We start from the raw sequence: 72,089 nt of genomic DNA, 5'->3' as shown, positions 1-72,089 counted from the left end.
GTTGTCTGAATATGATATTGTGTACAAAGCTCAGAAAGCAATCAAAGGAAGTGTCCTTGCTGAGCATCTTGCTTGTCAGCCTCTCGATGATTACCAGCCAATTAAATTTGATTTCCCTGATGAAGAGATTATGTATCTGAAAGCAAAAGACTGTGAAGAACCACTGATCAATGAAGGGCCAGACCCCAATAGCAAATGGGGATTGGTGTTTGATGGTGCTGTCAATGCTTATGGTAAAGGAATTGGAGCCATCATTGTAACTCCGCAGGGGCACCACATTCCTTTCACTGCTCGAATAACTTTTGAATGCACAAACAACATAGCTGAATATGAAGCATGCATCTTGGGCATCGAAGAAGCCCTTGATCTGAGAATTAAGTACCTTGACATCTATGGAGATTCTGCACTTGTTATTAACCAGATAAAGGGTGAATGGGGGACTCATCATGAGAAGCTGATCCCATACCATGACTATACAAGACGTCTGTTGACATACTTTACAAAGGTTGAGCTGCACCATATTCCCCGGGATGAAAATCAGATGGCCGACGCTCTTGCTACTTTGTCTTCCATGTTTCGTGTCAATCACTGGAATGACGTGCCCGTAATCAAAGTACAACGTCTTGATAGACCCGCTCATGTGTTTACTATTGAAAATATACCAGATCAAGCTGATGAAGATGTGAATGATAAAAAGCCTTGGTATTACAACATCAAACAATTTTTGCAGAATCATGAATATCCACCTGGCGCTTCCAACAGGGATAAAAAGACTTTGAGACGATGGGCTAGCAAATTCCTTCTGGACGGAGAAATCCTATACAAGAGGAACTATGACATGGTCTTGTTAAGATGTGTTGACAAGCAAGAAGCTGAGAAGTTGATGCATGATGTGCATGATGGTACTTTTGGGACCCATGCTTCGGGTCACACCATGTCAAGAAAACTGTTAAGAGCCGGCTATTACTGGATAACTATGGAACGTGATTGCCACAAACATGCTAAGAGATGCCACAAATGTCAAATTTATGCTAACAAGATTCATGTGCCTCCACACGCTCTCAATGTTATATCTTCCCCATGGCCTTTCTCTATGTGGGGCATTGACATGATCGGAAGAATTGAACCAAAAGCTTCCAATGGACATCGTTTCATCCTAGTGGCAATTGACTATTTCACCAAATGGGTTGAAGCTGCTTCCTATGCAAATATGACCAAGCAAGTGGTTGTCAAGTTTATCAAGAATAACATCATCTGTCGATATGGTGTTCCCAACAAAATCATCACTGACAATGGTTCCAATCTGAACAATAGTATGATGCAAGCATTGTGTGAAGAATTCAAAATTGAACATCATAACTCTTCTCCTTATAGACCTCAGATGAATGGTGCAGTTAAGGCCGCTAACAAGAACATCAAGAAGATTGTTCAGAAGATGGTCACTACTTACAAAGACTGGCATGAAATGCTACCTTTTACCTTGCATGGTTACCGTACTACAGTGCGCAGTTCAACCGGGGCAACTCCTTTCTCTCTTGTGTATGGCATGGAAGCAGTTCTCCCTCTGGAAGTGGAGATTCCATCTCTTCGAGTAATCATGGAAGCAAAATTAACTGAGGCTGAATGGTGTCAAAGTCGGTACGATCAATTGAATCTGATTGAAGAGAAACGTATGGATGCTATGACTCATGGACAGTTGTATCAAGTGCGAATGAAGAATGCTTTTGACAAGAAAGTCCGACCTCGGGAATTGAAGGAGGGCGAACTTGTATTGAAAAGAAGGATAAGCCAGCAACCCGACCCAAGGGGCAAGTGGACACCTAACTATGAAGGTCCTTATGTTGTCAAAAAGGCTTTCTCTGGTGGTGCTTTGCTTCTTACACACATGGATGGTGTTGAGCTTCCAAATCCTGTTAATGCCGATATAGTCAAGAAATACTTTGTCTAAAAAGAAAAGAACAGCGTGGTAGGTCAAAAACCCGAAAGGGCGGCCTAGGCAAAAATGCGCTTCCCGGTGGATCGAAAACCCGAAAGGGCGATCCAGGCAAAAGTTAGAGACAAAAAAAAATGAATATGAAAGAAGCTCGCTGAGATTGTACGCAACTCAGGCAAGAATGAGCGCCTCGATGAGCCGAAAACCCGAAAGGGCGGTTCATGCAAAAATGAGGTTGATAAAAGACAAGTAACTATATCTGGAAAATCTCCACCACCCCTTGGGGCATCTGCAACTGTCAATGATTTTCTTCATCAGAGGCTTCTGTACTTGTGAATTCAAAATTTCGATGAAATGTAGCGGTCATCGTGTTCAATGTATCACCAACCAATAAAATTACCATTTTCCAAGTTTTGTAAATCCGTGGAGTTATGCCTTTGGCTAACTCTCACTCCTTCTATATCAATTTGAGCCTGTGCTATTGTTTGAAACTCTACTTTTCTTTCTAATTTCAATGCTATATACAAAATATTTCTTTTCTATTTGATAATGTCAATGTCTGAAACAAACATTTGTGAAAATTGAAAAAAAATCTTTTTTGTCTATTTTGAAAGCAAACCTGAGCAACAGGGTACATTTCAATGAAACATGCATGAATAAATGAATACCAATGTATTTTTCAATACATGTTACAAGCAGGTGACTCCCCAGGGTGATCTGTGGTCAATGGCAAGAATGAAAAAACAGAATGAAAATAAAAAAAAGTTGAAAAATGCAAATGAAAAGCTCGCTAAGTTGAAAACCCGAAAGGGCGGCTTAGGCAAAAATGAGCACCCCGCTGATTGACAACCTATGAAGGCAATTCAGGCAAAAATGGGGCAATGAAAAGAATCTTACTCCCCGGTGAATCGAAAACCCGAAAGGGCGGTTCAGGCAAAATGGGATTGAAAAATGAAAAATGAAAAGAATATTAAAAAGCATTGACCACAGATGCGAACATCCAATGTTTACCCAGCACTGACACGCCTAGCAACGGCGACCTGTATCCAAGGATCTTCCAAAAGGTTTCCTCCTCTACAAGTTTAGTGCCCTCAGCCATGGTTTCGATACGTCTTTCAACGACGGTTTCTCCAAAAGAGGTTTTCCCCTGTGAATATGTTGCAGCACGAGCCACTACGTGCCCAACCTTCCAATGTTTTGTCTGCCTTTGTGAAACTTCTCTGTCAAGTTACAAACCAATCATGCATTTCAAGCATTCATACATGCATAATCATGCATTTTATATGCTCGTACATCCAATGATCTTGTTATACCATACATACATGCCGCATTTCCAATTTCAAATTCCAATCTAAATCAGTTTCCACTTCCAATTCCAATTTCAAATCAATTACAATCTCAACTCTCAAATTCCAATTTCAATTGTCAAATTCAATCCAATTTCAACCTTCAATTTCAAATGTCAAATTCGAAGCAATCTCAATTTCAATTCAATGTCAATTCGAAGCAATTTCCAATCTCAATTTCAATTCAATTCAAATTCAAAGCAATCTCAATTTCAATGTCAATGTCAATATCCAATTTCAATGTCAATGTCAATGTCAATATCCAATCTCAATGTCAATGTCAATTTCAATTTTCAATTCAATTCCAATCCAATCTCAATGTCAAATGCAACTCTCCAATCCAATGTCAATGTCTATGTCTCAATTCAATTCCAATTTCCAACGTCTCTTTCAATTTCAACTCTCAATCCAATGTCTATGTCTATGTCTCTGCTCAATCTCAATTCTCAATCTCTCTTTCAATGTCAACTTTCAATTCAATTCAAATCAATGCCAATTCACTCTCAATTTGCTCTTGGGCCAACAAAAATGGTCATGACTATTCTCAAATCAAGTCAATGACAATTTACCCTCAATTGGTATCTTGTTAAACCAGACTTCCAACACATCTTGTTACGGGTCAAGTGGCTAGTTCAATTAAAAAGAACAGCTTGTACCTGCTTATATACCTATGCTTCCGGACAAACGACAAGTTCAATCCAAAGAACAGTTTGTACCCAGCTTATGCTTTGTTATCGGTCAAACGGCAAGTTCGATCTAAATGGACAGTTTGCACCTTCCCACATGACGTGGTGATAATCCAACAAGCAAGTTTGATCCAAAGAACAGTTTGTATCTACCCTTTTGTCTATGTCTCCAGCCAAACGGCCAGTTCAATCCAAAGAACAGTTTGTGTCTGCCTATCTGTTTGTATCATCAATCAAGTGTCAAGTTTGATCCAAAGAACAACTTGTATCTGTCTATATGTCTATGTTTCCGGTCAAGTGCCAAGTTCGATCCCAAGAGCAGCTTGCACCTATCTCTTGTTTTGTATTCCCTGGTCAAGTGGCTAGTCCGATCCAAAGAACAGCTTGTACCATATTTTCTGTCCCCTGGTTTGTCTACCCTGTCAATGTCTACCTAAATCCCCAGTGACATGACATGTTCCATGGACTCCAGTTGTTTGTCTTGCATTCATAATCAAAGTATTGCATGGCATTCATATCTTTGAAACTCTGAAAGCGTATTTTTATGTCCAAAAGCAGTGCAAATGTTAATATTTAAGTATCTTCGTCCCGTCAACTCAAAGTCTTCGTCTCTTGACTCTCCGGACAAAGAAACTTAAATAGGGGCAGCTGTTATACCCTAATTTTGGACCTAAAAATACTTGTTCAATTCTCCTTTTCTTGCATTATAAATCATTTGAACTGTCTCTGATCAATTACATCTGTCTCTGCATTTTATTTCAATGATATTTGTAAAATTCACATACAAGGGTATTTTAGTCATTTCCAATGATAACATTTCTTTCAGGCTTTTAAAAATTTGTTTGAGTCTTTTCACTTGGTTAGAATAAATCTCTGTTTCATTCCATGTCAAAATATCTCTCAAAAGTTGCATTTGAAGTCATTTTGAGTCAGTTTTGCCCCTAAGGGCATTTTAGTCTTTTCAAGTGTCAAAGCTCTGTTTAAACCCTTAAAATTGTCTCTGAGTCTGTTTATTTTGTGTGTATAAGTTCTTGCTTTAATTTCTTGTTAAAAATCCATCTTAAAATTTGTATCTGAGTCATTTTCAGTCGTTTTAGCCCCAGGGGCATTTTGGTCATTTCACACGAAATTTCGGCAGAGAGAGGTTACTTTAAAGTACCTCATTTAGGCCATTGGTTCGTTTTAGTCCGCTTTGTCAATTTTATTTGTTTCACTTTACGTTTAGTCAAATTTACCAATTTTAATTCAATTTTATTAATTTTCTTTTTTAGTCCTCAAACTCCTAGTAATTGCATTTTTGTCCCTCCATTTCATTTTTTTCTTTTCTCTAAGTTTTTTATTCGAATTTTAGTCCTCCAAGTCAAGTTTTTTGTTTTAGTTTTAGTCAATTGCAGATTGGTCCATTGATTTTTAGGAATTGCAGATCAGTCCCTCAAGGCCAAAAGTCCAGGTTTCAGTCCAAACAAGCCCAGGAGCACGTGGCAGGTCCCAAGTGGCTCAAAGGCCACACAGATGGCCTATAAATGCAAGCCAACTCATCACAAGTGTCAGAAGGATGAATCAATCAGTGACACATCATCAGAAAACTAACAGAATTTCTCTCTCCCAAGTCACCACCGTAACCAACTCAAGCCACCACAATTGAATCAAAAAACCACCGTAACAGACTCAAACCACCACAACCAGAATCAATCACCGCCACAAATTCCTCAAATTCATACCAAGTCTCTACCAAAATTCATCATCTAACGAACAAAATCATTTCAAAGTACCAGAAAATCGAAGCAAAATGTGTTCATTTCCGCAAAAGTGGTTCGAATTTTCAGAAGGTTCTCAGTGACTTTTTGCGAAAATCATCATCATTGAACCCTCACCTTCGCAATTCAAGCAAGCGTTCGTCAATTGCAAGAACGAACCCCTTGCGATCACGAAGGATTCGGTGAAAGAGAGAAGAAGAGAGATTGTGTTCGAAGTGAACCAACGAAGGAGAAGAAGGTGAGGAACTGATTTATTTTCAGTTTATGTGCAAGAACTTACCAGAAGCATCAAGAACATCCAAGATTTAAGGTTTTCTGAAGAATTTCGTTCGAATCTCCAAATCAACTCAGGTAAGTACACAAATCCTTCTCGTTTAGTTTGTAATCGTCATCGAAGGTTCTGAATGAAGGATTAAACGGTGAATTGAAGTGGAAATTCGAAAAGATTCGAAAAAAATGGAAACGAAACCCTAATTTCAAAAATCATGAAGATTCACCATTTATTCTTTGAAATTAAGCATAGATTCATCATTAGCATGTAAAATAAGTCAAGATAGGGTTTAGTTTCGAAGAGATTAGAAGGAAATTTCGAAACCCTAAAACGTAGATGCAAGTGTAGATCTGTTCGAATCCATGCCTAATTTTGAAAAATCAGTATCAGAATCATAGAGAGGAGACCAGGACGAGCATAACAGTGTAATTTGTTTTAGAAAAAGTCTCAGGTACGGCGGCGCCACCGGCGAGCCACCGTACCTGCACCATTGTGCTCGTCGGAGAAGACGACGGAACTCTAGAGAGAGGTGAGAGCTTCTCACACTAGATTTGAGAGAAGAGAGAGGAAGAGAAGTAGGAAGTGGCCTTGAACCGGCCTTTTGAGCTTTTAAAGGAGCGTGAACCAGACCGGTTCACCTGAGCCAGTCTGGTTCACCCCTGAACCATGTGCTAGCCACCGTCTGATCTAGGTTAGGTTGATCTGGATCAATCCAACGCCCCTGGTGCGTTTGGATGATCCAAGATCTATCCATCTTTGGGCCTGGGCCTGTTGTTCTGCGCAGACCACATTTCCTTGCATTTCTCTTGCTATTTCCTGTGCTGTATTTCGTATTTGCACCCCCTGGCATGCTTAAAATGTTTAGAAAATTTTAGAAATTTTTTCAGAGCTTCTTCAATATTCTTGTGATGTTTTTGTGCTGGTTTCATGCCGAAAAATTTGATAAAAAAAAATATTGAGATAGTTTCTAGTGTTATTTCTTGAATTTCATGTTAAAAATTGGTGAAAGTTAACCTAATGTTGTCTCTAATTCTTGATGAATATTTGATGAATTAAATTTGCATCAAACAAGATAAGTATTTGTATCGTCTCCACAGGGATTAGTGCGACATCACGGATAGTTCAACCTCAATTATCATTCTAAGTTAAAAGGGTGGTTTGATTGTTTCATTTACAACTAGATAAACTATTTGCAAAAGTAAAATAAATGAGATTAATAAGGTTTGAAACTTGTTAAGACTAGAGTTCCTTAACCAAGCATCACACGTAACCTAATGATCCATACGAGTTCTAGTTTTAGAAACAATATTATCACAATCACTTCGGTTATCGTTTAAACATTCGTGTCCAAATCCCTTAAACGATAACAAAGTCGATTGGATCACTCAGTCGACCGTGTCCAGCCTGACTAAATGTCCAAAAGCATTAAGTTCATGATTAATGGTGACTATCAAAGATCTACAAACTTGTCAAGAGTGATATAACCTAAGATAGATTGTCATTCTAGCTCTACAATATCCTTCGTGTCCAAAGTGATATCATTATTTCTAAGTTTCCGTTTAAACACTCGTGCCTAGATCATTCAAAAGATAATATAATCGATCGTGTCATAAAACGACATGGTTATTTCTAACGTATCTTTTAAACATTCATGCACAAATCATTTAACAGATAACAAAGTCGATCGGATAACTTAATCGACCGTGTCCAGTCTGATTAAGTTTCCTAAAGCATTAACAACAAGAATGACAACTATATTGAATATAAATTGCTAGAACCATATTTTGCAAGATAAAAAGGATTACATGTTAGCAAGATCAAGTACCTCACATCCCAACAAAGGGTGTTTAGCTACACATCATCATGGAAGCCTTGCAAGGATGGATTGAAAAGGAAGGATTCATTCTCCTAGTGATGTCTCAACAAAGGAATGAGAGCCAACTTCCAAAACCACTCTCACTTCATATAATCTACCTTACTTTCTCTCTAAGATATTACAATGAAAACTCAGAGAAAACTATCTAAAAATGCTCTAACTATGCTTCCCTAATGCACTACTAATATATATATCAAAGCAAGCCCAAAATATCTAAAAATATCTTCAAAGAATAGCAAGTGGGCCACTTGGCTTGATCAAACCGTCCTTACTCGCAATTGCGAGTAAGGTAGCTCGCAATTGCGAGCTACTCGCAACTGGCACTCGCAATTGCGAGTTTGGTTGCGAGCTGCATGCTCCTTGGATCAGCTTCTGCCCAAACAGTACTTTTTCATGATTTTTCTTCTTTGATCAATGTCTTGGGCTAATTCCTGCACAAAAGGATAGAGTAATGATAAGCAAAGCGTAATAAGGCATTTAACACTTATTTCTCGGCTTTTCCTTTAATTACTTGCAAAGCAAGCAACAAAAAGTGCTTAGAATATATCATGAATTTCACACTTTTATGACATTCATCAATATTTGTGACTCATGATATATGATTTGGTGAAGAATTTACCTCAGTTTGAATGTTTTTTACTGGTCATACGCATACATTGTTTGCTTGCTTGCTTTGCAAGTAATGTTGGTGAATAAATAGTGTAAATAGGTCTAAGTTCACAACAAAATGTGAGGCCTACTAACTCTCTTGAATTCTCATTTTTTTTGTGTTAACTTGGATTTCATGTCTTGAAAATGTGTTGAACCATGGGAATCATGAGTCATAGTCAAGCCTTACCTTGGTGATGAATTTTAGATCTATTATACATTATCCTTGTTTTTCTTACATCTTTCTTGTTCTTTTTGGTTATGATAGCTTCACTTACCTAGATCTCTATTCTCTATGCCTTATATTACTAACAATTTCCCTTATTGTGTTTCATACATCATGAGCATCTCATTTTCTATCTCATATCTTCATCCTATTATTTTTTTCCACACTTTAAAGTTCATGCAAAAAGTAGAGTGTAAAATTTAGGAAATTTTGTAATATTTCTTCCTCATACCTTTTAAATTCTTGCAAGACCATAGAATGTAACTAGGGCATGATGTAATAAGGACAATGGACTCTAATAATGTACACCGACACAAGCACCGACACATGCACACACATCACTATAGTATATAGCTAGAATATGCATGTTTAGATGTATGTTTAGGATTGTATGTTTAGATGAATGTTTAGGCTTTATACTTAGAAAAATCATTTTCCAAAAAACTTGAACAAACTTCACTCAAACTATTTTCAAAATAAACCTTGGGATCAAAATCCCATTGAATTTTCCTTTTTCATTTTCTTAATCAAATTTCAATGAAGAATAATCATACTTGACTTCTTTTGCAAATGACTAATTCAACCCCACTTTTTACAATCTCATGCCCTTGAGGCCTCTTTCTATTCTTCAAACTCCCATTTTCAAACTTAAAATCAACCAACAAAAAACAAAAACATTTTTTTGAGAGAGAACTACGGTGGATTTGATCCCTTAAACGGGTACGTAGGCAAGGAACAAAATTCCTTCAATTCAACTAAAATAAAAACCCAAAAACATTCTTCTCTATTCAATTCTTCACTTAGAACACTCTTAGGTTTAAATAATACTTTCAAAATAGCATTTAAAAATAAAGCGCGCACGTAGAAATTAAAGACGGTTCCTATAGGATATTATAGTCGTTATGGGTGCCTAACACCTTCCCGTAGCGAAAACAACTCCCGGACCTCGATTCTCAAGGGTTTTGCTTACTTTTTCCCTTCCCAAGAAAAAATAAGATATCACCCGTTTAAAAGGTTCAGACGTAATTAATGTTTGACACCCGAAAATCAAGATAAAACACAGAAAGCCCCCAACACCATGCACCTGAACCACAAAAGACCTTATCACCACAACAACAACCACCAAACACACAAACTGAACCACAAATGGCCCCCTCAACCAGCCTTAAACACAATGTTCCTGAATCAACTGTTCCTGAACAAACCAGTCCAAAACAAATTGTTCCTGAACATACTGTTCTTAAACAAACAGTTCTTGAACCTGAACCTGCTGCTCCTGAACAACCTGTTCCTGAGCCAACTCAATCATCTACCATTCCTTTACCTGTACAAATAGTCAAGATAACCCGCTATGATGGTGTGTCTGATATGAATATAGACTCTGAGGATGATCAAGATGATCATGCCTCTGACATGGTTATAGACACTGACTCTGCCCAACCATCAACCAGCCAACCTTTAACTATAAATGGCCAATCACCAACAAACCTAGCCATTGTACCCACATTACCACCTAAACCCTCTAAACAACCTTCACCACCCACCATTTTCCTGGATTCTCAGATTTTACAAGATGTGTGGGAAGACATTGCTTCTGAGGCACTCAAGCTGATAGAAGGAAGAAATGACTTGGGTCATACAGTAAGTTATCAGAAGCAGTGGAGAAGGAAAGGGTAGTAAATGTCATTTCAGCTCTGCATGACTCCTGTAATGAAGCTCAAGAGCAAGCTAAGTAGAAGCTGGAAGACTGGCTGAATGGTGTGGAAGAAAATCTAGAAGAGATAGAGTTCCTTTGTACTTGGGTGAAGAATCCATTGAGTATAAGAGGAAGAGAACCTGAGGACTTCCTTCCTAAATTTATTCACCCCAAGGATCTAGACTTGACATTCCTTTCCAAAGTGAATCTGAGCAATGCTACACCTGATCTGGCTCTAGTTCAGAAAAACAAGGTGTTAGAGGAAAGGAACAAGCAATTGGAACAAGAGCTACAAGAGCAGAAACTGAAGCTGATCAAGTTTGAAGCTGAAATGAGAGAAGCAAGAATCAGAGAAGAGCAATACAAGTCAAAAACGGATCGGAAACTTGCAGAAACACAAGTGATTCTGAAGAAGATCTTAGAGAACCAAAACAAGCCAAACCCTTAGTTGCACACCTCTAGCTTGATTTTGCTCTTTATACTTCTGATTTACACTGTGTTATATTTTGCTCCTGACTTAGTTTTTGCTTCTGATTATCTCTTGTCTCAGAACTCTATATATCTTGTTTATATTACTTAGTTGTTGCTCTTATAATCTTGATTGGTTTTTATGCTCTGATTATTTTTAGATTGTTTATATGTTTAATTATATGCTTGTATAATGCTCTGAACCTTTACTCTATGTTATTCTATGTTTTTCTCATCTCTTCTTTTTGTTTATTTCTTTTTGTTAATGACAAAAGGGGGAGTATATGTGATAGTATTTAAAGGCTCTGAGCCCCATTAATAATATTTGAAAATTTTGAAAAACTTCTATCATTTTTACCTGAAAGGTATAAGCTATGAACGAAATGAGGAGTATCAAATTTCAAATAAAATTAATTGAATCATTCTTCTTATCTATAATCTACTTCTCAATTAATTGTTTTTAAAGCTCTGATATTATTGCGTGCTAAAATGAATTTAATTAACCTAGATAGAACTTAGGGGGAGCATACAAACCTCACCTTAAAGACTATCAGACTCAGGGGGAGTTAGAGCTTACAAACCTCTGACTCTGAGCTTACAAACCTCAGTACCCCAAAGTCAACTTGTTAATTAGATTAACAACAATTGATCAATTTTAAATACTATTGTTTGTCATCATCAAAAAAGGGGAGATTGTTGGAACAAAATGTGTTTAACAATGAACCTTAAAGAGTTTTGATGAAAACAAGGTATTAAAAATTGTAAATTGGACTAGCTAATATTTGTTCAAGTGTACAGGACCATAGTTAAAAATTGATATCATACAAAGGTTCTGAATGAGCAAATAAAGAGCAAAAGAAATCAACGAAATTGAAGCTTAGATGCTCCTGAAGGCAAAGTGCTCCTGAAGACTAAAGTGCTCCTGAAGACTAAAGCGCTACTGAAGTCAAAATACTCCTGAAGATTAATGCTCCTGAAGACTAGAAGTCCTGAAGCGCCACGTCATCAGAAGCAATATCATCAGAAGCTGCCTCATCAGAAGCCATTTCACCAGAAGCTGAAGATCAACTGGATTTACAAAATTCAAGGATTCAAGAGTTGTTTCATGGATCGAAATTCATCTAAGGACAACAGAAGACTAGTGGAACTTTGCAACGGTCATTTCAAAGGTGTTTGAAGGCATGTGCTTGCAAAATGGACGAAAGCGTTGACATTGTACTTTGTACGAACTGTACAACCACCTTCTCCACTACTCTGTTTTGTGTCCAAGCTCCAGAATTCGGCTACGCCTGCAAGATGTCCCTTCACAATGGGAATGGATTTCAAATTGGTTCTTCATAGGACAACAACCAAATCAGGCAAAAGATCATTGGTGAAAGATCAAGCTTCAACAACGACTCTTTTGATGTGCTGGCAATTTCACAACGTCTCTTTCACTCCTCTATATAAAGGAGTGAAGACTTAGAGTTTGGCATACTACTCTACTACAATATACAAGCGACAAAACTCTGCTGAAATTGTTCTGCATTCACTTAGAATTTCTGTTTTCAAGTTCATATCTTAGAAATTCTTAAGTCTTAGAGTCTGTATCTGATTGTATTGTGATCACCTCTGATTGTATATCAAGTGTTCAACCTCAAACATTATTCCTTGTAATATTGTTTGTTTAGAAGTCTCTTGCAGTTGTGCTTGAGCACAGAAGTCTCTTGATTGTGTTCTTGAGCATAGGAAGACTCTTGCAAGTGTGCTTGAGCAAAGGAAGTCTCTTGCTATGTGCTTGAGCAATTGTAATCAGATATTACATTCTAGTGAAATCTCCTTGGAAGTGCAAGGGGGACTGGACTACTTCCGGTTTGTGAAAGGAACCAGTATAATTGCTTTGTGTCTTTCTTCTTCTTCTCTCTCTCTCTCTCTCTGTTTTATTTCGCTGCATTTAGAATTCACTTCAGGAGCTGTCTCACTTAGCTTCTGACCAGTGTGTTCAGCGGTTCTTTTTATTATTATTTTTTCTTTCAGTTACCACATAGCGGTTCCTTTTCATTATTAATTTTTCTTTCAGTTACCACATAGTGGTTCCTTTACGGTTAGGACCAATTTTTTGATGCAGACGTTTGTATATATTTGTTATTTTGATTTGTCTTTTTTTATTGCAGTCCATCTTTTGTTTTTGTTAATTTTGAGGTAGTTTGATAACATAATACTGAATATAACTTTAAAAGTAAGAACATAGTCAATTTCATAGTTATATACGAAGCTCTACAAAACCCGGAAGAGGTTAATTTCTTTTCAATATCTATTACTTCCAATCAATTTAACATTCAATTCATTTAGTCTTCTAATTTCGATGCACAAGAGTTTTAGTAGATATTATTTTTGCTACCAAAAATGACTTAATTTTACCAAGGGCAAATGATATTAACGAACAGTGAGATCAATTATCCCATTCATGCATATATCAAATTATCCCACTAACAAAATATTTTATAGATCATAATGTGCCTCTAATTTGAAGAGAAAGTTGGATGAGAAACAAACCAATGAAATAAAAAAAAATTATCCTTAAATCCTATTTTTTTTTTAGGTTAATTAAATCCTAACTCTCTAAGAACCAATATTTGGAGATGTGTAGCAATAGATAATAATGAATGAAGAAGGAGAAAAACAAATGATCAAGAAATGGAATGCAGAAAGAAAGATGAGAAAGAGGAAGAAAAAAAAAGGAAGAAAAATAAATCTGAGAAAGAAACTGAAACATGACAAACTGATATGTGGAAGAGAGGGAGACGAAACTGAGATGTCAAGGAAGAGTTTTCAATGGGAATCAAGGATGCAATGACCATAAAAATTAAGGAAAATCACTTAAACATGTAGAAGTATATCTTCTGTTTGTACCTGACCAGAAGGTCACTGCCGCTGCTCTGAATGCGGTTGTTACTACGGTGGTAGAATGTGTTGGAATGCTTCTTGGAGCGGATGGGGGGTGTGTACCTGCAGGCACTCCGACGCTCAAGTCAGTAGAGATTCAGAGAGTGAGGGTTTTGGAGGAAGAAAGATTCTACCTTGGGGACTGTATTGAGTCCCCTATTTATAGAGGTGGAGGGCTGCAGAGCCGTTGTGGTGGCACACCTAGTTCTGGCGGTTACGAAATCGTGGGAAGTGTAACCGCCAGAGAGTTTATTTCAGGAACGTGCAAAATGCGCAAAGAGACGTTGGGGTTCATTTGAACCGGTCTCGTTTGCTTCGTGCACCCCCCCCCCCTCGTGGAGAGGGGGTATGTCGCAAGTAATGATGCCAAACGTGGAGTTTGGGCTTTGGATTGTATTGGGCCTAAGCAATGGGCCAAGGATCCTTTTGGCTGGTCCAGAACAGTAGCCCCCCAAGTCGTTGCTCTTGATGAAGAGTGATGACTTAAGTGCGGGCGTTCGACCATTCATGACAGATCACCGGAGGATGTTTGTTTTCGAGCATCTTTCTCGTAAGGAGAGTTTTGCTCGCCAGACTTTGCGGGCATTTCAGACCCAGGAGGTAGCTTATGAGGATAGTCAGGAGTGTTACGAGGGTTGGACGAGCGGACTCGCCTATCTCTCGGCTCCATTCGGCCTATATCTGAGTGAGTTCGCCATAGTGATGAATCATGTTCGCTACCCTGATGTTCGATAAGTAAGATTAGACTGAAAGGTTCCCTCGCCACAGAGTTTGTTCGAATGTCATTCCGCAATTAATGCCCACGTCTCGAGGGAAAAATTGTAGAGACATGACCTTTGGTTTCCATATGACACGTGTAAAGGCTATTGTGGTACTTGAGTACCAATAGTCTGTAGAGTGTTCTCGGTTTGTGTTTCCGAGGTGTCACCGTAGCCGTTGATTTAATCCTGACGTTCTAGGAACCGTTGTGAAAGATCAGGGCCCTTAGATGAATGGTTTGATCCAATCAGGACCGTAGGAATGTTGTAGGAAGATAGAGTTGTATGTGAAGGACTGTATTGGATAAGAGGTCGCGTCTTTTGAGTGGTTTACGAAATGAGTATAAATAGCCCAAACGTTGTTTGGAATACCACTTCGTTTTCATTTTCTCAAAGACTTAGAGGTTTTTTCTCCAGAGTTTCTCAAAGACGAAATCTTTCCAGTCCTTCAACTTTCTACTTCCAAGTCCAATCCTGTCATCGTAACAGGTAACATTCTGATGACTTCATCTCTTTGTTTTTGCATTTGTGTCTTCTTTAGTTTCTACCCTTTTTAGAAACCATAGGAGTGCATGCATCTAGGGCAGAAGCGCTTCTGACTCGGTGGTTTCCGTCGTTGGCTACAGCGGTTCCCGCCGTGCATCAAAAGGCTTTGAGTATATGTTGTCTGTTTTCCATTATTGTTTAGAAAAACATTGTCGACAGGCTTGAGTTTTATCTATAAGCTTTGGGTCTGTTCGCCGGGAGTTGGTCTCCCCGATGTGTGAGTCGGGCCTGTCGTTCCTCTTGTTTTCTAGTGGTAGTGTTTTGATCCCTTCCTTGCCATGACCGACCTGATGGGTGAAGGAAGGGTGGATCTGAATGTTGGATTCACTTTTTCCCTTGCTTTTTCAGGTTTTTCATGGCAGATGAGGGAATGGCTGCTACTTCCTGGCTAGGAGAGGAGCCTCTAGAAACAGAGTTTGTCTTCGTTGTTGATGGCGTAGGCGAGGCCCCTTTTGGGACCATAGGCGATGCGAGAGATTGGGAGCTGATTCTTTCGCGCACATCTGATCGGGTGTGTTTGGAGTACGAGGACCATGTCTTTCCCATGTACGAGGTGGTTTTCAAAGACATGGGTTTCTGGCTCCCTTTCTCCAATTTCCAGCGAGATATTCTTCGTTGGACCAAGCTGTCCCCTACTCAGATCCATCCCAATTCTTACACCTTTATGAGGGCTTTCGAGCTGTTGTGCGATTATCTTCGCATCCCGGCTTCTAAGAATGTCTTCTTCTCCTTCTTCACCATACAAAGGGGTGCGGACTTGGTTTCCTTCCGCCAAACCCAGAAGATGTTTGAGATATTTGCCAGAAAGGTTCGCTGCTTCAAAGAGCGCTTCTTTCTGGTTCGGCCGAAAAGTGCGGCTGCGCTAGACAACGTCCTGGAGGTCGCGAAGGATAGCGTTGAAGAACGTCGTCCTTTCTTAAATTTATGCTAGTCTCAAGACCATTTTGTCTATGAGCCTAGGGACTTTGGTCGAACCATTGCCAATCTCACCGATGAAGAGAAAAGCCTGCGTCAACAGCTCTGGGCTTTCGTTCAGTCTCTTCCGCGGGGGGTTAAGACTGATAAGCAGGGAAACCCTGTGATGAGTGCGGATGGGACCCCAGTAATAGAGCCCCGCCTCATCAACACTTACGAGTTGTTGACCTCCGAGGATTTTGAAGCCTGCCTCGGTAGTTTTATTTCTTCTTTCTTTCAGACGTTTGTCCTCTTGCCATATTCCTGTTTTGTTTCTTTAATCTGACGAAATTTCCCTTTCTATGTTTTGCAGGTAAAATGAAAGATTTGGGGGCTCTTGTGAATGCGGCGAGTAAGAAGAACTCCGTCAAGAAGAAGCGCAAGAATGTTCAGTCCTTGGAGCATCTTGTATCTGGCTCCAGTCCCGGTTCGTCCTCCCATCCCGAGGTGGATTTGGAAGGTGAGGACCCTCCTAAAGGGCTAGTGCAGGAGTCTGTGAAGAGGCAGAAGGTGGGCGCTTCTCCCGAGGATCCGGTCACGCCGATCAGAGCAGTTCCTGTCCGTACTAAGAAGGGAGATTTCCTACAGCTTCCGAAAGTATGGTCCAAGCCGGAGCTATGCGGTCCCAGTCGACCCTTTTCTTAGATGACCCTGAGCTGAAGATCATCTAGGACCTGGGTCCAGCTGGCCGGAGTAAGGCGATAACCGATGGGATTATTGCTACTATGAAAGGTTTGGAGGTCGCTGCCGCCCTGAACAACGCTTCGCTGGAGAGTGAAGTTCGGGTTGATGTTTTGGTGCGGGAAAGGGATGCTTTGACCGCTAGGGTTGCTGCCCTCGAGGAGGATCAAAGGAGCAAGAGATCTGTCGCTGAGGAGCGTGACCGTCAACTTGCTTCTTTGAAGGAGCAGTTTTCAAGGGCTCAGGTTTCTCTTGAGCAAGCGACCTCATCTTCTCAGAAGTTGGCTGGGGAGAAGGTGTCCTTGGAGGAAGCTCTGAAGAAGGCGGATCTCCCGGGGAGGATGAAGCGGAACCTCTCTGTCCTGCGGCGTGCTGGCCTTGTGGACAGGATTGGTGAGCTGGAAAGAAGCTTGGTGGACGCCACCAAGCTTGGTTTTGATCGGGCGGTGGCCCAACTGAAGGTGGTGAACCCGGGTATCGAGCTGAATGTCGAAGGAATTCATCCCCTAAGCGAGGTGAAAGACGGGGAGATCACTCCGCCCCCTGATCCCGAGGAAGAAGATGGGCATGTTGATGAAGCCCATGCCTGATGAGGCCTTGTAATTAATCTCTTTAGCAACCATGCTTGTAATGATATTGTGTGCCCTTCGTGGTTTTAGCACTTTTATAATATAATTGTATTATTCTCAATTACACCTGTTTGATTTACTTCCAAGTATAATGTTTTGAATTTGATTGCTCGTTGTGTGAGGCTTTTTAATACAGGTAGAATGTGTTGGAATGCTTCTTGGAGCGGAGGGGGTGTGTATCTGCAGACACTCCGACGCTCAAGTCAGTAGAGATTCAGAGAGTGAGGGTTTTAGAGGAAGAAAGAGTTCTACCTTGGGGACTGTATTGAGTCCCCTATTTATAGAGGTGGAGGGCTGCAGAGCCGTTGTGGTGGCACACCTGGCTCTGGCGGTTACGAAATCGTGGGAAGTGTAACTGATAGGGCCGCAAGTGCACGGCTATGTCGGTTTTAGTATAAAAAGTATCGTATCCACAGAGACCAATTTAACAACTACCGAAGTTCGCTGTTACTGTGTTTATCTAAGGCGAAATCAAAATATCTTGGAATTTGCACGGAATAAAATAGGTTTTAATTAATTTATGGACAAGTAGAGACCAAAACGAAGGTTTCCGTCGACTTTCGTCACTCACGTAAATCACTGCGCTAATTAAATGGTAACGAGAAAATTAAAGCTGCTTGTAGAATTTATCGAACAGGAGACAATGTTTGCTTTCGCAACACGTTGTCAGAATTTCTAGACACGTAATAACCTACTTTCGTAGCGTATAATTACAGGCCTAAAAATTCTTTTTTTTTTCTAAATTCAATAAACTCTTAATTAAAAGAAAAGAAATGCTTTCGCTTTAACCTTTTATATTAAAAACTTGATATTTTTCTAAGTCGGATATCGTTTTCGCTCTTTCGGTGCGTAAACGATATCTCGGTATCTCTACTTTCGTTGTAGATTTTTAACAATTACAAAACAGAATTTTTCAAAACAATTGTTTAAATTCTCGTTACACTAAAAGACGCGCGTAATTTACATGAGTTCCGTCGGTACGACGGAACCTCGTTTTGGACTCAAAATAAACTACTCCGACATAATTAAATATTAATCTAGAATTCATACTAAAGAAAATAAATAAAAGGAACCGAACCTGTATAAAAGCTGATACTCTAAATAAACCAAACAGCTGCGGCAGTAACAAATTGAATGACCGGAATTGGATTGAAACAACTTTTGTAAATCGCAGCAACTAATATGCAAATACGGCGCCAACAAGCAATATGACTATCAATTTGGAATTCAAAAAGTATAGAAGCAGTATGGATTAAATGTCAGCGTGAAATATAATTTGCAATTGGAATTGAACTCGGTGACAACAAATTGACATGAATTAGAATATCCTAATCATGTAACAGCAACGATAAAGCAAGATAATAATATGAAACTCAATTGAATGAATTGGAATTTAAACCAAAGTACTAACAGCAAAGTAGTAACAATAGACAATAGTAGCCGCTGAATTTAAAGTAAATAATCAAACAAAACTGAAATTAAAATTATATCGGAAACAAGAGTTCTGCAACTTCTATTCTAATACGGTAGCAAGAGGTTTGGCACAGCCATAAATCGTAAAAACAACGGGGAAAAAAAAAGTCCAAAAAATTGCAGGCTAGGGTTTTTAAGAAATAAAACTGAAACTAAAAAAACTCGGCTCTCCTTGCAACTGAGTGTCTCATGTGCTTTTATAGTCTAATTCTTGAACAGAAAAATTGCCAAAGGTCGTTGGGCTTGTGACACATGATTTCTTCCTTTTCCTCATTTTTCTTCACTTCTGCTTTTTACACCTTATGGTCCTGAAACACATCAAAGTACTAGCGGTAATCGTGCAAAATAAAATAAATGACTCTAAAATAAATGGAAAACAAACTATTTAAACAATGTATTTTGCATGTTATCAGTAACCGCCAGAGAGTTTATTGCAGGAACGTGCAGAATGCGCAAAGAGACGTTGGGGTTCATTTGAACCGGTCTCGTTTGCTTCATGCACCCTCCTCGTGGAGAGGGGGTATGTCGCAAGTAATGATGCCAAACGTAGAGTTTGGGCTTTGGATTGTATTGGGCCTAAGCAATGGGCCAAGGATCCTTTTGGCCAGTCCAGAACATCTTCCAACATCAATATTCTCATATGGTCAATTATATGTTGCAATTTCAAGAGTGACCTCGAGAAAAGGTTTGAAGATATTGATAACCAATGAAGATGATAAAGATGATATTGTTACATCAAATGTGGTTTACAAATAAGTTTTTAGAAATGTGTTTGAAGATATTGATAACCAATGAAGATGGTGAAGATGATACTGTTACATCAAATTTGGTTTACAAAGAAGTTTTTAGAAATGTGTAATAATTTGTATCTACTTTTAGATTTTAAATGTTTTTTTTTTTTGTTTATGTTTCTCACCGACTATAAGTTTGATATAAACAACAACATTAATATTTTCATGAATAGTGAATCACAACATAGTATTATGTATTACATCAGACTCAACCCGTGCGTCGCACGTGTGTGGGTCTAGTTGAGAACAAAGAAAACACCACTCCACTAACTCATTAAAACAAAAACAAAATTCCATATTTTTTTTTGGTGAAAAAAAAAACACCCATCGATTAACTCATAATTATAATCATGTATATTATTACTATTACCTTTTCTTATTACTATATATCTATACTATATAAAAAACAAAAAAAAAACAAAAAAAAAAAAAAAAAACTATCCTTTTCAACACACTTTTGGGTTGGACTTTTCTTTTCAAAAAAACCTTTAATTTTTAATTTTATTTTTATTTTAAATACAAATAACACATGTAACAAATATATAAGAATTAATTTAATTTAAGGAGAAAACTCACACATAAATCCTTATGAACTGTTCTTACTGTTAGCCAATTATAAAATAACATGTGGATTACTAATCCATGTCACTAATCATCCCTGTTAACCCTCTTTTACCTTCATTAACCATAGATTAAACTCACAAAAAACTAGCACAAAACAAAAACTCACGTTACTTTTTTATCAATCAATTTTATGTTGTACAACCGACAAAGATTGCCAAGTATTTTCATATCCCTTCCACAAAAAAACAGTATTTCCATATTATTTTATTATCTTATTAATATAAGTTACTATTCCTTAGCCTTTGATCAATTGTAACAAACATGAGCAAAAAATAATGGTAAAGATTGTACTTTAAATTCTCTAAAAAAAAGATTAGTAACAAACATGAGCAAAAAAAAATGTTAAAAATTGAACTTTAAATCCTCTAAAAAAATTAGTAACAAACGTGAGCAAAAAATATTGTTAAAGATTATACTTTAAATTCTCTAAAAAAAAAAGATTAGTAACAAACAAGAGAAAAAAATGTTAAAAATTGAACTTTAAATCCTCTAAAAAAGGATTAGTAACAAACGTGAGCAAAAAATAATAATGTTAAAGATTGGACTTTAAATACTCTAAAAAAATTAGTAACAAACGTGAGCAAAAAAAAAATGTTAAATATTGGATTTTAAATCTTTTGAAGAAAAAAAATTCGTAATAAACGTGAGCAAAATACAATGTTAAAAGATTGGACTTTAAATACTCTAAAAAAAAGATTAGTAACAAACTTGAGTAAAAAATATTGTCAAAGATTGGACTTTAAATACTCTAAAAAAAGATTAGGACTCAAAATATTTTAGAAAAAGATTTGTTAGCACTATATTAAATATTAATAAGTAGGGTTCACACAGTTCATAGTTCGTTCCCGCATTGTTTCATTTTTCTCAACCTCTCTCAGACCTCTGCATCAGAATTCAAAATTTACTTGTAAGTTTTTTTTCTTTTTCTTTCGTGTTACAACTAATCAAAGTTGATTAATTTTATGGATTATATTTGACTTTGCTGATTTATAATTGCTTATACAAACTATGATAGCGTGGTTTTTTTTTATATAAAGAGAACCGTGTTATTTTTAATTATTAAATAAAGGGAAAATTATAATTACTTCCCTTGAGGTATATGTAAATGTAACAAATACCCCCTCTAATTTTACAATAAACAATAACATCATCTGTCGTTAAGCTCATTTCACTGTCGTTTAAAGGAATAAAAGCATAGTTTTTCTCTTTGTGATTCCAAACGTTATGCATGTATACAATTGATAAACTGTTCCCATGGCCCCCTTCCAATATCCAACAAAATACAGTAAAATCAAAGTGTTAAATCATTATTTTGTTTAATAAAGGCAATATAGCTTCAACAACGTATGTAACGTCGGTGCCGACGATGACATTGAAAACTCTATCACTCAACTCCTTTATGTTTTCTATGTGATCTTTGTTTCCCTGCTCAAGTTTTTTTGTAGTTTGTTTAGTCAGCAATGGTTGTCCTCTTCACATGTAAGTTGTGACGCCCCACCATTGATAAGGACCTCCAATATTTTCAAATGGCCTTCCATTGTTGCTGCTGTTGTAGCAAAGCCTCAGAACAATCTCACATTTACATTAACTCTCACATTCTATTTAATCTGAACACTTAAATTTGTTTTGGCAACATGTCACATATCTATGTCTTGAAATTGGGTAAATAGAGCACATCTGAATGGAGCAATGATAGATGTCGCTATTTGAACAAATATCACAGTCATACATTGATAAAAAATATTAAAAATTCATGTCTTCTTTTGTTAAAAAAAATCAAATATATGCATGGTACTTTTACTAACTCTTTCATTATTACCCTTTTGAAACAAAAAAACACAAATCTCTTTCATTATTAATTATTACTCTTTTAATTTTGACGGTTCTTATTAGAAAAATGGGAACTAGCAAAAATCAACTATCGAGGGAGGATCATCGAGGGAGGATCACCAAAAATTAAGGACATAATATGAAAGGAAAAGAAAACAGAGAATGGACAATGAGCAAACACAACAACGACTACTTCAAAGACAAGAAAATTATAAACGACAGAAAGAAAAAGAAAAAGGAAATGAAGTTGAAATATCATGCACTAATGATATCGTTGACCCAAACGTGCCCAATCAAATTTTCACAAAAATAATGTTCAGTTCAAAAATAATTTTGTTATATGCCTTGACAATATTTTGTTTATAAATCAATATATCAATAATTTCCATTAATATTTAAAAATTTAAAAATTTTAATCAAAATTATACAAACAAACATAATAAAATAATCACATACGTTAGCGCAGTAGAATGAGCGGACAGACGGGCACGATAGTGTCCGTCTTTCCGCCGGTGCCTATAAAGTCTTCATTAACTTTTTCTCTCCAAAATCTTCAGGATAATTTTGGTATTTTATATAGGTTTTTAATCTTATTCTCTCTACCAACCACCACCCTCATTAATCTTTCAGAACCAAAAAAAATATCACCACGCCACTAACTCATAACAACAACAATAAACATCACTCCACTAACTCATATAATTGTAAATCATGTATACCTTTATTATTATTATTATTATTATTATTATTATTATTATTATTATTATTATTATTATTATTATTATTATTATTATTATTTTATTTTTTATTTTTTTATTTTTATTTTTATTACAATATGTGTAGTTGGTTTTTTTTTTAACTGTATACCTTACTTTTAGTTTTTAATATTATTACTTTTTTAGGTATTACTTTACATTTCTACTTTTTTAGGTTATTATGATATTGATACAATGTTTCCACCACCATTTATCAATGACTTATCTTTATCGAGGATATTGTGCTGTCAAGGATCGAACCCCTAAACACCTGTTTAAGAGGATCAAGCCCTTTATCATTTATATTAACCCATTATTGATAGATGATGTAGCTTTTCTACTTCCTATTAAATACATGTTCATGTATAACTTATATCTTTATATTATTTATTTATAATCATTTTTTATAGAATTAATCATTTTTGTTTTAACTTAATTTTGTTTAATATCCTTTTTTTTGTGCCACATCTCAAGTTTTGGACAAGGAGATAATGTGTGTATATTTCGAGTTGGTCCCCACCATCCCCTTTTCTTCTATGCTTTTACCCTGGAACGAGGGGTACATAACGGAAGAGATTGGAATTGGGTGTTTTTAAGGCAAACCAAGAAGTTCTTCATCATTTACACAGACTCTATATGAGGCTTTAAAGATAAGTATTTCCTTACAAGACCGAAAATAGAGTGGCTTTGGACAATGATTTTGACCAATAAAAAAACACAAAGAAAGTTACCATAAAAATTGTCGCAAATGGTTGTACAAATTATCATAACTCTTTTTCAACGGGGCCAGAATATCAAATCTTAATTGATACTTGTGAAGGCCCTAATCCAGGGTATTTTGAAAAAATCTATGTGATAGTTTGTGTGATTTAGGAGGATTCGATCCGTGGAAGAAATGAGGCTTAGGCTAATTTGGAACAGAATATAATATATTACTATATCAATGGCCTCCTTTAAATTGATCCAACATGAACCAATCTTTTGACAAGTGCAAATTATACGTCTCTATGATCGTATTGTCCCCATTTCCAGATCGTGGCAAAGGATTTGATGATGATATAATGCATATATATTTTGTTTGATAGCCAGGTCACCTTTCCACTCCATTTTGTCTTCTTGTTATTTTGTCACGTTGAATAATTTTCCTTTCACCCACTCTCGTTTTTTTGGGTAGCATGTCCCACCCACTATTTGTTACTTTTAGTCCCTCAATTGTAGTCCCTCAATTTTAAATGGTCCCTGCAAAATATTTGACGTTTTGGTTTTAGTCCCTATAAAAATATTTTTTTTGGGTTTAGTCCCTGCAAATGAATATTTGGTTTTGGTCCTTGGTATTTTGTTTTAATCCTTGTAAAATCATTTCATATTGAAATTGGTCCCTATAATATTCATTTTAGCCCTCATTTTGAGGGACTAAAATCAAATATTCTACATATTACAAGGACCAAATCCAATATGAATCAGTTTTACAAGGACTAAAACAAAATACCAAGGACCAAAACCAATTTTTTTATATTTGCAGGGACTAAAACCAAAAAAAAAATTTACAGGGACTAAAACCAAAATGTCAGATATTTGCAGGGACTATTTTCATATTTAAGCCTTTCTAATTTTACTTTTTAAAGATGATTTATAGTTTAGAACTTGCCTTTAATCATGTCCGAGAAAACATTATATTTTTTTTTTTTTGAAGGAATGGTATATTTTTTAAAACTAACTAATTATGGATTTCTTCATTAATAAGATAATTATTATATGTAATCCAATGGAGACACGATTTTTATACTTGATTTTTATATGTAAAGTTAGAGCATTTGCATTGTTAAACATTTTATATGTAGCTCTTACTTTTTAACAAAAAAAAAAATTTATTTTATCTAACAAGAAATATATTGGCTTAATTAAAGTTTTGCTCCTACTTTTTGTTCAATTTTTAGATTTTGGTCCTACAATTTTAGATTCTCAATTTTATTCCTTCAAAATTTCTAATTTTTGAAATTGAATCCAATACGTGGCACAATATTAAATGTTGTGGGCATTGATATTAACAATTTAAGTGCCAATATATTGTGCCACATCATTTAAAAACAATTTCAGTGACAATATATTATGCCATATCATTTAAAATTGTGTCACATCAGGCACAATTAAAATGTTGCATTTAATTTCAAAAATTGAAACAATTGAGGGACTAAAATTGCATATTTAAAAATTAGGGGACCAAAATCTAGAAATTGAACAAAAGGCGGACCAAAAATACAATTAAGTCAAATATATTAATTAACAAACTAAACATCTTTACCTTTGATTCGTATTTCAAAAAAAATCTTTACTTTTAATTATATCCATAAAATATCTCATTTATGTCTTTATTAAGGCTTAAATATGGAAATGGTCCCTGCAAATATTTGGCGTTTTGGTTTTAGTCCCTATAAAAATATTTTTTTGGTTTTAGTCCCTGCAAATATAGAATATTTGGTTTTGGTCATTGGTATTTTGTTTTAATCCTTGTAAAATCATTTCATATTGAAATTGGTCCCTATAATATTCATTTTAGCCCTTATTTTGAGGGACTAAAATCAAATATTCTACATATTACAAGGACCAAATCCAATATGAATCAATTTTACAAGGACTAAAACAAAATACCATGGACCAAAACCAATTTTTTTATATTTGCAGGGACTAAAACCAAAAAAAAAAATTTACAAGGACTAAAACAAAATGTCAGATATTTGCAGGGACTATTTTCATATTTAAGCCTTTCTAATTTTACTTTTTAAAGATAATTTATAGTTTAGAACTTGCCTTTAATCATGTCCGAGAAAACAATATATATATTTTTTTTTTGAAGGAATGGTATATTTTTTAAAACTAACTAATTATGGATTTCTTCATTAATAAGATAATTATTACCCCCCTCCCAATATAAATTAACTTCAGCTATATACCCATTCTTCACTCTTCAAATCAAATCCAAACACAAATCGGTCTCATAAAAATGGATGGTTCTTCCGTTGTCCTGGCGCCTTCAGTCCAAGAGTTGGAAAAGCAAGGAATTACAAAAGTTCCAAAACAATATCTTCAACCAAATCAAGACTCTATTCATGTATCTAACACAACATCGTTACCGCAACTTCCAATTATCGACCTTAGTAAACTGTTATGTGAAGATGCAATTGAGCTAGAGAATCTAGATCATGCTTGTAAGGATTGGGGTTTCTTCCAGGTTTGTTGGGTCAATTATTTGCACCCACTCTTTAATTTGTAGAAGATTGTTTTTAGGCTCCTCGCAATGCTCAAAAACCTTTTAAATTTATCTGATGGTAACTCTCGATCACATAAAATCTATCGAAAGTTATTACTTAATCGTTGATTTTTAGATCGGATTGTAACTCTCAATCAACTTATTTTAGAGGTTGAGCAATCTGAGGGATCTAGTAAACAATCACCTAGTTTATATTATGTTTTTTTTATGTACAAAGTGGTCTTAAACCCCAATTTATTTTTAAATTAGAAAGCAAGTTAAAAAGCTAATCGGATTTAATTCAAATCATTACTAAGAAGTGAGATTGCATTTAGTGCGTTTTAGAGTATGAAATAATCTATACAAGTACATATTCTTCGAATTTTTGTTGGACTTAACTTCGTCTTACAAAATCGGTTTGTAAGGTGAGGACCACCTCAATTTATAGGTATATGTTTAAATTTCATCTCATTCAATACATGACTCTTAACACATCCATATCCTACTTAAGACAAGAAATTTTAGTGTGGCCCAAGTGGACTGATAGCGGTGAGCTGATAACGGATCTTGAATAAGTTATGATACAACCTAATAATTTTAGTTGTATCTAATCAACCTTACAAAACCAACTTTAAAAGTGAGGATTCCCAGCACTTATATACTTATGCTCGTATCTTATCTCATCAAATGTAGAACTCTTAACACATACACCTATTTAACTTTCTTTGCTTTATAATTTTTTTTCATGGAATTCAATTACAGCTAATTAATCATGGAGTCAACCCTTTATTGGTAGAAAATATTAAAATTGGTGTTCAAAAATTCTTCAACCTTCCAATAGAAGAGAAAAAGAAGTTTTGGCAAACAACCGAAGAAATGCAAGGGTTTGGACAAGTTTATGTTGCATTAGAGGAAGAAAAGCTAAGATGGGGAGATATGTTCTTCATTAAAACTTTCCCATTGTACACAAGGCATCCCCATCTAATTCCTTGTATCCCACAACCATTCAGGTGTTATTCCTTCTTTAAATTTTGTCAAAATTATATTTGTGGTCTTTTAGAATATGCTCAAGCGGTTCAATTTGTGGAGCATACACAATCTTTTTAGTTACACCATTAACACAATCTTTTTCTTTGTTGAATCGGTGACAACTACATTACCTAAAAATAAAAGATGAGTAAATGTTACCTATCTCATTTGACACTAGTCAAAATCATTCATTTATCTTTTTATGTTATTAACATAAATAGTGGAAGAAAAATGAAAGGTTTTTAAGCACCCAAAAACATAAATTAATATTTTGCTCAAAAAAAAAAAACCGGAAAGATTATTATAATGTTCCAAATATCATTGACAAAAAAAAATTAAAATTTTGGATGATAGACGAGTCATGAATTGACTTAAAAATAGAGACGTAATGCAAATTTTCGGAGACTAGATTTAAAAAAAAAAAAAAACAATTAAAGAGACAATTATAGGGATAAAAACATATTTGACCCAATACTGTATATTTACCGTATATATATATATATGGGAGACAAATTGAACCACACCTGAGAACCCTAAAAGTCACCATCCAAACACTTTTCTTACTTAATTATAGCATCGTTGATATTGAAATTTGTAGCTAAAACATTTTTCTTTCGTCCATTGCAGAGATAATCTAGAGAGCTATTCTCTAGAAGTGAATAAACTATGTGTGACACTCATTGAATTTATGTCAAAAGCATTAAAGATCAAACCAAATGAATTGCTAGATATATTTGAAGAAGGAAGCCAAGCAATGAGAATGAATTATTACCCTCCATGTCCTCAACCAGATCAAGTCATTGGACTGAATCCTCATTCTGATGCTGGTACCCTTACCATCCTTCTCCAAGTCAACGAAATGGATGGCCTTCAAATAAAAAAAGATGGAATTTGGATTCCAATCCGTCCTCTTTCTGATGCTTTTGTTGTTAATGTTGGAGATATCTTGGAGGTAACTAGCACACAAATTTTGTAAAAAATGGAAAATTATAAATTATTTTTTAATGACAATTTTACAATGATCACATGCATATTAGATTTGAACAACAAGATTTCTTAAATTTATAATGAGCGGTGAACTCTTTTACACAACTTTTTTTATCATTTGGATTTAAATAATGTTTCATAAAAATATAATTTAAATTGAGTTTAATAATGACACGTCAATGTAGAATGAATGAAATGGTATAAGCATCTTTAAAAAAAATAAAATGGAAACGTAAATTTATAGAAATTTACACACAGTCACCGAATCACAATTATTCATATGTAAGACTTATGAAATTGTTATAACTAAAGCCAAATATTTTCAATGATATAACAATTTTGATTGATTTAGTCAATAAAAAAAACAATTATTATTAATTGACAAGGTAAAACAATTTGGACTGAAAATGTATATGTATAGCATCTATGAATATTATACATCTGTGAATATTGACCGAGTACATTCAAGGTTTCTTTTCATTCGTAACATTTTTTTTTTTTTTAGCTCTCACTTTTTCTATTATTATCATCAACTTGCCACATCTATCAAATTATTCTTTCTTATCTCCGTCTCTCTCAAGATGTATATACCTAGTAGGATATCCATCAAATATTTTCCATTAGTATTTGAGTATACCTTAGTTGTTAATTAATATATTAAATCTGATTTGATGTGGCAGGTACAGACCAATGGAATTTACCGAAGCATTGAACATCGAGCAACGGTGAATTCAGAGAAGGAGAGAATCTCTGTTGCCGCATTTCATGCTCCTCATATGGGTGGATATATAGGTCCAACACCCAGCCTTGTTACTCCTCAAAGTCCTGCATTATTCAAAACAATGCCTACTGCAGATTTCCTCAATGGATACATTGCAAGTAAGATAAAGGGGAAATCGTACTTGGATGTTGTTAGGATCAAAAACGAGATTCATGAATAATTTCAGTACATACTTCTTAGCTTTACCTATCCATTTATATCATATTACCTATCATATTCCTATCCTATCCTATATGAAATAAGAGTAATTAGGCTTTGGTCCTATGTAAGAAATGGAAAATGCTACTTCTCAAGAAAAATAGTTTCAAGAATTTTTCAAGAAATAGTTGGCAAATTTTAATTGGATGATTTATTTGTCCACTTCCTATTTTTCAGCCACACCTCCTTGAATTGTGGCAAATAGTGCATTGTGATTGGCTATTCTTTATTCTTGAAGAATTCTTGATGTTATTTTTCTAGAGATATAGCATTGCTCGTAAGAAATACTATGTGACCCGTATATATCTACGTAGAGACTTATCTTTTAAATTTGATTGGAATGTAATAATTGACAAAACTCTTAAGAGTTAAGCTTGATTAGTCCCTTTATAGTAAATTTGCTAGCAAGTAGATGGAAGATTCATATATGTAATAATAATTGTGATAGAGATAATATGGAAGACAAGTTTGAGAGAATGAATTTTAAAAAACAATGAAAACAATGTTTATGGTGTCATATTATGACGGGTGATGCAACTCTTATGTTTTTTCTTATCTTAAAATTAATTTTATTTTTTGTGAGAAGCAATTAGGAAAACAAATTGGCGGACTAATTAGGCAGCAAATTGGATTAGCAGATTATTTTACCTTAATAAATAAATAAATAACGGATAAGGGAAAAAAAATTAATCCAAAATAAATATGATAAAATACATTTTCCCAAAGTGAATAACTCGTTTCACTTTTCAATGTAAGAAATACCTTTTTTCTTTGTTAAAAAAAAATTAATTACCTTTTTTAACCACGCTCTAATTAAAATAAAAAAAATAAAAAAGCAAGTTTGGTACACTAAAATTCTCGGGTACTCTAAAGCTCTCATATACACAGGATCTAGAAAAGGTCTCACTATACAGTCTAATTAATTCCTTCAAAAAAAAAAAATACAGTCTAATTAATACTAAAAAATTATAAAGGATTATGAAGGGTATTAAATTGATTACTCGGATGCAACATCTCTAGATTCGGGGGCACTATAGTGCTTGGAGGTGATGGTCTTTCGGCGAAATGGAGTGGAAAATATTGTATCTAATGCCAAGAGTCTGTTGTAAATTCCTTCAAAAAAAAAAGTGTTGTAAATTTGTGTTTATCTAATGGTGAAAACTCAACTTGACCATGGTGGGGAAGTTTGTTATACATCTAAGTTTATTGATGCAATTTTAAATTCGAATTCCCGACAAGTTCAGTGCAAGCAACTGTTATAAAATACTTGTAAAATTCATTACACTTCAATTAAACATTCTACTCCTTAAAGAATGATTGAATAAAACATCAAGTAACAAAAATGTTCTAAAGCAGTGATACTGGATCACAATTTTATTGGGAAAGGCCCCACAGGATTTGCTCCTTTAAGGCATATTGTTACACATGAGATATTACAATTTTCCTTTCAGCATTAAGAATTCATATGAAAATTAGGGTCTCTCCCTCCCTCTCCTTACCTACTGCCTCAGTATGCCTCACTCACTATATTGCCAAAAATAATAACTAATTTATGCTATTTGAGGGCTGAAGGGAAGACACCTAATCTGTTGTCCAAGGATCATTTTCTGCTATGACTTCAGAAGGTTCAAAAACTTCAGCCTCTGTACTTTCACTTTCTTTTGAATCAGCTTCTGCAGGTGCATCTCCCTCTTCTTCGGTTCTACCCCATCTTCCTCCCAAGGCCAACGCCATCATTCCATAAATCTTATTACCTAACTCAGCAGGGCTCTCAGGCTGTATAATTAAGAAACTACGTTAGCGAACAGCAGTTATTCTATATTATGTTATTGCATGAACAAAAACAAAATCTTTATTTTCTACTTACAGAAAATCCACTAGAAATTTGTGCTGTATCGTATAAGAGCTCAACAGCTCTCTTTGCTTCACTGCTGTCGGGAGCATTCTTGCAGGCAGCCTAAAAAAACAAAAAATTTATACAAGGGTCAAAGTCACAAGCAAATTCAGTTACTTGAAATGAGTCATTGGATCAATCTCCTCTATTGTACAATTTTAAAGTATAGCAAATTCTAAACCTCAGCCATTGACAAAAAAAACAAATCATGAACTTCGTAAAATATCGTTTGCTGATGTTTTCACCCTTAAAGGGAGAGCTTCCTATAAGAGAGTTAAATCCTGAGTCGCCAAAATCAACCAATAGTCTACAAATTGTTGCCATTTATCCTGTGCTTACTATTAGACTTCTGATATATTTGTCTTCAACATATTACTACTTGGTAAAATTACTTATATGATACACGTCCACTTCTACTACAACCAACTATTGTATAGGGTAAATTGATAAGAGTAATGGTATATGAACATCAATTTTGGGACAACCAACCTGGCAATGTATGCACAGTAACCTGATAATTAAAAAAATAATAATAATTTAGATTTTCATTTTCTCACTATGTTGTTCATTTTTTTCTCTTTTTCGCAAAGCTTGTTTCTCCTTTCTCATGGAGGTTTCTTCTCCCTCTTATTTAATCTTGAAGTTAAATACCCACAAATATCATCCAAGTTTAAACCTTTTCAAGAACAATTTGACAAACAAAAGCCGCAAGATCTGTGGCAAATTGACACCGGATTGGTTCACAACACAGGTCTGTGGCAGCTCAGAACGGAGGAGGGTGGTTGTGCATGGTTGCCTTGAGGACAGTGGAGAGTGCGAGAGGGGGGATGAGGACTCAATACTGTGCACGGACGCGTGAGAACACGCTCGTTTTGAGTTTGAAGCTGAATTTTTTCTATTACAAAAATACCCCTCTATACATAGTTGTCGCAGTTGTTGTCGCAAATTGAATGTTCATATATCATTTCTCAATAAATAATTAGTTATAAATCAATAAAAACCAAACTAATAATGTGAACTTACACTTAAATCTTTGATGATGGGATGATCTGGATTAATCTCCAATATTCTCCTCCCTCTCATAAACTCCAAACTTGCCTGGTCTCCAAGAGCCTGTGCCTTCATTAATCTGCAAATAATAAGAATCACAGATTGTGTAAGCCTTATACAACTAGAATGATAAACTTCTAGTCATTTAGAAACATGGCTTCAAAAATCGATGACTAACCTTTCCATATTTGCAGACCAACCAAACTTTCCAGATACAAGCACACAGGGAGATGAGCTCAAACGGTTAGAGACTTGAACTTTAGCCACATTATCACCGAGCTGTTGTTTTATCCAATCACAAAGTAGATTGTATTCTTGCTTGGTTTCCCTCTCTTTGACCTCATCCTCGTCACCTGATAGAAAATTTTGGCGATAACCACATTCAAATCCCACTTTGCTATAAGCAAAATAGTATTTAAGCATATGTTAGCTGCATAGAAAAAAAATACAAACCTAATTCCAAATCTTCCTTGCTGATATCAACAAATTTCTTTTCTTTGTATGTTTGTAGGTTCTGAATGGCAACCTCGTCAATAGGATCAACCAAATAAAGAACCTACAATAATAGACGTGTAAGCTCATGAGTAAAAATAACATGTGACGTATGTATTCAGTTAGAAATATATAGATCATATTCAAAATGCATTTGTAGCATGAGATTATGTCTTTGATGTCACCTCAATATAATATGCACAAATTACACGAAATGATATATGTAATATGTATGACTGAAAATACCTCAATATCTTTCTGAACCAACTTCTCTAAAAATGGAGCAGTCTTTGCACTTTTCAAGCTGTCAGTTGCTAGGTAATAGATGGCATTTTGATTTTCACCCATGTTTTCAACATACTCATCTAGGCTTTTAAGTTCCTCCTCACTTTTGGAAGTGTAAAATCTCAACAGTGGTGTTATGCGCTTATGATTTCCACTGTCCTCAATGCATCCCAACTTAATAAACCTACCAAAGTTCTCCCAGAATTTCTTGTAATCCTGAAAACACAAATCATATTCTTAGTCAATAAAGACACTCAATTCAGGTTGAAAAGCTAGAGAGACTGAGTTGTTCACACCAACCTCCTTATTTTCACCTTCAGCAAGATCTTGAATCATATCAAATGTCTTCCTGACAAGTCTCTTTCTCATTATCCTTACCTGAAATTACAACATTAGCACAAAACATTATGGGAAGTGAAAGAAAAAAGAAAATTCATAAATGATTCTTAAAAATAGCATATTTCTCATTCATGTTCATCACATGAAAATTAGCCATGTTTGCAAGATAAGATGTAGTTTTCTTACAATTCTGCTTTCTTGAAGGATCTCTCGAGAAACATTCAGAGGAAGGTCATTTGAATCGACCACACCCTTCACAAAGCTCAAGTAACGTGGAAACTGCAAAATAACAGCAAAGTTACCGCAAAAGGCGCCCGAACAATGAACAAAATCAGAACATTGAAGAGCATGTGCTCTAAATTATGCCTGGTTTGTGCTCCTCAATGGTTCTTGCTCATTTTTTTATTTGGTGTATGAATACACACATGCAAGAACCACTTTAGCACAAACATGAATTAACTTACAGCTTGCACATTTTTAAACTTGATTTGACATAATAAATGACTAAAATCAATTATACATTTACAAGAGGCAAGAGTGTGAATTGCAAAATTTAAATTATCCCTTCTTCCGCGAAGAATGTTTTAAGTAGATAAAATAATATATCGTGGCAATGACGTAATTTGATCGTGTGCAAGACAAAATTCCGCTTTGAAGCTCACAGTCAACTCACCAGTTCACCATCAAAATCATCCGAGATGAACACACGCTTTACATACAGGCGTATGTTCTTTGTTTTAGGGTTCACTACTTCTTCATTGTTGAGAGGTCCCATACTTGGAATATATAGAATGCTTCTGAACTCAACCTCACCCTGCACAGTTTGAAACTCAGTCAAATTGATGAATGCCCAAGGGAAATGTTCTTCTGCTAAGAACCAATGTTATCAACATACCTCAGTAGTAAAGTGGGTATATGCAACTGGTTCCAAGAATTCACTAAAAGTCTTTTTGTAAAACTCATTGTACTCTTCCCTTGGAGTATCCTTTGAATTCCGCATCTACAATTAAGTTGAAAAAGCGTGTCAAATAAAGAGGCAATGCTAATAAATTAGAGGCAAAATACAGGATATTGGCATCCCGACACCATCAAAGCAGGTGTAATAGCTCAAACTAACCCATATTGGCTTTGTCTCGTTGGCTAATTCCCAGTCCCAATACTTCTCAGTTTTAGTCTTTTTTGTCTTGTTTGTATCGCCCTGATAAGAGAGTAAAAGCACGCTTCATATTGATAACACATTTGAAAAACGGAAGTACAACACTGATATCCAGAAAGACCACACTGGTTACCTCTGCTTTCGGTTCTTCCCCTTCTTTAGGTTGTTCTTCCTCTTCCACCTGTCAATTTCCAAATTAATTAATGATGACAACTAAGAGCTAATTCATTTGTCACTCCTTCATGGTACATCCAGATAACTTGAAATCACCTTGATTAGTGCAATATAATCTACAAACGTTTTCTATTCAGTTGAGAGGAAATATGGAAAGGAAATAGAGTTGCTCCCTTTCAAGATGGAAACAAATTTCTAAAACAGTTTTTACTATGAAACATCATAACACGGTCGAACTCCTAAGTAAGTTCAGGGCAGCACCAAATCATTAAAAAGCAGACTAATAATTAGGGTTACCCAGCAAGCTAAAGGTGATTGAAACCATAACTACTGTGGAACCTAATTAAAATGAGGGTACAATATTTTGGCCCCTTATCTTCATTTTAAGTTTCAATTTGGTCCCTCTTATATTTTTCTACCAAAATGAGCCTTTATATTACTGCAGTTATAAGAACGTAGCCCCTCTTTTTTGTTCTAAAATGGTCCTGTATTTTGTAAAAGTTAGAGCAAAGAGGTCCTCTAAGGATCACAATTTAAATGAAAAGGACCGCATTAGTATAACTTCAAAAATAAGTGGCCATTTCGAAACCAAATTGAAACCTAAAATAAAGATAAGGGACCAAAAGTACAATTTAGCTTTAAAATTATGTGAATCATGATATCACACCAAGCACCTTACATATGAGAATCCAAAGAGATATATCACTGACAATAAAGTATAACTTCAAAAATAAGTGGCCATTTCGAAACCAAATTGAAACCTAAAATAAAGACAAGGGACCAAAAGTACAATTTAGCTTAAAAATTATGTGAATCATGATATCACACCAAGCACCTTACATATGAGAATCCAAAGAGATATATCACTGACAATAAAAGAACAAATGGGGAATAAAACCAGTCTATCCATCATTATCAATAATAAATCATGTGTGAAATCAGAGAAGTAGCACATGCAAGAATTAGCAAAACAATTATCCCAACAAACAGCATGACATGAATCTGTAATGAGAAGATCTTGGTACCTCCACAGTTCTAGACTTTTCTTGCCATGTAAAGATGGGGAAGGAAACAAACTGCGAGTAGTTCTTCACCAAACTCTGAATTTTGGTTGGCTCTGAGAATTCATACTTATCATCCGGCTGGACAGCAACAAAAAAAAGGTTCAACAATTTGTGAACACAATAACATACAATTAACTTAATAAAAATATAATACTGAAAACATGTGTATGTATTGGCTTGACCAAGAATTTGGGGGATCTAACTACAAGTTTGCATTAAAACTTCCTCGCACGCGTGAATATGATATGGTAGTATGTACATCTTACATTACACACAAACTGTATTAGAAAAATGAAAAATATAAAATAAAAAAAATCACTCACTCTCAAGTGAAGTGTAATCTGTGTACCACGGTGTAGAAGCTTTTCAGGATCAGTTTCTTCCCTTATCACATAAGAGCTGCTATCAGCTACAGCTTCCCATACATATTGCTTATCTGATTTAGGGCTCTTTGTAGAAACAACAACCTGTTTGCCGTTTACAGATATAGCCAATCAATTACAAAAAATCAGAAAAATCGAACATAGAGAACACACTTATGAAATCCACACCATACCCTGTCAGCAACAAGAAATGCAGAGTAGAATCCAACACCAAATTGACCAATCAATCCATTATCTGCTCCTAAATCCTTGTTTTCCTGAAATATTCAAAGAAAAATCAAAACATAAGTGTTAAAGATTTTAACCACGAAAGTATCACACAGAAGGACGTTAGTGATCAACACCACATATTACCTTAAGTGCCTTCAAAAACTTTGAGGTACCACTCTGAGCAATTGTTCCAAGACAATCAATGAGCTCTTCTTTGGTCATTCCAATACCAGTATCGCTGCAATATAACAGTTTAATTATCACTCCACATTCCCTAAAAAAACAAAATAGAATCCACAACTATAAACAAACATACGTTATAGTAATAGTTCCATTGTCCGGATCGGGCTTGATGCGAATCTCTAGTTCTCCAGACTCTCCAAGCAATGAAGGCTCAGTCACACTTAAAAACCTCAATTTGTCCAAAGCATCACTAGCATTACTGAACTCCAAAAAAAAAAAACAATAAAACATAATCAAACCAGAGTGAAACATTGATGCAAAAGTCAATACAAACAAATAAGCACAAATGAAGTTCCATAAAACAGAGTTAACAATAAAGTAATAAACTAACAACAGTAAAACCATGAAGTATGTTTGGTTTCAATTTTGGAGTGTCAAAATTGATTCGAGAGGTTGAAGAACAGATTTGATCACGCTCGGATGATTTAAAGAACTACTTTTGCTTGTAGAATTAATTCTACTTGAAGCTACTAGTTGTAGCTTTTGGCTTTTACTATTGATTGTAGCCTTAAATTTATTGTTAAATCCACTTTTACAAAAAATAAATCCAAACATAAAATCATTTTACATTCAACTCGAATTTATCCATAATCAATTATGCAAATAATCAATTTGTGTTACTGCAGATCCTAATGCACATTAAGTCAATTGTAACATACTTCAAATCAGTGTAAGCATAAAATGGCTGTAAAATTTTCAAATTACCTCACAAGTTCTCTGAGAAAAACTTCCTTGTGACTATACAGACTGTGAACAATCAAATCCATCAATCGGCTCACCTGCAAGGACAAAAACAAGTCAATTTACAAATTAACCCTTTCAATTCAATTCACAATCCAAAAACCACGACCCAGAAGGGCAAAAAGGTAAATAAGTTGACAAATTCAAAAACCTACCTCGGCTTGATACTCAAACTTCTCACCACTGGCCTCTTCTTTCTCAGCAACAGCAGCTTCACAACGGACAGAAAGTCGGCCGGTTCGTCTTCTGTCATGGTGTTTACACTTCAAACCGGTGGAAGAAAAGCGATTTCTGCGAGGTTGCGGTGGGAGAAAAGCGCTTCTGAGGGTGGAAGAAGGTCTGGAGAGTGAAAAGGAGGAGGAAGAAGGAAGGGAAGTGAGGGAGGCAGTGGCGGCTAAGCTTCTGCTAAGCACGGGAGCCATTGTTGAGTGAGTGAGGTGTTTAACGTTATCTTTTTAGAGAGTGTGGAAAGTGAAATGAAATGAAAAACCCTTTGGAATGGAAGTTGAAAGGGAGTGAAAGAAGGGTTTATGGAGATATGGCGGATGGTTCTAGAATGAGAGAAATTATTTGGAAGTATTTGTGTGGATTTGAATGGCCTAGATTATGCCACTTCACCCATAGTCCAGGTATGCTTCATTTACATATGTTCTATTTAGTCCATTCAAAGTCCGGATGAATGACATGTAGGCAAAATGACTTCAATGGTTCAGATTTAAAAATAAACAAAACATTTATTTTTTTTAATAAAATACAACGTAATAATTAAAAATCATACGTTTCTCTTTCTTTTCTTCTCACGAATCCCGTTTCTCATCCATGGTCTCCCATTCATCTTCCTTAATCATATTCCCTCGTTGTCGTGCCTCCCGTCGCTGCCATCGATCAAACACAACATATCCCCTCTTCCTCTCACCATGGTTTCTGTTTTGAAAAGATTCACAACCCAATTTTTGAAACGACGGCAATTGACTGGTTTGAAACAACGGCGACGAGACAACGATTAGCAGAAGAGGAGGCTATGAAAATAAAAGAAGAGATGAGTGATCAGATGAATGAACGGCAGCGATTGGGATGAACAGCAACACAATCGTCGGATGTTGGCGGTGATGAGAGGAGAGAGGAAGCGTTTTTGATAGAAGCTGAGAGAAACCACGAGGGAGGAAGATGAAGGTTTATTACTTTTTAATTATTATTATTAAAAAAAATAAATGTTTTGGTTATTTTTAAATTTGAACCATTGAAGCATTTTTTGCCACATGTCATTCATCCAGACCCTAAATGGAGCATATGGTAAATGGAGCATACCTGGACTCTACAATAGTACATATGTGTTACTCCTCCGTCCCATATTAAGTGACATTATTGACTCTGTCACACATATCGATGCATATTTTCTATCTTTAATTATCTATTAGAAAAAATTATGAAAATTTACTATGTACTTACAGAAGTACAAAAATCATATCTAGGGTTTAGACTGTTTATGAGATGCCTTGAGAATGATCATAAGGGTCGTATTTATAGCCCTTTGTGGCCTTTTCTTAAGCTCTAAGTAACGAGGACTTTATGGTCTTTCCTGCCAAGCTCTTAAAGGTTTCTAGAAGCTATTGAGGCGGCGTCCTGGGCAGGATGCGCCTAGGGCCTAAGAATCCTTGTGAAGGGCGATGAGGCCTCTATGAAGGTCTTCAGACCCTTTGGGTCCTTAGGAGAGTATTGACGGTCCACAGCCCCCCAAGCACGAGTCTTGGGACAAGACGAAGTGATGATCATGCTAGACTAGCCCTTTAAGAGGGTGCTTAAGCCTTTTGGAAGATTATGATGGTCCACAGCCCCCCAAGCACGAGTCTTGGGACAAGACGAAGTGATGATCGTGCTTTGTAGTATTATGGCGGTTACTTTGTCGTACTGAGGCTTATACGACCTCTTTGTTTAATGGGCGTGGTAGTGAATTGTCTGTACGCGTGGGATCTCAACGGTTGAGATTTGTTGACCCTTCGATTCCCGCCTACGTGTCCGAATCCCGATGCGTGTTGAACATGTGTCAATCATCATGGGTTTTGTGTTTCACGCTTCCCGAGGCGTGTTTTAAGGTTCAACTTTAAATGCTTTTTCTTTCTCATTTGGTCTCATTTCTCACTTGTTCTTCTTCACATTGCCTTCCTTCCATTTCCATACGTCCCAACATTTTCATTTGCGTTTCCAGATTCTACGGTGGTGTTTCGTGGTTTATTAGTCCATCCATCGTTTATGTTTCTCCGTTACAAGGTAAACACTGCGAATTTTTCTTATTCTTCCTTCCTGTAGTGATCATGGTAGTTATTAGGGAATGTGATGAATCGGGTAGGGTAATGGTCCCGTCAACGGCGGAAGCAAAACGAGAGATATGGAATCAGTGTCTTAAACATGTGAAACGTCCTAATGGGACTTTTGATTTAAATGCTTTAGAGACTAGGTATTTTGGTCACCCCTTATTTTCTGACATGTCTTCTAGTTCTGATAGTGATGGGAATAGTAGTAGTGATAGTGATTGTGTCTTCCTTTATTCTTCCCCAGGGTCGTTAGTTATGAGGGATGGGAATCGCTTTCCAACGATCTGCGGCGACAAGAGGTTCACCGACGGTGTCATACACGTTGAATCTCGTTTTACAGATCCACATCGTATAAAGTTTCTTAGGAGTAAACTGGAGGTTTCTTCTACGGGGACTGAGGAGGACGTCATGCTAGAAACTTCTCACCCGGGCGAGAAAGTGTGTTTACCCCTCCCTCAGGGTGTGACCGACGAGATCTTCCACTTTTATGCTTCTGTTTTTTAGGACTTAGGGGGGAAAATATTCTTTTACGGATTTCAAAGCATACGTTCTTAAGTTTTTGAACATAGCCCACTCCCAATTACATTTCAATAGTTGGGCCTTTATTAGGGGTTTTGAGGTTTTATGTGAGGGTCTTGGTTTAATCCTTCCCTAGCCGTCTTCCACCATTTTTATGGGACGAAAGGGGTGGATAAGTTGTCTTAGGTATCTATTTCTGCTCATTCTGGGAAGTCCTTGTTTCCGCCCTATGCTTCAAATCCTAAAAACTGGAGGGAGTTGTATCTTAGAGTGTATGGGGCCGTCGGTCGTGCTAAGGCCGCCGTGAGAGTTGATGGCGAGGACAAATTCCCTCTAAGGTGGACCAGTGACCCTGCTTCCATTACTGGGTATGACTACGAAAAAATGAGTGCGTACGAGCGCGATATGGTGTCGCTTTAGGAGATAATGTTGCCTTTAAGCATCCCTGATCTTATAAACAAAGAGTCAGATCAAGTATCCCAGAAATATAAGTTATTTGACATAAGTCACCATAAATATAAAGTAAGTTTAGTTAAATTATATAAAAAAAAAAATATGAAAAGTCAGAGTTGTAATATTGTGTCGTTTTTGTAAAAATATATATTACATAGTTGTATTAAGATTTGTTTTTACAAATATTAAGTATACATATGTAATTTACTACTCTATTTTATTTCAAATCAGTGTTATTAGCCTAACAAATAAATTGTTTTGGAGGGTTGGGTAGTTTAACTTGTTTCAGCTTCATCCCGATTTTCAGTTGATGCTTGTTCAAGATAGATCCTCTATAGTTTTTGCAGATTATTATTCGTATAGTTTCTCCTATTTGCTTTTCGGTTTGGTTGTATAGTATTCGATTTGGTTGTATGTTCTTTACTCGGCTCCTCTGCTCTCCTTTTTGTTTTACTCATATATATACTCTATCACTAATATTTGGAGCAGATTTTCATTGAATTTCGACGAAATTAACATCAAACCAGTAAATTATATATATTTGGATAGTTGTGTTAAGCATGTGTGAGAATTTTTTATATTTTTGACAATTTTAGTAAAAACATAAATAAGTTATTTTTATATCAATCTGATATCACTTCGTGATACGCCGTAGTAAGTAGGACACTTCCATAGTCAACCTCCCACGCATAAAACCAAAATTGATTATACATAACTCAAGTATTTTTTCTTAGTCTCTGTTCAATCACTTTTTTCCATAATTTTATGGTATGACTCGTAAGTTTGATTTCAACATAATTTGCACTATTTTGTATATCCCCCTTAATCTTATCGATCAAAATTAAAGTGTCCTTTCTCCACTCACCCGATATTCACTTTGACATCATGATTTCGTTAAAAAATTTGGCGATCCACCTAGAATGCCTCTTTCTCGAAGGATTTTCTACACTTCTATAGGTATGTTGTCAGGCCCAATTAGTTTGGCATTACTCATCCTTTTCAAGGCTTCTTTTAACTCGTGTTCTTGAATTATAAGAGTTATAGTTTCTATCCTCCACTCTAATGTCTATCATGTTAGAGTCTCGTAATATCTGATAGCCTTCATTAAATAAGTTGTGGAAATACTTCTTCCATCCATCCTTTATATCACTTTCTTAAACAATAATTTTATCCTCTTCATCTTTAATACACTTCACTTGATCCAAATCTCTTGTCTTTCTTTCCCTTCCCTTAGTAAAATTATATATAGATTTTTCTCCATCCGTGATACATAAGGATTGGTATAACCCATCAAAAGCTTGCGTTTGTTATTTGTTCAATGTCATTTTGGTTTCTTTTCCAGTTCTCTTATAATTTTCCCAAATTTATATACTTTTACACCTAGGTACCTGCTGTTAAAATAGTCCCCCAAAATTGACAATGACTGATATGATAATAAGTAAGTGTATTTATATGAATTGATATGTCATACCCCATTTTTTGACATAAGATACCATTGACGTGTCGATAGACCCTACATTCATATGTCGCATGACCCTGATCGATCTCTGATTTTCAGTTGAAAATTCGGCAGAGAGGTATTTTAAAATACCTCATATTTCGTCTGAGTCAGGCCCTCTTCTATCTTTATTTTATTTTCATCTAATTCCATCTTTTATTTTTTTTTAATTAATTTCAATTTTACCTTTTATCATTTTAATTAGTCTTTATTAATTTTAATTAGTCTTTATTTATTTTCTTTTCATTTTTTTTTTAAAATCGCTTCTTTTTTTATTTCTTTACTTTATTATTATTATTATTATTATCCTTTTGTCCATGAGTCCAAAAAACAGTCCCAATCCAAGAAAACCTAGCCTGTCACGCTCTCCTTTTCGTCTCAATCCAGAAAGCTACCATCCTAATCCAACGAAAAACAGTCCAAATTCACTCCCAAGCATGTCACGCGTCTGCTCTCATCCATCCTAATCCAGTTTCACGCCCTAATCCAGTTTCACGCCTTAAACACAGGAACAGATTGCTCTCTCGGTTCCCTTCTAATCCTAATCCAAATCCAATCACATAATTTTTGCTCCTTAACAACAAACCTAGCCTTGGCCTAGCACTATAAATACAATCATCAACCTGCACACAAGGGGACACAATTTCGAACCAGAGAAGCAGAGAGACGGAGCCAGAATCGCACAACGCACGGAAGAAGCATCACGATCTAGAACCAGTCTCAAAACCTGATTCAAATCGACATCAACATAACAACAAACAACAACAGAATCGATCCAGACAGCGACACTACGACCAGAGGAACAACTCAAATCGGCAGCCCCATAGACCAGAACCAAAAGCAGCGAAGGTATAGCATGTTCCCTTTCATTTAGATATAGGGTTAAGGTCAAAACTTTGGATTATTTGATTTTTTTTAAACCCAAAATAGGAGTAGAAAGAAAAACGAAACAAATTGTGGAAAGGTAGAAGAAGAAGAAGAATCCGAAACAAAAAAAATTAAAAAAAATTAGGGTTCCGACGCGGTGGCGTTGCCCCACCGGCCGCCGCACCGCCGTCGGAACCCCCATACCTCTCGCTGGTTTCTGGAAGGAGGAATATTCATGTGTTCCAATCTTGAGTACTGTGTCATGAGAGAAGAGAGTGAACAAAAGGAACAAGAGAGAGGCGAGAGAATAGATTAGAGAAGAGAGGGCCTTTTCTGTGTTGTTTGATTGAAGAGAGAGAAATTCTCTGAAAAAATGAATGAAAAAGAAGCTACAATCCTTTTATAGACCGTTGTGATCCTGTGAGCGTGAGTACATGGCCTTACCATGCACCCACGCCTCTTAGACTGTGTGATTCCATCCTGTGATCAGATCATGGCCGTCTGATTAATCAGACGGCCCACCCCTTAAACCCATGACCCGCTCCAGTAACCCATAAACCGACCCAGGTTGTCCTTTAAGCCCAGCTTCAATTCCACTTTACTCACTGCATACCCCCTGTTTACTGCCTGGACGCCCCACAGTCTCTTTTTTTCATCATTTTCATGCATTTTTTAAATACCCCTTGCATTATATTTAGTCACCAACATTCACATATTTGTTTTCATGTTATCATTTCGTTTTTATTTATTTTCTTTTAACTCACATTGAATTAGAATGTAATTAGGTATTATGTAATTTTTTTCAATTTCTCTATGTCTTGTATAGAATTTAGAATGTAAAATATTAGGCTTCAATGTAATTTATTTATTTTATCGCAGACCGTAGCATGTATTAATAGGTTTTTTGTAATAGCTTAGGTGCATGTGTGCGTGTGTGCGTGTATGATTTATCCTTATGCTCTTAGTTTAGGTTAGAGGTTTTTGTAGTGATCCAACGTCACTACGAGATACCTACGCTTTTATTCTTTATGCTCCGTTAGTTATCATTCAAAAACACAAAAAACATTTTTTTAAATAAACCTTGATCTTAAATTGAGTGACGTCTTTTTATTTTCTTTTCTTAATCAAATATCAATCAATCTAATTTATTCTGAGTCCATTTTTTTCAGTATTAAAAAACACAAACAAATTCATTTTGCCATTTGGCTTTTCCATTTTAAAACCTTTTTCAAACTAATAAAAAACACACAACCAATCAAACGTCAGTTTTTTAACCACGAACTACGTGATTTTGATCCTTCACGGGTACGTAGGCAGAGGACCTTGTCCTTCCAAATCAATGAAATGTAGATAATTAGGTCCTCCTTTATTAATCATTTCAAATTCTTCTTTTCTTCAAAAATAAGTAAGTTATAGCACATTATTTAAATAAAAGTCAAAAGGTTCTCGTAGAGTACTACGAATATTTAGGGTGCTGATACCTTCCCTAAATATAACCAACCCCCAGACCCCCCAATTTAAATAAATTTTTTTTCAAAGTCGTGAAATAAAAGTGAGTCAATAAGCTAATCAAATAGCCTTGATCTCCGAAAAATGACGCGACATGATATGATAGTAAATAAGTATATCGAGATGCTGATATGATAGTATTAACATAATATTTTATTGTTTAAAGATTATTTTGACTAACAAAGTGCACAATATTTTTTTTAAAATTTCGATACATTAAAAGACTATTACAATCATCCGTTAAACATGACAAAAATGACCCTTTACTTTTTTTTTTATTCTTTTTCTAATATGCTAACCCAATTTTCCTTAGATATATTTGTGCATTGTTCCAGCATATGGCTATTCACTCTAGCGGCGGTTGCGGGCAAATGGCTAGTCAAATGTGAGTAAGGGAATAAAATCCACTTCTGCCGGCGACTCGTGAGTCATTGATCCTTTCAACTTTTATTAATTAACAAATCATTTGAAAAATGTTTACAAATAGTTAAAATTTTAAATAAATAACCAAAAGTAAATAATTAAAAAAACATTTGGCTCTGTTTGGCAAGTTCAAAAGTTAGCTTATAGCGGATAACTTATAAGTTTGTCATACAAAGTAAGTCTTGTTTTATAAACGTCATTTAATCACGAGCTTATAACTTATTTCAAGAGTTTATAGCTTACATTCTAGATGCTATTTCAAGTAGCGTTTGAGTTTATAGCTTACAAGTTATCATTTTTTCTTCCACTTTTACCCTTATTATTTTACCTGAAATCCATTTTTACCCATTATAATCTATTATAATTTAAATTAATATATATAGTTCTCTAATAAAAAAACCTGATTAATAAACATCATGCCTTCCGCTTTTTTTTCTTATATAATAATAATTTAGCTTCTTTGTTTTTTCAAAAAAAATTTAGCTTCTTTGTCCCAAAAAATAATAATTAGCTTCTTACTAAAATAATAAAAAATAATGTAGCTTCCGTGTTTATTTTTTCAGAAAATATAGGTTTCGTTAATTTGAAAATAAAATTAATTGCGTCTATTTTAATAAACATCATTTGCCTTTCCGTTTTTTTTTCTTATGCAATATAGCTTCCATTATGTTTATTTTTTCAGAAAATATTGGTTTCGTTAATTTGAACTAAATAAAATTAAGGCAAAATTACATAATTAGTCCCTTAACTTAATTTTAGGTAACACTTTTGTCCTTTATTTTTTTTTGTAACGATTTAGTCCTTTATGTTATAAAATAACAACATAGTTATCCTTTTTTATGAAAAAAATAATCAAAAACTCCAAAAAAAAAATTCAAACTCATAGACAAACGCAAATCTTCATCATACAAGCCTAGAAAATCAAATTTCATTGAAAAAATTTCATAAAAAATGATAAAATATTGTCATTTTATAACATAAAAGGACTAAATCGTTGCAAAAAAAAGATAAAGGACGAAAGTGTTACCTTTTTTTGATGAAGAACGAAAGTGTTACCTAAAATTAAGTTAAGAGACTAATTGTGTAATTTTGCCTAAAATTAAATGCGTCTATTTATCATGCATATGATAATTCAGTTATTTAAAATAAAATAAAATCATGCATATGTTAATTCAATAAAAAAATTCAATAAGATATCATTCAATGTACCTATCTTTTTTTTTGAAAACTCGATATCTGATCTAAGAACCGACTAATACCTATTTATTGTTGTTAATAATGCATATAATAATAATAATACATTTTGATATGTTATATAAATTAATAAATTTAAAGTACTTTTAAAAAAAAATGAAATTCCATTTACTTTAATATTAATTAACTTGTTCAAAAACTTTAATATCAATTGATATAAAACCCACTTGAGTTGGTTTAATGGTATTGACTTGAGACCTGGGAGTGTGCTCATCCTGAATGTCTCAAGTTTGATTCTCTCTAGTGTCAATTTGAGTGTGCTAATTTATCTTCAAAAAAAAAAAAAAATTTAATTGATATAAATTTTAGGCAAAATTACACAATTAGTCCCTTAACTTAATTTTAGGTAACACTTGCGTCCTTTATCTTTTTTTGTCACGATTTAGTCATTTATGATATAAAATGACAATATCATTTTTATGAGATTTTTTCAATGAAATTTGATTTTCTAGACTTGTATGATGAAGATTTGCATTTGTCTATGAGATTGAGGAATATTTTTTTTGGAGTTTTTGATTATTTTTCTCATAAAAAGGGATAACTATGTTGTTATTTCATAACATAAAGGACTAAATCGTTACAGAAAAAAGATAAAGGACGAAAGTGTTACCTAAAATTAAGTTAAGGGACTAATTGTGTAATTTTGTCTAAATTTTATTATGAATTAAGAATACCCTTTCATGTCATTTTACATTTATTAGCTAGTTGAATCGCTGATTTTACATTGATGCGGTGTGCGTGACCGGTTGTGGGAGTAGTGAAACAACAACACATCTATTTTTGGACTGCGATGTATTTGGGTCTCTATGGTCTCATGTCTGGCGTTGGTTGGGTATCTTCTCGGTTCCACCTGGTGATCTTCATCAACACTTGATCCAATTCATTAATATGCTGGGTTTGCCTAGATCCACACATCTGTTTTATAAGGTAATCTGGTTCACCTCTGTTTGGGTTATTTGGAAGGAAAGGAATGATCGCGTGTTCAACAGTAAGGTATCTATTCCATCCATTCTCATCGAAAAGGTTAAACTGACATCTTTTATGTGGATGCAATCGAATCAGGCATCATTTTTTTACAGCTATCATGACTGGTGGAACAAACCGCTCCTCTGTATGGGTGTCCACCTTTAATTGTAATTTATTCATCCGTTTTGTTCTCTTGGTCGTGCTTTGCACTATTTATCACCTATATTGTATATACGCTTTCGTGATTCCCCCTTGCACGCCTTGTGCGGGGTAAATCACCGTTGTTAATATATATATATATATATGGGTTTTGCTAGAAGACACCTTTTGTGAAGGTGTCTTTTAGCAAGTTACTCTATGAGCATTTGCGAAAAGACACCAACTTACTTTTATGAAGGTGTCTTTTAGCAAAGTTATAACTAAAAAGTGAAAATCACACCTTGAGGTGTGACTTGCTAAAAGACACCACCAAAGGGTGGCTTGTAGCAAGACCCTATATATATATATATATATATATATATATATATATAATATATCATTTTTGTTTGTTCAAAAAAACTTATCAACTATCAGTTATCAACTTTCGATTAGAAGCTATCAGTTATCAATCATCAACTATAAACTATCAGCTATTTTTATTAACCAAGCCAAAATCACAAAAAACTTGATTATTAAAGTACAAAAACAGCACACATGTCGATGCTGTATAGCTCTAACAAAAGTGTCACTACCTTTTGTAAAAAAAAAAAGTGTCCCAATTTTTTTTTACTAATTGTTTCCTCCCAATTATTCGACCAAGGATCCTCTCAGACTGTGCAGTGTGTATCCCAACCCTTCCAATTGGTGTTGACTATATATGACAGTGCTAAATTAGTGGCTTTGATTAGAAACTCCACACGAGAGAAATAATCCCAATTATTCTACTTGCAAAATAGTCCCACAAACCCGTGACCATCTTATAAATATCTCTAATTAGTTGGCTTTTCCCATAGATTGATTGAAATGGTTTCCACTTTCCACCAACTCTACGACTTGTTACAATTCTAACAACCTTTCATTCTTTCAATTTGATTGGTGCTTCTATATATAGTACTATTATTTGCACTTCCACAAGCCACACCAACGGCTCACAGCACCAAATTCAGGGTTAAACGACATGAAAATGTGATAACCTTTTTCAACTAAACAACATGAAAATTTGCGTGAGTGTTAAACGATTAACAAAAATTTATGAAATGATATTCTTGAAAAGTTATACCACATTATCTGCCAAAACATCATTCACCATTATTATTTTTAATTAACGTATATATGTTTACAACAAACTAAGTTAGAGGTGGTGAATGAGTTTGTGAGTCGTTCTTTGTAGGGTTTTGACTCAGTTGGTTTTTCTTATAAAACTTAGTGAAAGTTTCAGGAGGAATTTTTTCTTTATCGAATGCAACAAAGGTGGAGGTTTGGGTAATTAGTTTTGAGCAATTTCTTATTATCTAGGGACAATTTGTACAAAGTAATTGCAAGTTTGCTATTGCAAATGTCTATGCTCCATGCTCCGTGTGATATAGGAGGCATAGAACAAGCGTAGGAGTCTTTAAGTGGGTTGATTGCTAATAATAGACAAGCTATTTGGTGTGTCACTGGTGATTTTATTGTTATTAGATCAACAAATGAGAGAAGAAGTAGGGTGTCAAGAGACAGAGTTGAGGATCATTTTAACTAGTTTATCGATGCCAATTTTATAGTTGACCTTCCGTTATGTGGTAGCGTGGTGATGGGTAACAATGAGTCGCCTAGAGCGGTTTTTGTTATATGAAGAATAGTGTGTTATTTGCCCAAATTCTATTTAAACAGCTCTTCAAAGAGGTGTATCTGACCATTGTCCGATAATGTTGACTATAGGTGAAAATTGGGGACCCCGTCCACAATAGTTGCTGAAATGTTGAGCTGATTTGCCAGGTTATAAGGAGTTTGTCAAGGAATAATGGATATCCTTTAATGTTGTAATGTGGGGAGGTTATGTTTTTTGGTGTGGCATTATAATCCATTTTAGCCTTTTAATTTTTTCTCCTTATACAACCGTAAAAGAGATTACAAAAACTGGATAAAATCAAACCAGGTACATTTTTTAAGAGGAAGGTACAATTTGTCAACTAATAAAAAACACTTCAATGTTTTTTTTTTAATCGAGAGTATCTCTTATGCGCATTTACAGAGTCTAATTTTCTTCAAGAAATTTATCATTGCTTCATTTTTAGAGTTGAAATTCAAAACACGACCTTTTATTATTATCATTGCTTCATTTTTAGAATTGAAATTCAAAACACGGCCTTTTATTAAGTTGGAAGTAATCTTTCACCAACTCATCTAATTGCTTTCCCCTAAAAAAAATCATCTAATTACTTAATTAAATTTTAAAGAAATTTTAGTTTTGAGGATATAAATAAATAAAATAAAGTACTTGATATTCAGTGCATTTTAAAATGAGAATAAAATAAAATGAAGATTCCAAATGCTGCACTCCCTCCGTTTTAAAATGAGTGTCGCTTTAGGCTTTGGCACACACATTAAGAAATGGAATGAAATAATCATTGGATATAACGCTTTTACTAAACTGTCCTTACTTTATTAGAAAAAGACAAACTTAAAGTTGCATTGAAAATTGTGTGAGAGAAAAGTTTGAGAGGGTAAAGTTGGAAAAAAAATTAAAGTTGTATTGAAAATGTAAAACGACATTCATTTTGAAACAAATTTTTTTGCCTAAAGTGACATTCATTTTGAAACGGAGGAAGTATTATTTTTTCCCCATTGTAACCTAATTCACCTTAACCAATAATATTGTGTACCTCAACAATTTTTTACTACTTGAACCCAAAAAAATAAACAAGAAAATACATAAACCAATAGTAACCTGATAATCATTCCTTAACTGAATCGATATAATCCAACACAATTGTTAAGCAGTGGATGGATAAGAAGTAAAGATCCACATACATTACATTCTATAAATAAATAGTTTCAATGTTTCAATCTTCTCCTTTAATTGCTAATGTAATGTAGTCTCTTAACTTCTTTATAAATAACTAAACATCTCTCCCTCTCTCTCTCTCTCTCTCTCTCTCACACACACACACACACACTCTCTCCCTATAATTTTGCTAGAGGAAAAATGGGTGTTGAAGCAAACGTGGATGGTCCATCCAAATATCCAGGAAAACTCACCTTTAGGGTGATTATCACTTGTATCATGGCTGCCACTGGTGGATTAATCTTTGGTTATGATCATGGTGTTTCAGGTAATTCATTTCTCTTTTTTTTTTTTTTTTGTTAAAATTTATTGCTTCTATGCTAATTAACGTCTTTTTGAATTAATTACACCCTTTTTGGCACTTGTTTTAATCTGGTTTTATTGTTAATTGTCCCTTAATTTTGCTGTTAATTACTGTAAAAAGGGTTAACTTTAATTTTCATTTTTTCTGTAATCATGAAGAAATGTAGCTTTTTGTGTTTTTGTTATGCATATGTTATGATTGATGAAATTCCTGACATGTTTTTTCTGTGTTAATTTTGATTTCATAGGTGGAGTAACATCAATGGATTCCTTCTTGAAACGATTTTTTCCATCTGTTTTTGAACAGGAATCAAATTTGAAACCTTCTTCAAACCAATATTGCAAATTCAACAGTCAAATATTGACATTGTTTACATCTTCCCTTTATATAAGTGCTCTTGTTGCTGGTCTTGGGGCATCAAGCATAACAAGAGCTTTAGGTAGGCGAACAACAATGATTTTGGGTGGAATATTCTTTGTGTCGGGCGCATTACTCAATGGATTAGCCATGAACATTGCGATGCTTATCGCTGGAAGGTTGTTGCTTGGTTTTGGTATTGGGTGTGCCAATCAGGTACATTTTCTTTAGATCTCAATATTATTTTGTCATTCCTTTTGCACGTGTACGTTAAAAAATTAACAAGAGTTTTACGCGTGTTTGCTTCAGATCATTGGTAGTGTCCTGGTATGTTTATGGTCTTCTGCTAACTGATTGTTATTTTTTTGTTTTTGTTTTTTACATTTGCAGTCAGTTCCAATCTATCTATCAGAAATGGCACCTTATAAATACAGGGGTGCTCTAAACATGTGTTTTCAATTGTCAATTACTATTGGTATTTTTACAGCCAATATGTTCAACTATTACTTTTCCAAGATACTAAATGGTGAGGGATGGCGATTAAGTTTGGGGCTAGGTGCGGTACCTGCAGTGGTTTTCATTATAGGCTCAATTTGTCTTCCTGATTCGCCAAACTCGCTCGTTACACGTGGTCGTCACGAAGAAGCAAGAAAGGAGCTTGTGAAAATTCGCGGTACTGATGATGTTGATGCTGAGTTTAGAGATATTGTTGCTGCTAGTGAAGCCTCGGCTAAAGTGAAACACCCTTGGAAAACCTTGCAGGAGAGAAAATATAGGCCACAGCTTGTTTTTGCCATATTGATTCCTTTCTTCCAACAATTCACTGGATTGAATGTGATCACTTTCTATGCTCCTATACTGTTCAGAACAATTGGTTTTGGAAGTCAAGCTTCTCTCATGTCTGCCGCGATCATTGGAAGCTTTAAACCTGTTTCCACTTTGGTTTCAATTTTTGTTGTAGATAAATTTGGACGACGTGCCCTTTTCCTTGAGGGTGGTGTTCAAATGTTGATTTGTCAGGTACATGTTTCACATTCTCCACATGAAAACCAATGTTATAAATTGCATATTGCAGAAAATATCAATTTGTTCAAATTCCACTACGTAAAAGAGTATAAAACCGTTATTTTAGTAGTTGTTTACAATAATTTGTACTAAACAGCGTATTGCTGCATGGTAGCGATTTGTTACAATATTTTGTACTAAATTCCACTATGCTATATTGCTTTAACTACTATTTAATAACACTAACAAAACCCTTTTGGCTTCATTGTTTTTGTTCAATTTTAATGTGTGTTTTTGTTTTGTTTCTTTTTGACGACAGATTATCATGACAGTTGCTATTGCTGTCACATTTGGAACAAGTGGTAACCCAGGAAAACTACCTACATGGTATGCAATCACCATTGTTGGGATAATCTGTGTATATGTTTCAGGTTATGCATGGTCTTGGGGACCTCTTGGATGGTTAGTACCTAGCGAAATTCAACCACTTGAAATTCGATCCGCTTGTCAGAGTATTACAGTTGCTGTCAATATGATTTCAACTTTCTTCATAGCTCAACTCTTCACTGAAATGCTTTGTCACTTCAAGTTTGGTTTGTTCATCTTCTTTGGTTGCTTTGTGATCCTCATGACTTTCTTCATCTACAAGTTTTTTCCAGAAACAAAGGGTGTCCCACTTGAGGAAATGCATATGGTTTGGAGGAAACACCCCTTTTGGGGAAAGTTTTTGGAGTCAGAGGATCAAAAAGTACAATCTTCTAAGCTAGACACCTAATTTTAAGTTTTAGTTCTGAGTATGTAGCACAAAAAATAATTCCGCTTGGGAAATAGAACAAAGTTACGTGAAAGTTACATTTCATGTCAATTAGTTTTTTTTACTATGTGAAGTAGTAATCTTGAATTTTGAATTTGTGTATAATTTTTGTTTTCTTTGTTTAATATAGCAATGGTTTCTCAGTAGTTATAGTTTCAAGATCAAGACATAGATGTAACATCAGCTTGATTTCAAATATTGACCAAATTCACTAAATGCCAAGGACTAAACTTGTTGAGGAGATGAAACCCATTTGTAAAAAGGCTTACTTTATTTTCAGTTTGTTTTCACAGATACACATACAAAATTTTAAAAACAACGTAGCATAAAATACAAGTGCAGTCCTTGTATTTCATAAGCTGTTTTTATTTACAATTTTTACTCTTTTTATATGCACCTGTTAGAACTACCTAAGGACGTTTTATGCATGTGCCCAAATTCGATTTCATTTTCTCTCAACTTTCCCCTCCTTGTGTGTGGCCACTAGGCACTCAACCTAAAAAAATAAAATAGTCATTTTGTAAATTCTAATTTTTTTTAAACAGACTGTAATTTTGGGTACCAACCACTTTAAATTTGGAAGAGGAACATTAACAATCTTTGGTCATTAGTCATAGTTTATCCTGTCAAAGAAATCACAGTCGAGGAATAAATGATTAATTGTCTCGTATTTTCTGCTACCTCTTGGACAAATCGAAAAAATTGAGAAGCACAAGACAACGACGAATTAAATTATCCTTTGTTGGAATTGATTTCTTAAAAATCCTCCAACCAAATACAGACACTTTCAGAGGGACCGCCTTGTTGAAAATAAGATTGGAGTAGATATCGATGTTGGGTTGCTCAGTTTGGGTGAGAATTAGTAAGCACCTTTAACAGAGTGGCAGTCATCCGAGTTAGGAAGTCAAACCCATTTGTCAACCACAAAGTTAGCTAACAGAGAAACACAATGCACCAACTCCTCCTCCTCCAAGGAACACCCATGCCCATCAACACCCCATCTGCCTCCTCATCTCCCACCTCTACTATCAACACACATGTCAAAAAGACGACTAAATCAAGACCGCAAACACCCCCTCGCCCCCCTCTAGCCATGGATGACTCCAGAAAGAAGTACACTTTCCGTCCCCAAATTGACCGCCCAAACCTTCCTTAAACCAGCTCATCTCTCCTCATCTTCCACCACGCCGATGCCTTCCTCCTACCTCTCATAATGCACCCATTTTCAACCCCATATTTTACCTCCGAAACTTTAAATCACAACCCATCTTGATCAATGCACAACCTCTAACCCCACTTTTCTAACAATGACAAATAAATTCCCTAAGCTTTCTCACCCTAGCCCTCCAAACTCCTTATCTGAACAAACTATATTAAAAACAAGATACATATTTTTATTTAAAAAAGTCTAATTGGTTTGTCATCCAACCTTGGATATTTTCATGATAGTAAATTCATATACAATTGCTAAATAAAACAATTTATACAAATAACCTTTGAGATGAGAGCTCTATACGAATGCACACACTCAAATTCTAGTTAAAAGAAATATTTGCAAGGGATAAAGCTGTATTCTAACAAATAATTTAATTCCCCAAAAAATAAATAATTTGTTGCAAAAAATGATTATAATAATCCTTTTTTTGTCAACATTAATATTTTTACGAGCAGTAAAAAAAATTGCAACTTGAGTAACAAAAAAATTTTGACTATATTTTTTGTCACCCTACTCTCTTCCCATGCGCCCTATTTATGTATAAAAATATCTCCTTCGAATTATATAATCTAAACCTATTTTTAGGAATTTTTAGATTATATATATAATTCGTTTTGTCACCCTACTCTCTTCCCATGCGCCCTATTTATGTATAAAAATATCTCCTTCAAATTATATAATCTAAACCTATTTTTAGGAATTTTTAGATTATATATATAATTCGAAATATGATTATATATTATATATTAGTAACAATCTGAATCCCTCATATTCCACAAGAGACTCAACCATAGTTTTAAAACTCGGCTCGGTCATCGACTCGGCGGGGGTACTGGGTCAATGGTCGAACCACTGAGTCGTTGGTCGAACCGCATGACTGAACCGGAACCACTCGGATGACTTGGTTAGATAACTCGGTCCTTAGATTAAATTTATATAGTTATTTAACCGGATTAACTCGGATTGAATCGGTGACTCGGTCACTTTAGAAACTAAAATAATGACCCCTGTAAAATAAGATAAAAACTATCCAACAATGATAATTTCATAGGCTAATTGCTTAAATTCAAAACATAGTCATAACTCAAAATACATCTTGGTAGTAAAAATCCAAATAGATCCCAAAAAAGTATGATTCCAATTCCAACATAAATTCAAATAAGAGATTGCCTCAGTTATAAAAATCCAAAAAGATCCCAAGAAAGTATAATTCCAACACAAGTATTATCATCATTGATATGTACTGTATATTATTATTATTATTATTATTATTATTATTATTATTATTATTATTATTATTATTATTATTATTATTATTATTATTATTATTCTTATTATTATGTAAATATTATATTTAAAAATGATGTGATTTTTTTTAACAAAAAAATCGAAGAGTTCTTTCATTGGAACAAATGAAGGTGTAAGATGCACACATATTTTATATATTTCATTTACTAACACAAAAAAGATGTTGATCCAGTGGTTTGGCTTTCAGTGATACACTTTGATGTGCCTGGTTCGATTCCTAGATCCATTCATTTTTTCAAATTCTGATTTTTTCAACAAAAATCAAAAGTCAAAGCAGTTGAAACTATAGGAAGCAGCGCATTAATTGTATTAAACTGAACATTAATTAGTATTAATTTGATGTGCCTGGTTCGATTCCTAGATCCATTCATTTTTTCAAATTCTGATTTTTTCAACAAAAATCAAAAGTCAAAGCAGTTGAAACTATAGGAAGCAGCGCATTAATTGTATTAAACTGAACATTAATTAGTATTAATGCGGGCTTAAAGACTAATTATGACAAAAAATTGAAAAAAAATTATAAAACCGGTTTAACTCAAAAAACCGGCCGCGTCACCGGTTTCTACCGGTTTTTTCCGAGCCACGTCGGTTTTATCCGGTTCAAATGCACGGCCGATCTGATAATCAGCTCGAACCGGTCACACCACCGGTTCACGGTTCAACCGGTCGGACCGGCCGATCCGAGCCGGGTTTTAAAACTATGGACTCAACACGGACTAAAAAAGTCCTATTATATATCAGTTATAATTGTTGAACCTTTTTCTTTTTGTACAAGTTGAACCTTTATTTTAAAACAAATATTTGATTTCTGAGGAAGACCTAAAGTTTCTTTATGTAGTATGATATTAAATAATAAAGAGATTTGATTTTATTTTTTTAATATATTCTACAAATATACTTCTATATTAAAAAAATATAAAAAGCTATACAAAAAAAATCAAAATTTCTAAATTATTTAATCAATTAATATTCATAAATAATGAGAAAATAAAAAATATAAAAAATATCACTATAAGATTAAAAATAATAATGGGAAAATTATGTTCAAAATGAAATAATATCATTATAAGATTACAAATAATAATGGACAGATTATGTTCAAATTTATATAATAAGATTACAAATCATAATGGACAGATTATGTTCACAATTATATTAACAGAAAGCACATATAAAAATACATTGCTACCTTTGTCAAATATATAAAACACATCTCTTATAACAAACGATCAAAGAACTACACTACCAAAAAAAAAAAAAATAACGATCAAAGAACTTGCCTGAAAATTTTACCTAGGGACTAGGGTCTTGCTAATGTCAAGTTTTGATGGGGTGTGGTTATGGTGCATAAGGAGATCCTTATGCACCGTGCATAATTGCTTTCTACACCCAACATAATTGCTTTCTACATCCCAAGTAAAAGCTTAATTCTAATAAGTCCTGCATAAGTCCAACCCATTAACACCCAGTCCAACAAAAACAATTTAACATTTCTACACCCCAATTGCTTTCTAATTCTACCGCTGACAATATCAACAACCAGTTTCAATGACACAGGACATAAAAATACATATAAATGCAAAAGAGCAACAAAAGTATACCTAAAAACAAAAAACCAGAATTAAGCGATTCTAAATGATAGACAATACACCAAATCAAATAATTATCACATATTATTATCATATAATAATTCTCATAAAACATGAAGAACATTAATAATTCATTATAATTAAAAAAAACATTTTTCATTGATTTAGTTGCTGATGATGTAAAACAAAATACCTTCAAAACCAAAATAATTGTCTAATGGTTTTGCTATGGGTATGGTTTCTGTGAGTTGTACTTCAAAACCATTTTGCTGTTGAAATGGTTTCTGTGAGTTGTACTCCAAAACCATTTTGCTATGGGAATGGTTTCCGTGAGTTGGACTCCAAAACCATTTTGCTGTCGAAATGGTTTCTGTGAGTTGTACTCCAAAACCATTAGATGTACTTAATGGTTTTGAAAAGAGGAATCGAGTAGAACAAGCAAGCTCAGACCCGAAACCGGAATCATGTGAAAGAAGTTGAATCCGATTCAAGTCTTCACCGTCCAGAACCGGAGAAAGATTGAAGATGAAGGTTGCACATAATTTCCCCACACTGACTGACATAGCGGCAACAGTCACATCACAAACCGATTTCAATTTTCACTTTCTTCTCTTTTGGATCAAAACCACAAAAATCTCAAGAACACTATGAATGTCATATGAATTTCATATGAACATGATGAACTCATAACAATTTTCCAGCAACTATCAACAACCAAAATTAACAAATCCGATACTGTTTCACGAATCAAACAACAAATCATCACCAACTCGATTTTTTCCAGTGATATAATGTCATCAAGCAACCGTTATACATAGATCGAAGCTCAAATCGGACCATTCAGCCACAAAATCAAGTGAAACCGCAAGCAACTTTTGAGGCACAACAACGGTGAGTTCGGAACCGATTTACGTGAAAGAAGAAGAGGATTTTTGTTGCGCGAATCGGAGCGGTACGGCGGTGACAAGTTCAGATCCGAAACAGAGTAGAAGCCGAGTTGAGTTCGTGAAGAAAGAAAACCGGATCGAGCAAGATCATGAAGTGAGGTAGTCTTTCTTGTTTTTTTTTTTCCGTCTTTTAATTTGTAGATCTAGGGATTTTGATGTTTGTTTTCAAAAAGTAAGCTCGGATTTGTATATAGGGAGAAAAAGGAATTTGAAAAATGTTGTTCGTTTTTAAAACGGTGAAGTTTTGAGTTCCGACGCGGTGGTGCCACCACCAGCCACCGCGCCGGCCACCGTGCCGGAGAAAGATTGAAGATGAAGGTTCATCTCTTTTGTTCATTTGATTTTTTGTTCTGGACAGTGTGAGAGAAGAGGGAGTGGTTATGATGCAAAACAATGGGAAAGAGCTGAAGCACAAGATTATAACACGTGTCCCTGATCTGATGGTTGTATTTAACTTATGCATGGTGCATAAGTTATGACTTATGCACCATAACTTTTGCCGTTCTGATGTCGAGACCGCCGTCGAAATATTTGGGGTGTTTCTAATAATCTGTCTAATAGCTGTCTCTTGATTCGTGAATGGTTGAGATGCATTTCTTATTTATTCCACTTCTTCTCTCGTGTTCATAATAACAAAGGTTACTTTGCCCCCGATTATTTTAGTAGTAATAATTGGTCATTAGAATTACATTGATCATACTTTTTTGTTGCAGATCGTTCACAAGACTTGGAAGCTGCTCAAAGGTTAAAAGATGACAGAGTTCCTCTTTTGGAAGATGCTTTCAGGAGTTGGAAAACAACACCAGGACGTGAAATAACCCATGTCATTGGAAAACAACCTAAGTCATTGGAGCATCGTAACTAAATATGTTGGAAAATTGTTTAGACACTTTTTTCTCTTGAGTTTTATTTTGTTTTGTTTATTTTAGAAGGGTTTTGTTTTGCTAATTCTAGGTATAACGTTTTTTGCTCTAGAATTTTTTTTTACAGTATGCTTTTCTTTTTTTTGAAGGAAGAATATATAGATTTTTAGAGTGTGCTCTAGATTTTATTAGTTCGTACACTTTTTGCTCTAGATATTGTTTTTTACTGTTTGCTCTTGATTCTATCAGTTCCTCTAATTTTTAGTGTGTGCTATCTCGATAACTTTCTTAACTTCTTTTCTATGTCGATCGTATTTTGGAATTTTTTTAATTTTGTTTTTGGTATGAAGTTTCGTCCTTTAGCAGTGTCGTTAGTGAACATGTGGAGTGGAGTACATGTTCACTAAAGTTATTAATTTTATCTTGTGCATTCAATGTATTAATAGAGCGCGTTCCCATATTGTATAAAACACGAAATTGAGCATCTTTCTTTGTATGTTTTTTCATAGAAAGGTTTGATAGTAGTTTAACAGAACGCGCCAAAATCGTCGTAGTAAAGACATGCATTTACTTTAATTTCACCTCCCTTAGGAACAGTGTTCAATTAAATCTGCAAAATGGATACATTGAATTGAGAAGAGAACAAAGTGTAGTAGTTGGGTAGGAGATGAGGTTCATGTGGAATTTTTATCGTATAAAATATTATCTAATAATGTGCTAGACATAGTAAAAAGATAAGATTTTGTGCCAATGTGAAAAGTGTAGAAACAATTTAGAAAAGAGGAACAAAAAATAAAAAACGAAAGAAGAGACAGGAAGGGTGAAGAAAAATTAAAATATTAAAGAGAGAATAAAGTTCAAATACATAAGTAATCGAGTGAAGAAATTAGTAAATGAAAATATCTGATTTAAAGAACTTGTTGTAAAATTAAATTATACTATAGTTTTCGACATCAACATGTGGTTGTTTTCAGTGATAAGAAACTCATACACCCTAACTACTTCAATTGAGAGGGAAGAATCACCATTTGTGTTTAACAAATATCTGATTAATAATCGTTAAACGACAATATACACTTTGGTCTTCGTACTTATAGCATAATTGTTGAGATGTCCTATAGGGTGTGATCTAGGCCATTAATCATGATAATCAACCCGATTCCAATATCAATTAGGGTGAAGTTGGAAATAATGTTTACATGTTTGCAGTTCAAACCAAGAAAAAGGACATTAGAGGGCCAACTTTTCTAGTAGACTTTTTACAAAAATCAAGTTTAAACTATCATAGTACAATCAATATTTTTTTTTGATATTAAACCATTATACTATGACCAATGATCGTTCTAGCAAAGATTTAAACCCGAGTTCTTCCGAATAATTTAACTGTTTTTCGTTCTTATATAAGAAGGGCCATACAATTTTTACTTCATTGTATTACATTTGCTACAAAAAAATATTGTATATATTTCAATATATTTCCTCAAAGGACCTGACTTAATGTTAATAATATAATTCAACAAAGAAATTCCAAGTGCCTAAATTTTTTACAGACACCACTCAATAGAATGTGGGGTGCAATGAAAAACTCTTCAAGCAACATTAATTAGACTTTTGGAGGAGGAAGGAGCCATTTAGATGCTTGAATCATTCCAAGTGTAATGAAAGGTTTAACTTCTGCTTCAGTTAGTTGCTTTGCGACACTTGCACGTGCTTTAGGATCTGACTTTGGTCCTGTGTTCTGATATTCTCCAAAGTATGAAGTTCTGTGGATACCATCATTTATTAATCAACAATTTATGTTAATTATTCACAACTATTAAATTTCTGACCGTGGAATATACAATAATTATTAGATGTTAAATGCATTAAAAATTTATATGTGAATAGAATGTAAGCAAACAACTTCACAAAAAAGAAGAAAAAGTAAGTAAACAACAAGTTGTGTCGCTAAATCTTTATGGATGACAAAACTAATTATAAATACAACGTCTATATTGTGAAATGGTTAATGTTATTTGCAAAAATATCACAATTAGTATGAATTAGGCTACTTAAAAGTTATAGTATTTGATATATTTTAGTCCCTACAAAAATTATGAAATTTCAAATTTAGTCTCTACATAAATTTTATTTAATTTTAGTCTCTACTTCACTTTTAGAGATTGTTATTTTTAGTCCATGGAGAGACTAAAAATGTCATGATTTTATATAGATTAAAAATATACTTAACATGAAATGATACTAACATATTACTAATGGATGGATATAGTTATAAATTCAAAACTACAAAGTTAAGTTAAGGAGTTACTTGTCAAATTCAGGGTGCATGGCGTTATCCCACCCTTTGGGATCAACAACATTGGTCATAGTTGAGTAAGCATAGATAATTTTGGGATAAGTCATCCATGCCCTAGCTAAGAAAGTAGTACTTCCAGTTCCAGTAATATCACAATGCACAAATGAGTATAAATCAGCATCTGATGCACTTTTTCTTGCTTGTGCTACTATCACTGTTGGCCAAGCATCACCAAGAGCTCTTAATTCACTTTTCTGCATCATCAAATTAATCCTCAATTAATTAAAAAAAATTGTATTAAAAGATACAACCAATGTTTTAAACTAGATGCATCACCATTCTTGAATTGTAAACAATTTTTTTTGGTGGTGGTCCGGTTTCAAACTTCAGACCTTCCATGTATTATTCATTATCCATACCAACTGAGTTAAACTTACGAGGACAAATTCTAAACAATTGCGGCTAAAGTGTGATCGCCGGTGATTGAAAACTTTTTTTTTTTTAAAAACCTTGAATACAACAAATGTTAAGTATATTTACTTACCAAATATAGAGACGTCCCACTTCCAAAAATGAAATCCACAGTGCCTTGAATTACGCAATCTTTAAAAATATGATTATGTCTGTCATCACAAATTGTGTCCTGGAACCCAAAGAACTTACAATTATAGAATGCTGCTTTGTCACCGGAAATTCTCAATGCAACCGCTTGACCACCCGCGCTCTTTCCATCCGGTCTTGGTGCAGAATTCTGTACCATCAAAACCATACCCAAAAAACAACATAAATCATAAAAATAGCCAAGACTGGTCATATATTTCATTTGTTACAGACAAATTGGATTTAAATAGCAAGAAAGTATACAAACCGATACGAGGATGTTAGCAGCCACGAAATAATCCGATTCAACAATCAATGTAGCACTATCAACTGTGCCATATTGTTTTGCAGTTCCACCATACGTTAAATTTGGCATATTTCCGGGTGCCCCATATAATGTAACGAAAGGTTTTGTCCTTTCAATTTTGATCTTCTCATTATAATTTCCACCACCAATGTTCAAAATCACACGTACGGTGTTTCCGGTAGGTATGCTATTAATTGCAGCGGTGATGGTTTTGAAATCACCACTACCATCTTGCATTACTTTAATAACTTTAGCACCAGCCTCTGCAGTCACCAATGCAGGGTCAAGGGTACTTTTTCTTTGTTCTAATGGACCCACATTCGTATTAAACCATGAATCTACTTGGGCTCTGTTAGCAGGAACTGGAATTGTGTCATCTGATAATGCAACATTGACTATGAATAATGCTACTATTATAGCAACATTAATCGTATAGGTTCTTGTTTTTGAGACCATTTTACTTGTTTTTAATTTTGTTTTGAAGTTTTTGTTTACTTGTGTGAATATGTGTGATTGGTTATGCAATTTATATGATATTTGTGATACTTAATTTAGGGTGTATTTAATTTGATTCAACCATTTTTGTGTGAAGAAAGCTAAAATTAAACATGGGGTTTATAGATCATTGATTCAAGTTCATTGGCTGGGAAAATAGATTATATGTTAGTTTATTATTACTTAATTGTGGTGTCTTTGTAAAAAAAAAAAAAAAAAAAAAAAATAGAGTGTGGTTGTTAACCATACAAATGTGTAAAACCAAATCTTGTAGCGTTTCTACACCAGAAAATGGTGAAGAGTTTGACAGAGTGATTCTAGGCCTTGTATATTGAGAGAAAATTTAGCGTAAGATTTTTCAATTTTTTTTGTTTTTTTTTTTTTGTTTATGAATGAATTTAGTGTTTAGTTATATCATAAAGTAGATGTAATAAAAAAATAAATAAATAAAGGGACAAAGTTCACCATGTGTTTGTCTAGTAATAATGGGTCAAAGTTCAAATCAATTTTTTTAAAGAATATGTTTATAGCATTTTTTTAATGAGAAGTAGAGTTATACATGTTGGTACATGAAAACAATAATGGAGCGTAACCAAAAACAAAAAAAAAAACAATAATGGAGCTAGTTTTTTTTTTTTTTTTTTAAGGGAAGAATGGATCTAGCTTAAAATGTGGCTACCCAATGCTAAATCATGAGCTATCTCATTTGCTTGTCTTCCCACTAAACTTAACATAATAGTTTGTGAACCGAGAGGCAAAAATACGTTTACAAGCTAATATAACATATCCAAAATCCGTAGCATCATCTCGATTGTTGGTGAAGGCATCCACTGCTGTTTATTAATCAAGCTCGAAATCAATATTGTCAAAATCTAGTTTTAAACCCAATTATAAAATATGAATCAACCCAAAATAAAATTAAAACATGTGAAAAATTACTAAAGACAATAAAGTATGGTTATTTAAAAGTTAATTTTATACTCTAAATTATTAAATCAATAGCAAAATATTTAAATTTAATTATCATTGGCATTTAAATTATAAAGAAATGAATTAATTTTTCTTAAATGGTGGTTCAAAATTAATATATATCATAAAAATATTTATTTATGTTAAAATAGATTAAAGTGTAGTGCATATTTAATTATTAAGGGAGATGGTTGTAATTCAAGCATCTTATAAGGGAGGGGAGTATAAATTTTATTTTTCAATGGAGGGTAGTGTATATTTTAACATAAGAGGGGAGGGGAGTGTAATTCAAACATCTTTGAGGGGAGGGGAGTGTAATTTACTCAAAATATAATTAATATCTTTTTTTAAGGAAATGTAATTAACATCTTATTGATATTTTAAAGTAACAAATAATACAACTTTTATTTTAAGGGAACAAATAATACCCCTATAATAAGACAACTAATGTGTAAGTATATGCATAATTGTAATTTATTGGACCGTGTACTTTTGTGTTTTCCCTAAACCAAAGATTCCATTGAGCTTGATGTTAATGTAAAAGTTTTAATATAATACCACATTGGAAAGAAGGAATCTCTTATTTACTTATTCTTGTGATAGCCTCAAATGCATTGCTAATTAAGGAATATGACCATGTGTGCCCTATTTGGCATAAGGTAAGCATTTAGAAATGAAGCTGAAGAGTTTCTCCATAATGGTAAGTTGTTGAAAGGCAAAAATCCAAAAAGCTGAGTCACTTGATTTGACTTCAGAAATCAACAAAATGGAATTTTATTCAAGGGGGGATTTTGTAGACAAAAGTAGGTCGCTCTTTCACATTGAATCCTTGTAATAAGGTTATACGTACATTGATGTAATTGTAAATTATATCTCTTATGTTCACATTGATATATTTTTTTTTCTTCTAGAAAAACATCTATACCACTATAAAACCCCAAACAAATGTTCAACAATAATTACAAAGCACAGTCCAGTTTATTACATTTACACCCCCTCCCACACTATTTCTATATTGGTGTCAGAGAATGAATATTAATTATCTCACTTTTTCTTATGTGTTAATTACTTTGCTGTTACCCCTAGCATCATCAACAAATTCATATCACCCAAAACAGATTCCAGCTATCTATGTTTTTGGTGATTCCCTTGTTGACAGTGGTAACAACAATTATCTTCCAATTCAATCAAATGCAAAATTTCCTCCTTACGGTATAGACTTTGATGGTGGCAAACCTACTGGTCGAAACACTAATGGAAAAACGGTTGTTGATTACTTAGGTGAGAATACACTATTCACATTTTTCACTATGTCATTTCTTTGTTTCTTAAAATCATAGTTCATTATCTTAACAAATTTTTCCTACTAATTTATTAATTTATCTCTATGTAACATGTTAGCTCTTTAGATTTAAGGCGTTTCTATTGTTCGAAATGAGTTAGTGTCTCACATAGACATCATTCTCTTTTCTCAAATTAATATCGGTATTGATATGTAGTGTCTAGTGTCCGGACTTCATAGATTTATTTGAATGACCTTTCATTTCGTTCTTTATGCAGCTATACATCTAGGGCTACCCTTTGTTCCCCCCTATTTGGGACTATCAAAGGCTCAAAGAAACAAAATCACGACAGGCATAAATTTTGCGTCCGCTGGTTCTGGCATTCTTCCAGAGACTAACAATGTAAATTCGATACCTACATTTTTGAATTGAAGAGTTCTTTATTTTTATCTTATGTTGTCATGATTTTTTTTTCCTTTTTGCAGAAAACTTTGACTCTTGACAAACAGATAAAGTTATTCACAAGGGTTATTAAGAATAACTTGCCACATATGTTTGATGAAAAAGAAAAATTAGAGAAGCATCTATCTGAATCCTTGTTTGTTGTCTCTACTGGTGTGAATGACAACTTGGTTGACAGAACCTTCCGTGGCTCTAGAAAATTTTCTTCCTATCTGTTAAAAGAATTTTCCCTACGCTTGCAGGTATACGTGACAAAATTTATTGTTTTTTTTCCTCTATTAGTATAACTGCAATTATACATTCCTTAAAAAAAAAACTGCAATTATACATAAAAAGACATTGGAATCTACATATACATATGGTTTCATGGCAATGTTTAGCAAAACTTCCCCAACTTAGGCTCATCTAGATTGAACCATTGATAAAATATTATAAAATAATAGGAATGGTTATGATTGTTTTATTATTTTGACCGGAAACTAAATGTATTTGACGATAATGTAATGTATTTTGACTTTTCCATTGAAAAAAAAAGCACCGTTGAAATTTTTCTATTGTAGCTTTAATGAATCTTATTGTGATTCGGTGATGATATAATTTATTTAATCAAACATGGTAAAACTATGGACTATCAATGTCCATTTTCTCTGATAAAGGAGGGTTAATACAAAGAACAAAATATTAAAAAATAAAAGATTTTTTTGATAAACTTTTCCAATAATTTTATTTGAGTGTGTATGCATCATCCAATCATTTAATATTATATCATATTTTTATTTTAAAATAATTCAATTTATAAATAAATTTTGGTTATAGGATCCTTATATCTAACCAAACTTGAATTTATCTAAGAATTACCTTAATTACCTTAATTTTTACAATCATGTATTGGTTTCACACTTAATTTGTTCTAGAATTTTATTTTTGGATTTTAATAACTCCCTGATGTAATTTTTATAATAAGCTGAGATAATAAAAATTTCAATAATACTTCAATTTGTATGGACTACTTGCACTAAAAACACTCTCCTACTTTTTAAACTTTAATTTTAATTTATTTTTTAAAAAAATTAAGCTGGTTTTAACGCAATCTAAAATTGGAGCAAATGAAATTTCTTTCAATTGTGCAATCAATCATTTGCTTATTGCAGAAACTTTACAACCTAGGAGCTAGAAGGTTTTTCACGAATAATATTGCACCACTTGGGTGCTTTCCATCATTTGCTCCAAAACCAAGACCAAGAGGAGAATGCAATGAGAAAATAAACAGGGCAATTTCCTATTATAATAATCGTTTGCCTAATGTACTTCAAAAGCTGCAGTCTCAACTTCCTGGCTTTACTTTTATGCATTCAGATCTTTATGAGTCCTTTATGTATCTAAGAGAAAATGGATACAAATATGGTAAGAGAAAATTCAAATGGTTATTCAATGTTTGATTTAACAAGATTCAGATCCTCTCTCACGGTGCAGCTGCAACAATTTTTTAACTAGTTGATCCACACAGCTGCTTTGTGGGAGAGGAACTGAGTCGAATTTTTAAAGGCTTATGTTGGCATTGACGGACCGAATTGAATAGTAACTGATTTTCTTTGCAGGGATATTAGAAACATGGAAACCTTGCTGCCCAAATAACATTTTTGGTGATCTCCAATGCCATCCTTATAATGCTACTTGTGCAAACAGAAACACTCATATCTTCTTTGATGATCACCCGTCTCAAATTGCCAACAAAATATATGCAACACGTTGCTTCATTGAGAAGACAATATGCAAGACATCTGGCTTCAAGATGCTCTAATTAATAAATAAGTTGTATTATTTGAACAACAAAATACAGATATAAGCTCTAATTAATATATGTTTATGATTCTGTTTTCACTTTGTAATGTAGCATAAGGATAAGTATAATAAACTAGATTAAGATCTTCCATATGTGTGAGCAGATAAAGGTGTACTACATTAATATTACATTGGATCTAACATAATTTTGGAAAATCAGATTGTGAGGTGATAGGGATCACTTTTTATAAACTCGATTTAGGCCTTATATTTATTAAGTGGAATTGAGTTTTATGAGAACAACCCCTTCACGTTCAACATTACTGGATTTGGTACATGGATATAAATGATGATTGACCCCTATATCTAGATTAATTATTTAACTAATCAATTCTAGATTGACAATAATCAATTATTATACAATTTTTAAGATAAAATTTCTGTAGAAAAAGTTGTTTTTTAAAATTTCTATGTAGAAACTTTATGTAGAAAAAGTTGGTAAGTTTTATATAGAAAAAGTTGTTTTTTAAAAGTTTTTATGTGTTGAATACACAATTTTCAAAATAAATTTTTTAATTTTGGTTAGGAAAATGACAAAATATTTCAACTTTACAGCAAAGACTATATACTTTTTTGAGTAAGATAAAATGAAATTATAAAACCAAACAACTTTACTTCCCCCGCACAATGACTACTAGGAAGAAGGAAAGAAAAAAGTATAGTTACATCGAATAACGAAGTAAAACACCAAAAAGAATGTTAATTACTAATTACAAGCATAAAATAGGATTGTGTCACCACATATCGTAATTAAAAGTAATGTTGACGTGTTTCACCTTCAACCACTTATAAGAATTAATGTATCTTAACTTTGTCAAGCAGGTGGTGAATGGTATCATTTTTGTTCTTGAATATTCTAGCATTTCTTTCTTTCCAAATAACCTAAACGGTGGAAAATCAAATCAATTGAAGTAGGTCGCGTTTGTATTTTGAGAAGCATCCCAAGACACTAAACCGTGACAAGTGATCCGAGAGATAATAAGGTGTGATCATAACAAAGCCTAACCAATCATAAATATATATCCAAAGCTGAAGAAAACCGTCACTATGAATAAAAAGATGAGATGCATTAGTTGAAATTACCGCCCTTTTGATCAAATTTTCTTTCGTTGAAAGGCGATTGCGAAGTAAGCGCCACACGAAAAGATTAAATTTCAAATGAATATCCCAATGCCAAATTACATTATTATCATCTGCAATGTTTTGCTGATAGTAAAAAATTATAAGCACTACTGATTGTAAATTTTTTAGAAGCAAGTAATCTCCACATTCACATGTCATTAACACCATCCTGCAAAACTATTGAATTCAATGACCCAATACACTTCCTCCAAAGCCCCATAACCTCCTATGCTAATTTCAAGTCAAAAATTGCTCTTCTCTCAAACAAAATTGCTCACTACTACGTAAACCGCCTAAAATAACCTCAACGTGACTTAAGTCACGTTCGACATATATGACCCAAAATTGATGTGTACATATATGACCCATTTAAATACCCAAAAATAAATTTCTACATTAGATACAAGTAGAAAGACAAGTCTCTCGTTCCATCTTCCCTGACATTCTTATTATACTTGTTTTTTTTTTATCTATGCCACTCAGGCTCCCTAGTTAACATTTTTTTTCATAAAAATTAATCACAAATTCGTTTTTTATTGAGTAAATAGTTACTTTGATCTCTAACTCGGCACCTCGATGTTACAAAGGGACCTAACTGAAAGTAAGTATGCACAGTTAGGGACTTAACATCAAGTCTCCCACAACCACATAACAACTTCATTGAAAAAGATGACATAATTCTTGACGAAGGGCAACACTTTGTTTGGACGAGTTTGAAGATATTTATTTTCGGTTAAGATATATTGAATTTCTGGGATATTAATATTTGGTTTAAGGACCAAAGTAAAAATTTTCTACTTTCAATTTAGTCCTAAGCATAAAACCTTTGTCACGTCGTCAATTAACAGAATTATTGAAACGCCAGGGACTAAAGTGATAACAGACGTACACATTCAAAGACTGCTTTATCTTTAATCATGAGTCAGATACCTATGTAACAAAATTATTGAAACGTCACGGATTAAAGTGATAATGGAAGTACACATTCAAAGACTGCTTTACTTTTAATCCAGCGTCGATACCTATATAATAGCGAGGTGCAGAGTCAGGAGAAAGTGACCATCTACTCGTTTTTATTAGCGGAGTTGAAAATTGATGAGTAGAGAATTTCGGGTGGCACTTTGGTGCCATTAATGGCACCATGCCATTAGATCAGAGTCAAACATTGCCCCAAGTGTGTGTGTGATGTGTGTGTTGGATGCTATCAATGGCCAGGATTTAATGGCACGGTGCCATTAATGGCACCCAAGTATTGTCCGAAAATTTCTATGAGAATCACGTGGCCATATGCGTGCTTGACTTAAAAAGACCACTCTTTCCTCCGGTATTCCCATTCAAAGTCAAACACTGTTTGTGGAAAATCGCTTATAATCATCAAATTGAACGAAAACAACCCAAGCAAGAAACTAACCATGTCAAACTCAAACACTCGCATTCTCATATTCCCATACCCAGCACAAGGCCACATGCTTCCACTCCTTGACCTAACCCACCAATTAGCCCTTCAATCCACCTTCACCATAACAATCATCATAACCCCCAAAAACCTCCCCATCTTAACCCCTCTCTTATCAACACACCCAAACACAATCAAAACACTTATCCTCCCATTTCCTTCACACCCCAAAATACCCTCAGATGTAGAAAACCTCCGTGAAATCGGAAACCCAGGAAACTATCCTTTCATTAACGCACTTTCCAATCTTCAAAACCCAATAATCCACTGGTTTAACATCCACCCTAATCCCCCTGTTGCTCTCATCTCCGATTTCTTCCTTGGCTGGACTCAACAACTAGCTAGTCAACTTAATATTCCCCGAATCGCTTTTTACTCATCTGGTGCTTTTTTAACCGCGGTTAATTACCGTTGCTGGAGAAACCCACTTTTCTTTCAGTCACAGGAGGTTGTTGAGTTCAATGAAATTCACGGAATGCCGTCGTTTAAGCGTGATCATCTTCCTAGCTTATTCCGCCGTTACATTGAATCGGATCCTGAGTCGGAGTTTGTAAAAGATAGTTTTGTTTCCAATGATGAAAGCTGGGGGTTTGTTTTCAATACGTTTAGAGCATTGGAAGGTACTTATTTGGATAATATTCAAGGTCAATTCGGTAACAGAAGAATTTTTGCTGTTGGCCCGTTAGGGTATGGTCGGGTCGGGTCGGATTTGGAAGGTGGATCCGACGTGTTACGGTGGTTGGACCGGTGGGATGAGGATGGGTCAGTGTTGTATGTTTGTTTTGGGAGTCAGACATTAATGAGAAAGGATCAAATGGAGGCATTGGCATTCGGGTTGGAAAGATCCGGGATCCGATTTGTTTGGGTGGTGAAGGTTCCATCGACGGTGGAGCAAATAGAGGAAGGTTATGGATTGGTGCCGGAGGGATTTGAGGATCGGGTTTCGGATAGGGGGATTGTGGTGAAGGGTTGGGCCCCACAGATCGCGATATTAGGTCATCGGGTTGTGGGTGGGTTTTTGAGTCATTGCGGGTGGAATTCGGTGTTGGAAGCTGTGGTTGCCGGGGTTGGGATTCTTGGATGGCCAATGGAGGCTGATCAGTTTGTGAATGCAAAGCTGTTGGTGGAGGATATGGGAGTTGCGGTCAGGGTCTGCGAGGGATTGGATACGGTGCCTGACCCGAATAAGTTGGGTCGGGTGATATCAAGAATTATGAGTGGGGATAGTCCACAAAAGAAAAGAGCTAAGTTGATGAAAGAGGAAGCTCTTAGGGCTGTGAGTAAGGATGGTGTTTCCTCTAAAGAGTTTAATGAACTTGTCCATGCTTTGCAGCAACTTGGTGTTAAAGAAAGATCATAGTGTGATATAGAGTCAAATGTTTTGACATTCATGTGTAATTCAGGTCATATGTTGTATCAACAATATCAAAATATAGGCTTTAGTTTGCAAAATATTTCTGTTGTATCAGCAATATCAAAATATACTATCGGTGTCGGATACACATCGGATACCAATTCTTTGTCATTTTTGGAGTATCGGGGTTTCACATAAATATAGACTTTAGTTTGCAAAATATGAGATGCATTTTTTTGGAGTATCAGCAGTTCAGCACTATATGCATTTTTTATAACTTATGTTTAAAGTAAAGCTTCATTCTGTCTTGTGAAGGTTATGTATCTTTTAAAAGATGGTGGTTAGTCCTTATGTTCAATTCTTCATAATCTCTTCTACATAATAAGATGTTTAATTGATCATGACTGTCTCTCAACTAGAAAATTTACACATGTTTTTGACCCTCTACTGAAATATCAATTTTTTTTTTTTTAAATTTTATTTTTCCATTATGTTTATTTAATTGTGTTGGATGATTCTTTGTGTTACTTGTACCACAAACACAATTACAATATTGTGTCTGATAATTTCATTTAATATTTCAAGTAAAACACAATTAATTGGTCCTGTTTGGTACATTCATTTCACTCCAACAACTGAATGAATTTTAGTTGAATGTGCCATTCATGTAATAACTAACTGAGTACGACCCTTTCACTGGATTTCTAATAGCACTTGCTACACGAAACAGATTGACGTTCAAAAAATGACTATATGTATGACCATTGAACATGTTTGGATATTTAAAAATTGGGTCTTGTTAACGAGTGCCACCGGGACACTCTTTAAGCATACCAAAATTATCAATTATTATTTTAAAAAGTCAACTATTACAATTTTCAATGCACTCAATACACAACTTTTCATAAATAACTTACTAATTAAAGTGCTTAAAGAGTGCCTCGGGAGCACTCGTTAACATTTCCCTTGAAAATTAGCAAATGAAAAGATAATGAAACAAAGTTTCAATCTCAGTGTTTGTGTATTTTATGATGGAATAGAACAAAAATATCATTCTATTGCATGAAAAGTTGACGTATTGAAACAAATTTATAACTTTTTTATTGCATTTTTACTCTTATTTATATAGAAGAAAAATGATAAGAATACCTTTTTTTTTCAACACTTGTCGTAATACTCACTCTCTTATTTGATAAAATTTATATTGATAGCACTAATTGTTTACAAAGTGTGAGACCTACCTTAATTTCAACCAATAAAGGAGTGAATGTTTGTCGTCCACGATATCGATACAAATTAATTTTTTTATTAGTTTTTTTCTTTCAAAGTCAATTAAAAAGTCATAAGTGATGTTGTAATTTTAAACAATGTCAAATACATTATCAAATTTTAGATGTTTAAATAACACTTATATATTTATAACACACTTTATTTGGTTCTCCTCTTCATCCATGTCCATATTAAGTCTAACCCATGTGCCCATATCTACATATTTTTAAGTTGATATTGATGTTTTTTCTTTTCTTTT

At 34.4% G+C, this 72,089-nt stretch overlaps 5 protein-coding genes and 1 pseudogene across 6 annotated transcripts; 4 read left to right on the top strand and 2 right to left on the bottom strand.

Annotated features, from left to right (window-relative positions):
- Positions 1-25,833: 25,833 nt before the first annotated feature.
- LOC146922054 (protein SRG1-like) lies at positions 25,834-29,190 on the top strand. Its single transcript, XM_085715189.1, has 4 exons — positions 25,834-26,102; positions 26,883-27,130; positions 27,777-28,101; positions 28,817-29,190. Exons 1-4 carry the CDS (start codon positions 25,875-25,877, stop codon positions 29,075-29,077), a joined length of 1,062 nt encoding a protein of 353 aa, XP_085571315.1. The 5' UTR covers positions 25,834-25,874; the 3' UTR covers positions 29,078-29,190.
- Positions 29,191-30,458: 1,268 nt separating this feature from the next.
- CR88 (Chaperone protein htpG family protein) lies at positions 30,459-37,646 on the bottom strand. Its single transcript, XM_085715188.1, has 19 exons — positions 37,302-37,646; positions 37,111-37,184; positions 36,479-36,604; positions 36,307-36,400; positions 36,126-36,209; positions 35,893-36,036; positions 35,531-35,647; positions 34,465-34,512; positions 34,293-34,373; positions 34,071-34,175; positions 33,849-33,989; positions 33,362-33,454; positions 33,137-33,214; positions 32,798-33,052; positions 32,513-32,615; positions 32,238-32,412; positions 32,033-32,138; positions 30,983-31,072; positions 30,459-30,891 (listed from the first exon to the last, which is right to left on the bottom strand). Exons 1-19 carry the CDS (start codon positions 37,566-37,568, stop codon positions 30,697-30,699), a joined length of 2,376 nt encoding a protein of 791 aa, XP_085571314.1. The 5' UTR covers positions 37,569-37,646; the 3' UTR covers positions 30,459-30,696.
- A 12,339-nt stretch (positions 37,647-49,985) lies between these two features.
- Positions 49,986-52,598, top strand: LOC146922052 (sugar carrier protein C-like). The gene is made up of 4 exons (XM_085715187.1): positions 49,986-50,240; positions 50,524-50,849; positions 51,024-51,653; positions 51,958-52,598. The coding sequence occupies exons 1-4, from the start codon at positions 50,114-50,116 to the stop codon at positions 52,411-52,413; spliced, it is 1,539 nt and encodes a 512-aa protein (XP_085571313.1). The 5' UTR covers positions 49,986-50,113; the 3' UTR covers positions 52,414-52,598.
- A 7,142-nt stretch (positions 52,599-59,740) lies between these two features.
- Positions 59,741-62,077, bottom strand: LOC146922051 (pectinesterase PPME1-like). The gene is made up of 4 exons (XM_085715186.1): positions 61,540-62,077; positions 61,216-61,422; positions 60,684-60,925; positions 59,741-60,138 (listed from the first exon to the last, which is right to left on the bottom strand). Exons 1-4 carry the CDS (start codon positions 62,032-62,034, stop codon positions 59,979-59,981), a joined length of 1,104 nt encoding a protein of 367 aa, XP_085571312.1. The 5' UTR covers positions 62,035-62,077; the 3' UTR covers positions 59,741-59,978.
- A 1,827-nt stretch (positions 62,078-63,904) lies between these two features.
- Positions 63,905-66,720, top strand: LOC146922050 (GDSL esterase/lipase At2g03980-like). Its single transcript, XM_085715185.1, has 5 exons — positions 63,905-64,323; positions 64,603-64,727; positions 64,811-65,029; positions 65,939-66,191; positions 66,386-66,720. Exons 1-5 carry the CDS (start codon positions 64,071-64,073, stop codon positions 66,586-66,588), a joined length of 1,053 nt encoding a protein of 350 aa, XP_085571311.1. The 5' UTR covers positions 63,905-64,070; the 3' UTR covers positions 66,589-66,720.
- A 2,368-nt stretch (positions 66,721-69,088) lies between these two features.
- Positions 69,089-70,805, top strand: LOC146922049 (UDP-glycosyltransferase 89A2 pseudogene; annotated as a pseudogene). The gene has a single exon (XR_015012352.1). The product of XR_015012352.1 is annotated as a UDP-glycosyltransferase 89A2 pseudogene (transcript).
- Positions 70,806-72,089: the final 1,284 nt, after the last annotated feature.

This window comes from Medicago sativa, chromosome 5, assembly GCF_051527215.1.
Source record: "Medicago sativa cultivar Bolivia chromosome 5, Bolivia_mono, whole genome shotgun sequence".
NCBI classification, from domain to species: domain Eukaryota; kingdom Viridiplantae; phylum Streptophyta; class Magnoliopsida; order Fabales; family Fabaceae; genus Medicago; species Medicago sativa.
This window is presented reverse-complemented; position numbering and strand designations above follow the sequence as displayed.

Excerpts from the sequence above, each read along its gene's own strand:
- LOC146922054 (XM_085715189.1), top strand. The coding sequence starts at position 25,875 with ATGGATGGTTCTTCCGTTGTCCTGGCGCCTTCAGTCCAAGAGTTGGAA. Across the intron at positions 26,103-26,882 it reads AGGATTGGGGTTTCTTCCAG|CTAATTAATCATGGAGTCAA; the intron begins GTTTGTTGGGTC and ends ATTCAATTACAG. Across the intron at positions 27,131-27,776 it reads TGTATCCCACAACCATTCAG|AGATAATCTAGAGAGCTATT; the intron begins GTGTTATTCCTT and ends CGTCCATTGCAG.
- CR88 (XM_085715188.1), bottom strand. The coding sequence starts at position 37,568 with ATGGCTCCCGTGCTTAGCAGAAGCTTAGCCGCCACTGCCTCCCTCACT. Across the intron at positions 36,210-36,306 it reads AGTTTTTGAAGGCACTTAAG|GAAAACAAGGATTTAGGAGC; the intron begins GTAATATGTGGT and ends TGAATATTTCAG. Across the intron at positions 30,892-30,982 it reads AAATTTCTAGTGGATTTTCT|CCTGAGAGCCCTGCTGAGTT; the intron begins GTAAGTAGAAAA and ends TTAATTATACAG.
- LOC146922052 (XM_085715187.1), top strand. The coding sequence starts at position 50,114 with ATGGGTGTTGAAGCAAACGTGGATGGTCCATCCAAATATCCAGGAAAA. Across the intron at positions 50,241-50,523 it reads TTATGATCATGGTGTTTCAG|GTGGAGTAACATCAATGGAT; the intron begins GTAATTCATTTC and ends TTGATTTCATAG. Across the intron at positions 51,654-51,957 it reads TTCAAATGTTGATTTGTCAG|ATTATCATGACAGTTGCTAT; the intron begins GTACATGTTTCA and ends TTTTGACGACAG.
- LOC146922051 (XM_085715186.1), bottom strand. The coding sequence starts at position 62,034 with ATGGTCTCAAAAACAAGAACCTATACGATTAATGTTGCTATAATAGTA. Across the intron at positions 61,423-61,539 it reads CTGCTAACATCCTCGTATCG|AATTCTGCACCAAGACCGGA; the intron begins GTTTGTATACTT and ends TTGATGGTACAG. Across the intron at positions 60,926-61,215 it reads GTGGGACGTCTCTATATTTG|AAAAGTGAATTAAGAGCTCT; the intron begins GTAAGTAAATAT and ends TTGATGATGCAG.
- LOC146922050 (XM_085715185.1), top strand. The coding sequence starts at position 64,071 with ATGAATATTAATTATCTCACTTTTTCTTATGTGTTAATTACTTTGCTG. Across the intron at positions 65,030-65,938 it reads AATTTTCCCTACGCTTGCAG|AAACTTTACAACCTAGGAGC; the intron begins GTATACGTGACA and ends TGCTTATTGCAG. Across the intron at positions 66,192-66,385 it reads AGAAAATGGATACAAATATG|GGATATTAGAAACATGGAAA; the intron begins GTAAGAGAAAAT and ends TTTTCTTTGCAG.